This window comes from Pistacia vera, unplaced genomic scaffold (genome assembly GCF_008641045.1).
Source record: "Pistacia vera cultivar Batoury unplaced genomic scaffold, PisVer_v2 Contig193, whole genome shotgun sequence".
NCBI classification, from domain to species: Eukaryota; Viridiplantae; Streptophyta; class Magnoliopsida; order Sapindales; family Anacardiaceae; genus Pistacia; species Pistacia vera.
Genome location: NW_022195994.1, coordinates 481,008 through 552,682, shown reverse-complemented (window position 1 = coordinate 552,682; position 71,675 = coordinate 481,008). Strand labels below are relative to the sequence as shown.

The 71,675-nt window shown below is 34.1% G+C and overlaps 5 protein-coding genes and 3 long non-coding RNA genes across 17 annotated transcripts; 1 reads left to right on the top strand and 7 right to left on the bottom strand.

Annotated features, from left to right (window-relative positions):
- Positions 1 to 17,023: 17,023 nt before the first annotated feature.
- On the bottom strand, positions 17,024 to 18,814 carry LOC116127671 (ankyrin repeat-containing protein NPR4-like). Its single transcript, XM_031413303.1, has 2 exons — positions 18,647 to 18,814; positions 17,024 to 17,566 (listed from the first exon to the last, which is right to left on the bottom strand). Exons 1-2 carry the CDS (start codon positions 18,812 to 18,814, stop codon positions 17,024 to 17,026), a joined length of 711 nt encoding a protein of 236 aa, XP_031269163.1.
- Positions 18,815 to 18,886: 72 nt separating this feature from the next.
- Positions 18,887 to 19,113, bottom strand: LOC116127679. Its single transcript, XR_004127629.1, has 2 exons — positions 19,030 to 19,113; positions 18,887 to 18,929 (listed from the first exon to the last, which is right to left on the bottom strand). It is a non-coding gene; the product is annotated as an uncharacterized LOC116127679 (long non-coding RNA).
- Positions 19,114 to 20,847: 1,734 nt separating this feature from the next.
- On the top strand, positions 20,848 to 21,399 carry LOC116127670. Its single transcript, XM_031413302.1, has one exon. The coding sequence runs from the start codon at positions 20,848 to 20,850 to the stop codon at positions 21,397 to 21,399; it is 552 nt and encodes a 183-aa protein (XP_031269162.1).
- Positions 21,400 to 25,248: 3,849 nt separating this feature from the next.
- On the bottom strand, positions 25,249 to 29,044 carry LOC116127694. Of its 2 annotated transcripts, none has more exons than XR_004127632.1 (8): positions 28,953 to 29,044; positions 28,725 to 28,823; positions 28,450 to 28,518; positions 27,809 to 28,298; positions 27,442 to 27,529; positions 26,856 to 27,332; positions 26,322 to 26,492; positions 25,249 to 26,231 (listed from the first exon to the last, which is right to left on the bottom strand). It is a non-coding gene; the product is annotated as an uncharacterized LOC116127694 (long non-coding RNA). The 2 variants fall into 2 exon arrangements; XR_004127633.1 differs by having other exon boundaries at positions 28,725 to 28,843; positions 28,953 to 29,032.
- A 3,100-nt stretch (positions 29,045 to 32,144) lies between these two features.
- LOC116127688 (alpha-latrocrustotoxin-Lt1a-like) lies at positions 32,145 to 38,004 on the bottom strand. Of its 7 annotated transcripts, none has more exons than XM_031413323.1 (7): positions 37,990 to 38,004; positions 34,923 to 34,974; positions 34,297 to 34,403; positions 33,511 to 33,995; positions 33,391 to 33,419; positions 33,123 to 33,294; positions 32,145 to 32,999 (listed from the first exon to the last, which is right to left on the bottom strand). In XM_031413323.1, exons 4-7 carry the CDS (start codon positions 33,791 to 33,793, stop codon positions 32,941 to 32,943), a joined length of 543 nt encoding a protein of 180 aa, XP_031269183.1. In that variant the 5' UTR covers positions 33,794 to 33,995; positions 34,297 to 34,403; positions 34,923 to 34,974; positions 37,990 to 38,004; the 3' UTR covers positions 32,145 to 32,940. The 7 variants fall into 7 exon arrangements, 6 of the variants coding, with proteins under 6 accessions (XP_031269183.1, XP_031269181.1, XP_031269186.1 ...); XM_031413321.1 differs by lacking the exon at positions 37,990 to 38,004 and adding an exon at positions 35,471 to 35,893; XM_031413326.1 differs by lacking the exon at positions 37,990 to 38,004 and adding an exon at positions 35,471 to 35,893 and having other exon boundaries at positions 33,188 to 33,294.
- A 15,870-nt stretch (positions 38,005 to 53,874) lies between these two features.
- Positions 53,875 to 59,488, bottom strand: LOC116127680 (ankyrin repeat-containing protein ITN1-like). Of its 3 annotated transcripts, none has more exons than XM_031413312.1 (7): positions 59,350 to 59,488; positions 57,770 to 57,887; positions 56,197 to 56,667; positions 55,831 to 55,989; positions 55,526 to 55,708; positions 54,755 to 55,179; positions 53,875 to 54,667 (listed from the first exon to the last, which is right to left on the bottom strand). In XM_031413312.1, the coding sequence occupies exons 2-7, from the start codon at positions 57,855 to 57,857 to the stop codon at positions 54,086 to 54,088; spliced, it is 1,908 nt and encodes a 635-aa protein (XP_031269172.1). In that variant the 5' UTR covers positions 57,858 to 57,887; positions 59,350 to 59,488; the 3' UTR covers positions 53,875 to 54,085. The 3 variants fall into 3 exon arrangements, with proteins under 3 accessions (XP_031269172.1, XP_031269171.1, XP_031269173.1); XM_031413311.1 differs by having other exon boundaries at positions 59,329 to 59,461; XM_031413313.1 differs by lacking the exon at positions 55,831 to 55,989 and having other exon boundaries at positions 59,329 to 59,461.
- Positions 58,863 to 60,278, bottom strand: LOC116127682 (ankyrin repeat-containing protein NPR4-like). Its single transcript, XM_031413314.1, has 3 exons — positions 60,271 to 60,278; positions 59,699 to 60,142; positions 58,863 to 59,548 (listed from the first exon to the last, which is right to left on the bottom strand). Exons 2-3 carry the CDS (start codon positions 60,104 to 60,106, stop codon positions 58,979 to 58,981), a joined length of 978 nt encoding a protein of 325 aa, XP_031269174.1. The 5' UTR covers positions 60,107 to 60,142; positions 60,271 to 60,278; the 3' UTR covers positions 58,863 to 58,978.
- Positions 60,279 to 64,214: 3,936 nt separating this feature from the next.
- On the bottom strand, positions 64,215 to 65,617 carry LOC116127664. The gene is made up of 3 exons (XR_004127627.1): positions 65,520 to 65,617; positions 65,003 to 65,146; positions 64,215 to 64,335 (listed from the first exon to the last, which is right to left on the bottom strand). It is a non-coding gene; the product is annotated as an uncharacterized LOC116127664 (long non-coding RNA).
- Between the last annotated feature and the right edge of the window lie 6,058 nt (positions 65,618 to 71,675).

Below are 71,675 nucleotides of genomic sequence, written 5' to 3'. Positions count from 1 at the left end.
TAAGGTAAGGATTCTTGCTTTAGATATAAATTTGCTTATATTTGTATCTTGAAGTCTTATGGTTTTATTGTTTAAAGTTGTAGAGAAGGGACAAGGTACTAAGAAAAGGAAAAGTGTTAGTGAAATCTCTCCATTACAAGGTAAGTAAATCCAACCTAAGTTGAGATTTAAGAATTCATTTGAGTAGAGATTGTGTATGTATGTGTATGTATTATGTTGTTGAGATGAGATGAGATGAGATTAGTAGTTATGTATGATTATGGAATATGTTTGAGGTATGAGAAGTGTTGAGCTTTTAGATGTTGAGTTGGGTTGATAAAAGTTGGAGAGAGTTTGAGCAAACCTATGGGAGTGAGTTTATTTGACAGGAATCTAGAGAGTATGTGGGAGTTTTCTCCCATTTTGGATGATTAAAGAAAGGAGAATAGTTATAGTTAAAGTAGAGTTTTATATGCACATGAGTTGTATGAAGAAATGCTTGAGAAAGGCATGAGTAAGAGTAAAGAACCTTAATTATTGTTACATGGCATAATTGCATTTCATGAGTGCATTAATGAGATGAATCCTCATATGCATTAATTATACGTTAGAGAAAGAGCAGTAAAAGAGTAAAGTATTTGAGTGTGAGCTTCTCTAAAAGAAAAGAGAAAGAGAGTAGAGTAAGTATGCGATGGGGAACCCATGAGTAATGGGTGAGTATTCCCGCATGTACGTTGCAAAAAGAGAGAGAGCGGCTTGAGTATGAGAGAAAAGTGGTGTAGCCGTGAGAGTACATGCGGATGAGGGCTATACCGAGAGTACCTGAGAGAGAGTTATACACTCACATGGCCAAGGGTTCCGAATCCATGCATAACCGAGTCCGATCGGCTAGAACAAGTAGAAGTAACGGGGAGCGGGAGCGGGAGCGGTCCCAACGTGCCTCGGTAAGATGGGGCCGTGACTTACAAAAGAGAGTTAGTAGAAAAGAGTTATGAGAAAGAGAAAATAGAAAGAAGTATAAGAGAGAGATTAAAAGCATTGTAAGGAAAGAATAGAGAAAGATTTACGGGGTTAGATGAACAGAGGATTTACTTACTGAGCATTGTTTTAGTGCTCACCCCGTTGTTTTTATGTTTTGCAGGATCTAGGTGAGGACACAGTCAGATGGACGCCGGCAAGCAAGGGGAAGTGGTTACACTGTCCAGCATGTTTTGATAACTTTGTACATAATACAAATTTTGTGTAAAGAATGTATATGTTTAATAAAAGAAAAATTTGGGCCCAACTCTTTATACTATTTATATGTATTTTATTATGTATATTTTGAGTATTGAGTAGAAAGCAACTATTACATTTTTGGTATCAGAGCTGAGATTTTGGGATTTGACAGTGTACCATTCTTATCTCCACGACGTCCGATAGCCAACTGTGTAAGTTAATTCTCCTTACGTAAGTGTTCTCTTGAATTGATCAGTATGGGTTGTTTTGTAGGTGAGGCGTAGTAACAGGAGGAAGGGTAGAGTGTGATGAATGAGGGAGAATCCTTAACCCACCAGAACCAACTCCCCCACCTTGATGAGACGAGGATTCGAACCATTGTACAACAGTTCCTCACAATTTGCCATATGTCAGCTTTCTATTTGTCAACTATAATGATTTCACTTGATATAATTACAGTTGACAAATAGCAAACTGATACGTGACAGATTGTGAGACAAAGTTGTGAGAAGGTGCTGTTGGTCTAGCATTTTTGTATATTTTATTATTACAAAAATCTAATCATCTATTCTTTCGACCCATATTGATCCTATAATTAAATTATATAACACAATCATATTGAATTAAACCATTGACAAATTCATATGTAAGTAATTGGTGCAATAAGATTTTACCTATGTGAGAAACCTTTTATACTCTAATTTCCATGAGACTCCTTAAAATGAATCAATTTTTTAATACCACATAATATCGTATTTTGTATTATAGGGTAATATTACTCAAAGTTACTATTCGTATTAGGCCTAAATTTTTCTTTCTTGGTTTATTTTTTACAATTAAGATAATAAATAATCATAAATTGGATATCAATCTACATAACATAAAATATATATATATATATATATATATATGTATATATGTATTGGTTTGAACTACACCCACTAGACTAATAGGATGGGGCACTAAAAATTGAAAAATCAAGATCTTGTTCAACTTTTTCCTTATAAATTCACGTTCTCCTGACTCTTAGTAACCACTTTTTCACCCTCCTAAAAAGTCAAAGTAAAGATTACAATTAATCAACTAAACAAAATTTCTTGTCTCTTCATTTTATGCTTTGATATTGTGTGTGAGTTTAATTTTAATTTTATTATTTTATTTCGTCAACTTATTCTTTTTATCTTTTAATTATAGTATATTTATATTATAAAGAAACTTTATTTGAAATGGATGCTAATAACCAACTCACAAGAAATTTGTCTGTGCGTTTCCACATGATATAAGCAGGATTAATCTTATCACTAACAGAGTCACTAATAGTCTTAGGTTCTCCATGACCTTGTTCTAATTCTTTCTCATTTACAGAATTAGACAGTATAAGAGGAGAAGGACAGGGAACTTTACCAAGTAAGTGATCCTCAAGTTCGTGTGAACCAACCGTGAACAAGACCTGTGAACTCCAGAAGCGATAATTGTTCCTAGTAAGCTTAGGGTTTATCACCTGCAGATTCAACGCCAGAGCTGAGGTGGTGCGGCTTGAAGATTCCCGCAACATTTCTTCAATGCTTTTGAGTGATTGTGAAGAGGAACCAGAAACGTACGCCATTGACGTGAGTCACTTGCTCTAATACCAAGTTAGATCTTCAAGGATGAAGCAAGAACTTAGCAAAACAATCAAGAAACAATGCAGGATTGAATCTGGATTCTGTTTCAGAGAGAAACGAATTCTGTTTTGATTTTTCTTAACTGAATTAGTAAAGTTACAGCTGAGCTTTTATACAAACACTCAACACTCTTGAAACGTCATCGTTTCTGATGAGTTTACAACAATTCTTTTACAAACGCAACCCTCATGTTTATAAACTTGCACTCTGGTCCTGCTAACTTCTTTAAGTAATACAATCAACTGTCTCAGCATTCTCATTTTCATGTATGTCAACCCTTACTTCATCATTAGTAGACATTTTTGTGGTATACCCTGCAAGGAACTTTAGATTAATTTAGAAGACTAAAGATTTTCCAGCGAAAGTATACTTTAAAGTTGAAGAGTCTGGCCTATATATATTACAACTAACAAATAAGAAGAAGAGTTTTGCCTAATTAGACTTATTTGAAGTCATAAGCATTTTTAAATTTTTAAATAAGTTATTTTATGTTTATTGCGAGAAGTTTAAACTTTGAGCTTCTTCAATAAACACTTTTTGAGCTTATTTGATATACACTTATTGAGCTTATTTTGAAGAGTTAAAATTTTAAAAATATGCTCATACTCCCCTACTAAATTTGACTTGATTTTTTTCTTCTACATTAAAACATTTATATTATTCTAATCAAACAACAAATAATTTTTGAAAGCTATATTTTCAGAAAAACTACTCGAATAAAATTAATATTAGTAGTCTAATTCTAAAGGGTGCTAATGTGTCTTTCAGGTCGGAATATTTACACTAAACAAAATACCCTTCACACCCATTTACTAAAATCAAGAATTATTAATTTGATTGTTACGGACTATTATAACTCTAGACACTTATTATACTTCACTTAAGATGTGTTTGGTTTAGGGAATGTTATATTAATGAGAATACTATATTAATAGGAAAATAGATAACCTTGAACATCAATAAGAATGTTATACTCAATGTGTTTGGTTAGATTGTAATAAATTAATGGGTATGTTACATAGATTACTGAATTGTCATTTTTTTTTTATAATAATACTATTATTATTATTTGAATTATTTTTTGAATCCCTTACATTTGAGATTTAGTTAAAACACCCCAACTACAATAAAAGTTTAAATTTTAACAAAATCACCCCCATCTATCCAAGCCACTATTGGCCACCACTGCCAATTGCGGTCGGTAGTGGCTTGAAAGGCGCACGTCCAACCAGATATGGCTGACCGTGCGTGTAATATCCCACTTGAGGTACGTATTTAAGATTTGTTGTATGAGTTAAAAGTTTATTGTTTTAACTTAAATTGAGTTTGTATGTTGAGTTGGTTGAATTGTTGCCTTGAAATGGGTTGAGTTTTGGTGAAGTTGGAAATTCAAACTTCGCCGCGGCGAGGAGGAGAAGTGGCATTCGGGTAGGTTCTGCCCAATTTCGCCGAGGCGACGAAAAATTCTTCGCCACGGCGAAGAGCCAAAAATAAAGATTCTTGAGTTTTCTAGAGAATTCTTCTTTTGGGACACAATGACCATTCTACCCCTAATTAGTAGGAAAAGTGGGGAGTAAAATGAAAGGAATTTTAGTAGAGATTGGGTTTGTATGGGGGTGTAGTTGTAAAGAATCAAAGGATATAGATGGAATTTTCAAGAAAGGACAAGGGCAAAATGGGAAATGAAGCTTATTATATGAACTAAAAAGAGTAAAGTGTAGAGAAAGCCCTTACTCATCTTCATTCCACCGCCTCTTCCATTGCCCATATTCTCTCAATTTCTCCACCCAATTTTCCAAGAGTTCTAAGGTTTTTAAGAGGGGTTTTGAGTAGAGATTTCATCTAAAGCTTCCTAAGGTAAGAATTCATGCTTTAGATGTGAGTTTTCTTGTATTTATAGTGAGGTCTTATTGTGTTGTTGCTGCCCTTGTGGTTGTTTTGAGTTGTAGAGAAGAGACAAGCCAACAAAGGGAAGGAAAAGTGCTAAGGAACCCATCTTTGCACAAGGTAAGTAAATCCAACCAAGTTGAGTTATGACTAAGCTTTGAGTAGAGACTTATTTTAATTATGTATGTACATGGTATACCTACTGAAAATTGAGATGAGATGTGTGCTTAGTCTTAGTAGTTGGGATTGATTAAATATGAGAAGTGTTGTTGATATGTGTATTGAGAATGGAGTTTGAGATGAAGTTTGAGAGATGTTGTGTAATCCTTTTTGGGAGTGCTTTTCTTGACAGGGATTATGAGTAATTGAGGGAGTTTTTCCCCAATTTGGATGGCTAGAAAAATGAAGTTTAGTAGTAATTTTCGTAGGGTGTTTATATGCACATGAGATGTTTGAGGAAATGCCTAAGTGAAATCTGCCCTGTCACTGCCGTAACTTTCTGAGTAATTTTTGAGTATCTTACGGTTCGAACTGGGCTGAGACCAAAACAGAGAAGTTGTAGCCCTGTTTCTAAGCTTTGAAACGAGACCAGAACCGTAGTAATCCGAGGTGTATAGCATAAGTTATGGCCGTTTTAGTGTGACTGGTGCAGAATGACTGTTTTGAGGAAATCTTGTAGTTGGCATTTCATTAGTGCATTAGGGAGCATGAGATAGCTCTACACCTTTGTTTATACACTTGAGAAGTAGCTTGAGATTTAGTATCGAGTGTGAGTATAAGTTCTTTAAGAGTTAAGAGAATAGAGTAGGTTGTGCGATGGGGAACCCGTGAGTAATGGGTAGAGTATTCCCGCATGTACGCCGCATTAAGAGCGCGACATGAGTATCAGATAGAGAAGTGGTGTAGCCCGTGATAGTGCATGCGGATGAGGGCTATACCCGAGTACCCGAGAGAGAGAGATTATATACTCACATGGCCAAGGGTTCCGAATCCATGCATAACCGAGTCCGATCGGCTAGAGTGATTAGAGGTCACGTAGAGCGGGAGTGAGTCCCGGCCGTGCCCCCGGTGAGATGGGGTCGTGATTTATGAAAGAGTTATGAGAAAAGAGTTTCTAAGAGAAAGAGAAAGAGGAAAAGAAAGACGTACCCAAAGAGATATTGAACGGAGAGTTGTAAGGAAAGAATGAGAGAGAGAGTTACGGGGATAGCATGAGTAGAGGATTTACTTACTGAGCATTATTTTAGTGCTCACCCCGTTGTTTTCCCATGTTTTGCAGGACCTAGGTGAGGACACTGTCGGATGGATGTCGGCGTGCGAGGAGGAGTGGTTACACTGTCCCTGATGTTTTTGATGACTTTTATTTATGTTATACATTTTGTATAAAAAATGTATATGTCTGTAAAGAGTATGTATATATGTTTAATAAAAGAAAAATTTGGGCCCAATTTCTTTATGTTATTTTATATGTATTTCATTATAATCTTTTGAGTAGTAGTGGCTATTATAGTGCGCCGAGGATTTGGTAAGGAATGACAGATCTATTCTTATCGTTTCTGGCCAAATCGATGCATCCGACTGTTTCTAGCTAGATCCATGGCCGTTAATTGTCACTTGATTATTAGTAGCCATTTTTGTGATAAATCCTTCAAAGAAATTTGGATCATGTAAAGCTGAATTTAATTTATAATAAGACTATATAATTTCTGATGAAACCAGCTGGACTTTAAAATTGAAGAAGTCAAATACAATTTTATGAATTAATTATAAAGGGATGCAGACTAGATATACAACTTAGAATACACAATAAAGCAGAATATCAAAACCCACCAGCACTTTGTTTCTGAGGTTGAGAAATCACAATCTAAATTTCTGAAAGCGTGTTTTACTTCACAATTGACATATATATTATTTAACATTGATCTAATTTAAATATTTGATAGCAATTAATGGCAATCTAAAATAAAATTCCAAAAACAGAAAAAAAGAAAAAAGATTTACCTCTGTTAATTTGGACTTGGATTCAATTCGCAGCTTCAAGAAGAAAATTTCAGAAGGAAACGATGAGTTCAACTCTTTCAAAGAGAATACTCAAGGCAACAGTATTCATTCTCCTATTAAGGGCAAAACTTAATGAAGAAAGATTTCAAGTCCGGTGAGGGAAATTACAAGGATAACCCTCAATTCCTAAATTCCAAAGCTGTCATGAACCCCACATTCAACAACCCAATTGTATTTTAATTATTAAAAACTTATTTTTCACGCTTTTAACTTAATCTTTCAAAGATAAAAAATAAAAAAGAATATGTCTATCCTTACAAACAACTCTACAAAGAAACTTATGAAGTGAAAAAAAAAAAACAAAGGAAAAACGGAAAAAGAGAAAGAGAGAGAGAGAGAAATGATGAAGATGAAGGATGGAGGTTAACTTTGAATGTCTCCTTTGTAGGCTTCTTTGTAAGACTAGCACTGCTGAATAAAAAAAAGCCAATGACATTAAAAGACTATGTTGTCGTATTGTTCAACTACCTTGTGGTTTTAGTCATATAAAATTAATGTGAATGCTACTGTTTATTTACTTAGTGATAGAAAATATACTATAATTTTGTTTAATTATTCCGTTCATAAGAATACCAACAATAGATAACCAATCTTGAGTGATCTAACAATTAATTAGAATTTTTAAGTGTATTACTCAGGAGATCTTGAATTTGAATTATTTAGATTGCTAATAAAGATGACTATTAAATAGATATATCTTATTGTCAATTTTAAGATCCTAAAGGATCAATTGAGACTTGTGCAAATTAGCCCCACACACTTCCTATTACCAGAAAAAAAAAAAAAAAAAAACCGAATAATTGGGGATAGAAACATCGACATGTGATCAATAATTAAAAGAGACTTTTTAAAAAATTTAATTAATTTTCTACGTAGAGCTGGGCATTTGGGACCGGGCCCAAAAGCCCAGCTCCAAAACCCGGTCTTAGGACCGGTCCTTGAGAGGACCAGTCCTTGGGACCAGGCCTAAGGAGGAGGGCCCTCCTCCAAGGCCCGGGCCTAAATTTTTTTGTATTTTTTCAATATAGTCCCTGTCAAATTACATAAAACCCCCTATTAATTTAAAATAAATATAAATTACGAGGGTTATAATGAAATTTTACAAAATTTGTTAAAAAAAAAAATCTTCTAGGTCCAAAAAATTTAAAAAATTTATAAATTTTACCCCTAAAAAATACTAAAAACCCCCTATAAAATTTTGTTTTGCCCCCAAAATATAAAAAAAATTAAGAGGGGAAAATGAAATTATCCAAGCCCATGGGACTGGTCCTAGGACCGGTCCTGGGCCCATGGGACTAGTCCCGACCAGGCCTAGGGCCTGGTCCGGGTCTTGGTTTTTCTCATGGGCCTGGGACCGGTCCCAGGCCCATGAGTGACTGGTCCCATTTGGGACCAGTCCCAAACGGGCCCAAGCCTGGGCCTGCAAGGGACCGGTCCCTTGCCCACCTCTATTTCTACGTCAACAAGGCTACTATCTTTGACATGTCTAAGTCACTCAATTGGTCAAAAAAAAAGATAAGAATCTGCCACCTTCGTCTTTATTGGAGTTGGGGATTTCGTGTCAGGATGTAATCAACATGAGAATATGAGAACAAGAAAGGATTTATTTCATTCTCCTTTTTATTGTTTAAAAAGGTTTGTGCGTTTGTTTCATTATTACTATCTATATTTTCAATTATGTGTTCCAAATATTATTTGACATATTATTCTAGAAATATTTATATATTTTTAATTATTTTTAGACACCTTAAATTTATTAATTTCATTAAATACCTCAAAAAAGTTTAAAAAATTAGCAAAAACACCCCCACCCAGCCATACTTACCAGATTCCAGCAACCACCCCCGGTGGTAGCCAAAATCTGTCACAACGGCTTACACCACGACTAGAACTAGCTGGTTATTCACCAATCTAGCATTTTTCAGCCAGATCTGACCGTCGTTCTTTGCCGTCATTGACCATCAACGAAGGTCATATCTTTGGTCATCGTTGATAGCCAAAGATGGACCTTTGTGGCCATCGATAGCCACATTCGGCCGTAGATCCCACGGATCTAGCCGAAAAAAACAATATTGACGTGTTACGACACAGATCTGACTGGTCTGTGTCGTAACACAATTTTTCGACCAGATTCCGACGGTGGTGGCCGGAATCTAGCATTACAGGTGGTGGGAGTGTTTTTGTCATTTTATATATTGGGGTGTTTAATTAAATTAGCAAACCTAGGAGTTTTTTTTATAAATTTTTAAATTTTACCTCGTAATACTCTCCTATTTAACTACCCAATATTATTCCTAAAATCCTATCCAAAATAATGAACCAAACGCACCCTTTGATATTTTTAAAAAGACTTTGATATTTTTAAAAAGATTTTTTATATAATTTTAGAGAGTTTTTAATAATTATAAATTATAAGTATATAATACTTTTTCAATATAAACATGAGTTTTATATTAAGAGTAACGACTCTTTCCCACCCAAATAATGGTTTAATGACACCTTTCCACCCACAGATTTTTAAAATATTACTTAACTACTCAAATTTCCTTTTCCAATTCCGACATTATTGTAACCTCACACCACTACTATTCTCCTTTCCGATCAATACTCACCGAAACCTCTCAAAACCTATTCTCGAAGCTGACAGTCAAGTGATTTGGTTTGCATAGTTCTCTCTTTTAAGTCAAATTTCGATCAATCTCAATCACCAAAATCTAAAACTTTCTATCACCAAAAGACTCATTGGTCTCCTCTCTACAAAAGCCTCAATAGTCTGGACTAAGTTTGTTTTTAGTTTATCGTTGGAATATAAATTTAGGTAATAAAATAATATTTTAAAAATTTATGAGTTAGAAAGTATCAATAAACCATTATAGGGATGGAAAAATGTTATTAACTCTTATATTAAAGAAATCTGATAAGGGATAAATGAAATTAATCCACACAAATAACTAGCATAGAGAAGAAACTTCAACGGAATTAAAGTAAGATACTGAACTGAAGGATAAAGGTTTCGTTGGTATGTGAAATAGTGTAAGAGATTTAAGAACAGTATCAATGAAGTAAAATCTGCAAAGAAAACCTTGGAGACAGAGAATTAATCGAAAGAAAACTGATCTGATTTTTATTTCACAATCTGCTTCCTTAGTATTTACTTTCCCTAGTGATACATGTCACTTTACATCATAGCCGTTCATTCACTTCCAAACAAACACACAATTACACAAACACCAATTATTCATCATTCGATTCCTTTGGTCTTTCTCGGCGGCAACTCTGCTCTCAGAATTGAAGAAAGAGCTGCCACTTTGTTTGAATTTGATTATTTGAAAGTTTCTATAGTTTGAAGATTGCTGTAACGACACCGTATTCTTGTAAGGCTTTCTAACAAAACCGTTATACTTAACAGACTTTTTCTTTCTTAAGCTTCAGCAATCATTTCCTTGCTGATCACTTTACATCACTGCTCATCACTGTTATCAACCATACACCATAGACTGCAAAATACAAAATTACTTCAACTGGTCTCTTATCAACCACAAACCATCAACATATTAGAAACACCAAACTAGAAACAATCAACAATTTTGAATCTCGAATCAGCAACACCAGATTATTAAGACCAACAACACCAAGCTAGAAACTGCATCTGAAACACCAAATTAGAAACTAATTTTGTCATGTTAAATTGAATTTCAATCTATAAATTTAATATATCATTGTTCTTTTATTGTAACATCTATAAATTTAATATATCATATTTTGGTGAAAGTAACAGTTGCATCATTCAATTTTGTTGCGATTTGGGCATAAACATTTCCTTTCTTTTCTGTGGTTGTAAATTTCAATTTATTGGTCATGATTAAAATTTAATATATCATTGTTCATTTATGCAACCTTTATTTTAAAAGTAGAAGCACTGTGTTAACTGTTAAGTTTATGAAGGAAAAGTTTGTTGCTGACATTCTATTTCAAAGTTCTGAACATTCATCTGATGATCATCTTTCAATGACCCATTTAATAGTTACATCTCTGAAGGTTCATGAGTACATTGATGTTTTAGTTGCTTTGCATAGAAATTAATAAATTGTTGGAGTTATTGGTTAAGTTCGTTTAGAGTAAAAAGGATATAAATTTTGTTTTTTTTTTTTTTTTTGTTTTTTTTTGTTTTTTGTTTCTTATATATTTCCTTATTTGGTTTTACTTTTACATACTTAATAAATGACACACTTCTCATATTATGTAAGACCGTTTGAATGAATTTGAAGGGAAATTCCATCACTGTCCCATGAGTTTGGGAACAGTATTTGCAGCATATGTGATTTTTTTAAACAAAGGGCAAGGTTTATGTGTGAAATTTTTTGAACTGCCAGGGGTGTCTTGTAATTTGTAAGGTGTATTGGTCATTTTTTAAAATAACAGGGGTAATTGAATTTTTTAAGGTATATAGTTGCTACGGACTCTCCTTATTTTTTATCTGAAAATCCTTATTTTGTTGAAATGATTAAAAATATTTTTTGTCCAACATATAGCCCTCCTAGTAGAGGTACAAGTAGAAGAGATAAAAAAACTTTATAATAAAATAAGAGATCTAACTTAAAATAGAATTTGAAAATTTCATGAACATATCTATTGCACTTACTTCAGACATATAGGCTGCTAGATCAAAAACATACTTTTTGAGTGTAACAATACATTATCTAGATCATAGTTGGTGTTTACAACAAAAAATTGATAGGTTTTAAACCATTATATGCTAAACATAGTGCTGAGACTACTTATTTTAAAAATTATTGAAGTTTTGCAAAATTATTTATTAACTAAGAGAGTTGTGACGCTAATGCTTGATAATCAAACTGCTAACACTGCAACAATTTCTTTATTTGAAAAGAGATTGGATCCGCATGGTGAAGACAAATTTTTTCACCAAAGATGTATTTGCCACATCATCAATTTGATTATTAAAGTAGGTTTAGAAGCTATACATTCGAGGATCGAAAGGGTGCGCACGACTATCAGATTCATCGTAGTAGCCATACAAGATGGAATGAGTACGTAAAATATTGTTGCCAAGAGGAGCCGCTAATTCGACCAAAAAAGTTATGTATGGATATGCTTGTTCGTTAGAACTCCATGTACTTGTCGTTGGAACTCCATGTGCTTGATGTTGCAAAGAGCTATGCCAACCAGAAACAAATTACAAAGTTCGTCAACTAGATGAACTATCCAGACGAAGTGATCAACGATGATGATTGGATGGTTTGCAATGTTTTCATTCATTTCTTAAAGTTTTTTATGATTCTACTAATACATTAAACGGTATTTATTATCTTACTACTAATGTAGTGTTAGATATTTTACTTCAAATTTATAAAACTTGTTTTAAACATAAATATAATGAAGATTTAAGCGACATTGTTTCACAAATGGAAGCAAAATATCGAAAATATTGGTTAAATATTCCATTCTTATATGGATTAGGTCTTATTATAGATCCTAGGTATAAATTAAACGTATTTAAATGTATGGTTACTAAGATAGGCTAGTATTTAGATCATGACTATAGTTTTTATTAGATAAACTTTAACATAAAATTGGAAAGTTTTTTTTTTCTGTATATCAGACTTGGTACAATGGAACGCCCAGTAGAGATGACTAGCAGGACCCTAATGAAGACATTTATCAACAACGATAAAGCATGGGATGTATATGGATCTAAATAGCGATGGCGGTGGAAGTAGTAGCTCCAGCTCATAGAAACATGGACCAAGTGAGTTGTAACACCTGCTCTCTACTACTATTCTTATAATATATACTATGTAAATTATAGATATACATAACGTATGAAAGACAGTGGGCTCAAATTTTTCTTTACTCATAAAAACATAATTCTTTACAAATACAAAATACTATGGTTTAAAAACTTTCTAATTAATACAAAATATCATAGCTGGTGGATAGTGGTGCCGATACTCTCCGCACCTCGACGTCCATCGGACCGCTGCTCCTATTTCCTGCAAAATAGAGAAGAACAACGGGGTGAGCACACCAATGTTCAGTAAGTAAATCCTCTACTACCTGTCCCGCAACTCACTCTTTGGTTCTTTCCTTACTCTACCGTTCTTCTATTTCTAATTCTTACTGTTTTTCTCTTTCTTTTTAATACTGTTATTCTCCTTTAACTCTGTTTTGCTCTTTTTATTCTTTCTTTCTCTCTGTTCTTATTCTCTTTTCTCCTTCTCTTATTCTTACTCACCATGAAGAAAAATCATGATTCTCTCTTATTCTCATCATACTCATCATGAAGGAAAATCATGGTGCATGCTTGTATGAGCTGTACATGCAATTAATGCAAAAGAGCTACATGTTTCTTTCTTCTACTCTCGATTCTTACTAGCTCAAACTTTCTCATTCTTTCTCATACTTTCTTTTTCTATCTCATTCTTTCTCAAGCTTTCTCAAGTTTTCTCATTCTTTAATTCTTTCTATTACCTTATTCTCATTTCTCATAATTCATTTCTACTAACTCGCTCTTTGAATGTCACGACCCTATCTTATCGGAGGCACAACCGGGACTTCTCCCACTTTACGTGACTTAAACTGATTCTCTTTCTGTCTTTCTTTCTCATAACTCTTTTCTGTTAACTTTCTGTTGTAGGTTACGGCCTCATCTTACCGGAGGCATGGTTGGGTACTCATCCCACTCTTCGTAACCCTACTCATTGTCTCTCATTATTCTTTCTCATGTTTGCTCATCTCTTTCTCAAGCTGGTACTCATAATATAGCTTAACTCTTAGCTTTTCTCATCTCTGTTCTCTTTCTATTTCTGTTTCTCATATTCTTTGCTATACACCCTCTGGTGTATGTCACAGCCTCATCTTACCGGAGGCACGGCCGGGAACTTAACCCGCTTTTTGTGACTTTACTCTTTTTCTCTTTCTGTTCTTTCTAACTCATTAGAATGTCACGACCTCATCTGACCGGAGGCACGGTTGGGCGCTACCACTCTACGTGACTTCTGCTCATTTCTCTGTCGATCGGATTTAATCATGCATGGATTCGGAACCTTTGGCCACGTGAGTGTATTCTCTCTCTCTCTGAATGTCACGGCCCCATCTTGCCGGAGGCACGGCTGGGGATCACAAAGTACCCACTCTCATGACTCTACTCATCACTCACAGGTTCCCCATCACACAACTTACTCTATTCTCTTCTTTAACACTTGTGCACAAGATCTTTACTCTTTCTCTAACTACTTATCATAATGTAGCTTAACTCTTAGAGTAATTCTCTACTCTTTCTCAACTTTTTCTCAAGTTCTTTCTCACTGCACACTTAATGCATATGGATGGTTTATGCTCATTAATGCACTTAGGAAATGCCAATATGCAATGTTGCAATAATTAAGGTTCATAACTCATTCTCATGCTTCTCTTAGGCATTTCATCAAACAACTCATGTGCATATAAAAACTATTCTCTAACTACAACTCTATTTCTCTCTTAAACCATCCAAAATTGGAAGTAAATTCCCTTCCATGGGCATAATCCCTACCATAGAAGAACACTCCCAAAATACATACTCAATCTCATCTAACTTCATCTCAAATCATCACACATCTACACTCCTTATAAAGGAGAAGTATCCAACAACTCAACATGAATACTCGTCTCAATTTAATTCCTCAACAAGTAGGCATATATCTCTACACAATTTCTCAATAACATACATATAACATGCATATCTCATTTCTACTAAATCTCTACTCAAGAGAATTCTCAATTTCAACTTGGGTTAGGATTTACTTACCTCATACTTGAGTAGTCTCCACTAAAGCTCTCTACTCTTGTTGGACCATAGCTTTCACTTATTTCCTAAGCATAAACTTAATAAGAACTTAACCCTTACATAAATAAAACTCATCTCTAGAGTAGGAATTCTTACCTCTTCTTGCTTAGGATCACTTCTTTGTCAAATTCCAACTCAAAACTCTCAAAAATCCCTTGGAAAATTGAGTGAGGAATTGAGAGAAAATGAGTAATGAAGAGGCGGTGGAAATGGGTGAAAAATGATTGGGTTTAGAGAACTCAACCCTTATTAGCTCATATAATATACACTCTTTCCCATTTTGCCCTTACTCTTTCTTGAAATGTTCACCTTTATCCTTTAATTCTTTACAAACTCACCCCATTTTACACTATTCTCCATGAAATTTCCTTACATTTTACTCCCCACTTTTCCTGCTAATTAGGGGTAGAAATGTCATTTTACCCCTATGGAGAATTCTCTAGAAACCTCAAGGAACTTTTCTGTCGTCCCGTCGCCATGGCGAAGAACTTTCTGTCATCCCGACGAAACAATCTAGAACCGACACCGCCAACATAAAACCAACATCGCTGCGACGAAGCTTCTCCCAAATCTGCCAAGTCTTGATCAATTCCAGGGTAAACACTTAACCAAACCCAAAACATAAACTCAACCAAGGGCCAACCAAACAACATGAACAATATACAAACTCATGTAGGAGCAATTCAGTAACCCTTTAGGCCATACCATAAACAATGGCTACGTATCTCAAGTGGGGTGTTACATGAGTAGCATCGGTACCTACAAATGGATATGTCCAACATGACCAAGAAGGAGAAATGTGAGATAGATCTGCTTCAATGGTGGAACAAAATCAAAGTCAATTTGCCATTGTAGCCCAAATGGCATGTGCTAGTTTCGACAATTGCATCCGAGTCAACATTCTTAATTAGTGGCCGCATTGTTAAAGACAGAAGATGTTCGTTAACCAATGAGATGGTTGAAGTCATAACATGTTTACGGGATTGAACTCATGTAGATAGAAGACTACAACAACATCTTGAAGATCCTAAACTACTCAACATCTTTGAAAACACAGATTTGGATGATGTAAATTAATTTAATAAAACAAATTTATTTAATTGTTTATTTGTGAAGTGTGATTGTGTGATTGTGTGAATATTATATTTATGTTAAATTTAAATTATCTCTTTAAAGTTTAAATTAAAAACACCCTAAATTTATAACTTATTAACCATTCATTTATATTTATTTACTAATTAATTAACCAATTTATAAATCACCCCCTAAAGGCTACGTTTGGTACACTTTTCTCACCCTATCCTATTTTACTATCCTATGCTAAAAAATGAAAAATGTATTTATTTTAATATTCTTCAAAATCTATTCCTATCTTATTCAACTCAAAACATTTAATAATTACCTTTCACAATAAAAGTTTATAAATTAACAAAAACACCCCCGCCCACCCAAGCCAGTATCACCTGCAAGTAGCCATTGCCACTGCCACTGCCACCGCTAGTCGCCGGCGTTGGAATGACACACGGCCGATTGGATTTGACCGAACTTGCTTCAGTCAGATTTATAGCCAGAGATCTAGCCATTGGCGACATCCATATCTTGACTGTTAACGATGGCCAAAAATCTGGCCATAGATCTAGCCTTTTTCGACTAGATCCATGATGGATCTGGTCGACAAAGGCAAGATTGACACACGATAGGCCATATCCAACTGATTGTGCACTATTTTGACGACTAACGACCACCGTTTAAAGGTGGTGGCCGGTTNATATGAGAGTTTAGGGCCAATTTATAGAAAAAAATGGGGAAAGAAAATGACGAAAAAGACCCCTCCAACGGCTATAAAATGGCTATATTTTAAGGGTAAAAGTGTAATTTAAAAAACTAAATTAATTTTGCATTTTTAAAAAAAATTTTTTTTTGCCCATCCCGGCGGGTTGGCTGTTGCCAACCCGCCCACAACCCGCCGGGTTGCGGTCCTCCTGCAGAGAGGACAAAATAGCAACCCGCGGGCCAGCGGGTTGCCTTTTTGCAACCCGGCCCGCCCGGGGGTTGCTGGCGGTTGGGCTCAACCCGGCCCGCCATTAAGGAGGGCCGGGCTCAACCCTCTTTTTACCGGGCCGGGTTAGGGTTGACCCGCCTAACCCGGCCCATTTTTTCCACCTCTAATTGTGACTGCATATATAGAAAGATAATTCAATCACAAAAAGTAGAACAAACTTATATTATATACTCTGTTCTTTCAAGAAACTAATGTTATATTCAAAACTAGCTGCAATTTAGGGTCCACTGTACTGTTGCCTTCCACTTTTTAAGGTTCCATGGTTTCTCTTCGCCGTCGTCATCAGCATCGAAAAGGGAGAGTTTACTTGTCTTGGAAATGCACTACATCATAAAGAAGTCGCCACTGTTGGTTGGTGAACAAAATGACAGGCAAGGAAGCAATCATGCTAACAAGAATAGGAATCCAAATCTCTCCATCTTTGAAGACAATGAAAATAGTTGCACAAAACACTACCATCATTGCTGCTATTGACAAGAAAAGTTTTGAGAATCCAACAACCAACTTTCTAGGCATCACATAATGAAAATCTTCATCTTCATATCGGTCAGTGAGAATGGATAAGAATGTTAGTACAGAGCAAGATGATGATACCAGCCATATTGCATTAGATATGACAAAAATTCTAAAGGAAAGTTTCTGAATGAAGTTAGGAGTACCCGTCTCTTCTTTGGTGCCAGGCATTGTAAAAGCTGCAGGAAAAACCAAGATGGAAATAAGTGTTGCTACAACCATGCATGAAGTTGCAGTGTCCTTCATCCACTTTTCCTCTACATCCTTTAAAGTTGTGGTCTTCTCATATAATATATCTCTAGGAGTTTTCCCACTTGCATTTTTAGCTTTTGCCTACTTTGGATCCACAATCTGACTCACTTCATACATTTTTGATATAAAAATCTTATTCAAGAAACAAATTTGTTTTCTATGCACAAAACAAAACTGCAAATATTTACCTTAAATGCTGCAAGTGGAGAGCTATTCCTGATACATTATTGAGCTGTTCTAGCAGTGGCATCATTCTAAGGCAAATGTAAGATATTGTTTTCTTCAACATCTTTGATCTCAAGTATTGATTTCTTAAACGTTGGACCCACATCGTCAATGAGTATTTTGACGATTCAAAATAGCAGCGTGAAATATGCTATAATTATTTTGGTCAACGGGACCTGCCCCCACGACCCCCGCTCACTCATCGGACAGCGAGACTCTTGAATGCGTCTGCTTAACCCATTAATGTTGAAATAGTTGACAATTCTAACAAAAGTCTTATTTTAGTCTTGATTGATTTTCTGTGAGTTGCCCTTTTTTTGTCTAAATTCTCTCTTCTTCTCTTCGACGATTAAGAATTGTCTCATAACCAAATTATTTTAATAATGACAACAACAGGGTAAGTAAATACTTGATAAAATAAAATACTTACTTAAAGACAATTCTCTTAAACAAGTTAATAAATTCTTAAAAGAAATAGAAATGAAAAGTAATTTTTATTAATATATATAATCTTCTTAACAAACATCCATGCATTCCCAACCCATACATTTCCAACACTCAGTATGTCCCAACAGAAATTAAAACATATTACCTTCATAAACTTATTAGGCTTCCTTTTTTTTCCCTTTGTCATCCAAAATAGAACCTATTTTATAGGTTGAGCGCACTACATCAAACAGGAGTCGCCACTTTATCTTGGCGAAGTGGATGACTGGTAAAGCAGCACTCACACATAGTAGAATACGAACCCAAATTTTTCAACTTTGAAGACAATGAAAATGGTTGTACAAAAAACCACCATCATTGCTGCTATTGATAGCAAAAGTGTCAACAGTCCAAGCACCAACTTTTTGGCAACTCCAAAAGAAAATCTTTTTTCGCATATCGGGAAGTGTGGATAGCTAAGAAGATTAGAAGGCAGTAAACGGATAATACCAGAGATATTGCATCTGCAAGGACAAAAATTCTGAAAAAAAGGTTATTGGCAAAAAGAGGCATTCCTGACTCTTCATTGGTGCCACCTGGTACTGTGAAAACTGCAGCAAAAACCACAGTGACAATAAGTGTTGCCACAATCATGCATGAATTTGCAGTATCCTTCATCCATTGCCCCCCTTTTCCTTCAATTGCTCGTGCTCCTTTCAAATAAAGCTTTTGGAGTTTTCTTCCTTTTTATTTTTTCATGAGCTTTCGATGGATCCACGATGTTACTCACTTCCTATATTTAATAATATTAAACATGAAACATCTTATCAACAAACAGAAGAAAAACTTTATTTACTACACAAAATTGAAAAAAGAGTGGTGTAAAAATTTACCTCAAACCACATCAACTCTTGCTGTAGCTGCAGAGCTACTCCACAAATAGCATCAAGCTGTTCAGGTGGACTCAACTTTCCAGCTAAATGCAAGATATTGTTGTAAGACTTGATGTGGCCACATGCCACAATTATGCAGTTCAAGGTGGTTTAAAAGAGTTATTAACTGCCTCATTTGATCCTTGATGGGAGGTTAAAAGGCAGTTGATGGGAGTTACTTGGTCCTAGCCTAGCCATATAAAAGATATATCTTCTCCATCAAAGACGTATCACGAAAATACAAAGAAAGAATAAAGATTGGAGGCATAGGCTAGAAGACATCTCTCAAATATTCACTCACAAATCATTCAATACACTTGAACAATATGGCTGGAGGTAAGTGATTAATTCCGCATTATATTACATACGTAATATTCTACATTTTGGTATCAGAGCCAGGTTCTTGCTTATTGTTCAGTGTTAAGAGTGATGAAGTATGCTGTAATTTTATTATGTTTTTTATTCTATTTTGATTCTCTCATATTCATGTTTGGGAATTTTGTTTGGTTAAATTGGTTAGAAAATTAAATTCCCTGTGAAATTATGAGAAAAAGGGCTTTTGAATCGTCTAAAACGAAGTTAAATTGACTGAGTTATGGTATTTTAAATTTTCGGGTTCGAAGTGGGTTGTTTCTGGTCGGGTATCCGGTTGCAGACCCGGCTGAAGGTTGAAGACGACTGGGCCTCAAGATATGACAAGTCGTTTTTCTTAATTTTTGGAAACGACATGTCGTTATTTAAATTATTTTAAAAAAAAAAAATTTTACGCCTGGGACTCGAACCTGGAATCAGGTGGTTAAGAGTTTTTTTTGACTCACTGAACCACACAGGCCGATTTACGCGCTTGCCATTTTGTTTGATTAAATTTAATTTATTGTATTCTGCAAAGAATGCTTTTAATTCAGTCATGTTAATTGTTAAAAGCAATACTCTGTTGCCGTGGATTGAACCCAGATCTCTTAAATGGGAGTTAAATGTCTTGACCACTGGGCTACATTACTTCTTGTGATGTGTTCTGGAATTTTAAAATTTTTGTAGTCTGTTTTGAATTTTTCAGTTAGTTGCATTAAAACTGTTTCTGATATTACTATATATGTGCTGAATTAAATTTTCTGTGCATATTTGATATGATCAACGTGAGTTTAAGTTGATATTATTATTATTGCCATATTGAAGAAGTGAATATTGTAATGTTTTAGGAGTAGCCAAAGCATCCTAAGGCATGTTAATAATCACATAAATAATTTTTGTTTAAATTCGTAAGGCTTTATGGCATGTAAATTTTAGAGATAATTGCCCCGCCCCAAAGGGAGGTAATTACCTTAGTACATAATTAGAGCAAGACACTGAATTAGCATCATGATTAGACTAATCCTAGACCCAAAGGTATGGATTAGTTTATGAGTGATATATGTTCGTTAGTCTTATTAATAGTGTAAATTCAATGCAAGTTAGCAACCTCTGCCCAAAGGAAGTTTGAATTTATAATTTGAATTTGACATTGGTTGATTCAAATATAAAGTATGTTTACAATAGCATGACATGATTTTAATTCTTGGTTATTGCAGCTGTTTCACTATTTTTGCTAATAATTCTCTCAGTTCCAATGTTAAATGGTGAGAACTTTTCTGATTGGAAAGAAAAGATAATGTTGGTACTTGGGTGTATGGATATTGATTTGGCGTTTCGTATGGACGAACCACCAGTCCCTACGGATGAAATACGCCCTCTGAAAAGGTCCTCTATGAAAAGTGGGAGCGATCAAATCGCTTAAGCTTAATGCAGATAAAGACCCACATAAGTAAACTCATTAGGGGTTCCATTCCTGAGTGCACTAAGGTGACAGATTTCATGAAAGCACTTGAAGCACAATTTGTGACATCTGATAAGGCATTAGCTAGCACCTTAATGAAGAAACTTTCTAGCATGAAGTTTGATAACTCTAAGGGTGTGCGTGAACATATTATGGAAATGCGGGATATAGCTTCTCAACTTAAGTCCCTTAAGATTGAATTTTCTGAGTCATTTCTTGTCACTTTCATTCTCAACTCTCTTCCTAATGAGTATGGACCTTTCAAAATCTCATATAACACACATAAAGAAGATTGGTCTATTAATGAACTCTTAGTAATGTGTGTACAAGAGGAAGAAAGGTTGAAGAATGAGAATTTGGAAAGTGCTCATTTAGCAGCACATTTCAAAGGAAAGGGAAAGAAAGGCAAAGGTGTCTTAAAATTCAAGAAGAAGGGTAAAGCACATGGTAATCCTAGTGGTTACAAAATTTCGTGTTCTTCTGCAAGAAAAAGGGAACACATGAAGAAGAATGCTTGAAATACAAGAATTGGCTTGAGAAGAAAGGTATATTTCTTTCATATGTATGTCATGAATCTTATTTTGTTGATGCTCCTAATGATACTGGTGGATTGATTCGGGTTGTACAATTCACATTTCCACTACCATGCAGGGCTTCCTAAACCTGAGGAAACCAGTGGGGAATGAACAAAGCATCTATTCAGGCAATCGGATGCGTTCTGAAGTGGAAGCTGTGGGGACTTTTAGACTTGTTCTAAATTCTAATATGTATTGGATCTTGATAATACTTTTTATATTCCATCGTTTTCTAGAAATTTAGTTTCAGTATCCAGACTGGTGAAACTTGGTTATGTATTTACTTTTAGTAATTCAATTTTTGAAATTCTAAAAGACCATGTTACTGTTGGATATGGAAAATTACTTGATGGTTTGTATAGTTTGATCTAGATCCTGCATTTGAGCATAGTCTTATGACGTGCATGAGGGAATGGCAGCAACGTTGTATCATTAAGAGGATTCCTCTAAGTTGTGGCATAAGAGATTGGGACATATCTCTATACAAAGAGTTAAGAGGTTGGTGGATGATGGAGTTTTACAAACTCTTGACTTCACTAATTTCGATACTTGTATTGGTTGTATAAAGGGAAAGACAACTAATAGAGCTACGAAAGGAGCTAGAAGAAGTACTAATAAATTAGAGATCATACATACAGATATATGGGACCCTCTCCTATACCTAGTCTAAATGGACAGAGATTTTATCTCTTTCATAGATGACCATACTAGATACATGTATCTTTACTTTTTGTTTGATAAATCAGAGGCTATAAATGCCTTTAGGTATTCAAAGCAGAGGTAGAGAAACAAAGTGAAAAGAAATAAAGGTTGTAAGGTCAGATAGGGGTGGAGAATATTATGGACGATATACAGAAAAGGGTCAAATGCCAGGTCCATTTGCAAAATTTCTTCGAGAAGAGGGTATTGTTGCACAATACACCATGCCAGGAACACCGCAACAAAATGGTGTGGTAGAAAGAAGGAATCGTACTCTTATGACATGGTAAGAAGTATGCGTAGTACCTCTAATCTTCCATTAAAGTTTTGGAGTGAGGCGTTAAAGACAGCAGTATATGTCTTAAATCGGGTTCCATCAAAAGCAGTTCCTAAAACTCCTTTTGAATTATGGGTTGGTTGGAAACCTAGTTTAAGGCATTTACACATTTGGGTTGTCCCGCAGAAGTAAAGGTTTATAATCCAAATGTTAAGAAATTGGACCCGAACTGTTAGTGGATATTTCATTGGTTATCCAATGAAGTCTAAAGGGTTCAGATTCTTTTGTCCTTTTCACGCACCTATGATTGTCAAAGCTAGAAACGCAAAATTCCTTGAAGATCTTGAATTTAGTGGGAGTGACATTCCTCATAAAGTACAGTTTGAGGAAATTAAGGAACCGAGTTCATCTTTTCAAGATAATCAATTGATATTGTTCAAAATGATTCAGTTAATTTAGAAGATCAATTGACTCAAGATGAACAAATTCCTAATCAGTCGCATCATGAGGATTCAACTAATAATGATACTGTTGTCCAAAATCAAATATTATGGATGAAACAGTTAAATTAGAAGATCTTCAAGAGTAAGGAAACCAGCGATTTCTAATGATTATATGTATACCTTCAAGATACTGATTTTGATGATCAGTTAAATGAAGATCCCACTTCATTTTCACAAGCCATGGATGGAGAAAAATCCCTCCTTTGGTATAATGCCATGAAAGAAGAAATGGAATCAATGGCCAAAAACCAAGTTTGGGCACTCGTCGAATTACCACCAGGAGCAACAACCATTGGTTGTAAATGGGTCTATAAGACCAAAGAGATGCTTATGGTAATATCGAACGATATAAAGCAAGATTGGTGGCCAAGGGTTTCACACAAAAGGAAGGCATTGATTACAATGAAACCTTTTCTCCAGTTTCAAAGAAAGATTCGTTAAGAATCATCATGGCATTAGTAGCTCATTTTGACATGGAGTTACATCAAATGGATGTGAAAACAGCCTTCTAAATGGAGATCTTATGAGGAGGTATACATGAAACAGCCAGAAGGTTTCTGTAATGAGGATAAGCTAGTATGCAAGTTGAATAGATCCATTTATGGACTTAAGCAAGCATCTCATCAGTGGTACACAAGTTTCATAATGTTATTTTTCATTTGGTTTCATTGAGAATATTGTGGACCAATGTGTTTATCTTAAAACCAGTGGGAGCAAGTTTATCTTTTAATTCTATATGTGGATGATATTTTTTACTTGCAAGCAGTGATTTGGGTCTATCATGACACCAAAAGATTTCTTCTCAAAATTTTGAGATGAAGGATATGGGTGAAGCCTCTTATGTCATTGGCATAAGATTCACAGAGATAGATCTAGAAGGTTTTTAGGTTTATCTCAAAAGACTTACATCGAAAAGATTTTGGAAAGTTTTCGGATGCAAAATTGTTCACCATCACCAGCTCCTATTGTTAAAGGAGATAAATTCAGTTTGGAACAATGTCCAAATAACTCATTGGAGTTCAAGGAGATGAATAAAATACCTTATGCTTCAGCGGTGGGGAAACTCATGTATGCTCAAGTTTGTACCAGACCTGACATAGGGTATGCAGTAGGAATGTTGGGTAGATATCAAAGTAACCCAGGCCTTGAACATTGGAAAGCTGCCAAGAAAGTTATGCGTTATTTACAAGGAACCAAGGATTACATGCTTACATACAAACACTCTATCTTTGGAGGTGATTGGGTATACAGATTCTGATTTTGGTGGATGTAAAGATACTAAGAAGTCTACTTCTGGATATATTTATCTTGCTAACGGTGCTTTATCTTGGAAAAGCACTAAGCAAAATATATGCAACATCCCAATGGAAGCAGAATTCATTGCGTGTTATGAGGCTACATCACAAGCTTTATGGTTGAGAAACTTTATATCTAGTTTAAGAGTTATCGACTATATTGCAAGGCCATTAAAGATTTATTGTGATAACTCAGCTGCCGTTTTCTTCTCAAAGAATAACAAAGTAGTAGTCGCAGCAAACATATAGATATAAAATATCTTTCAGTTAGAGGTCATGTTAAGAGCAAAAGGTGGATATCCAACACATCGGTACAGAATTAATGGTCGCCGATCCCATGACCAAAGGATTGCCGGTTAAAGTATTTAAGGATCATGTGGATCGTATGGGGCTAGTTAGTTCATTTGATGTATAAGTTAACTTTTACATTTGTATCTATGACCTTATTCGATATTTTGACTATACTGTTATCTATTACATTTTTTGTGCACATAAGTTAAATGTCAAATAAAGTGGACCACGAATGACTTATAGGAAGTTCATTCATAAATTTAAGAAACTCATAAAGTACTTATATAAATATCATGCATTGTAATAGATGGAAGGGAGTGTTGATTTAAAGGATATGACCGCCATCATTCATGTATTGAGCTTTTATGTAAGTAATGCTTGCTATAACTCATATTATGGCCTATTCGGATTAATCACCTATATAGTATTTTCCAAATTGCGGCATGAGGCCAGTGGAGAATGTAAGACTGATGTGGCCACATGCCACAATATGCAGTTCAAGGTGGTTTAAAAGAGTTATTAACTGCCTCATTTGATCTTTGATGGGAGGTTAAAAGGCAGTTGATGGGAGTTACTTGGTCCCTAGCCTAGCCATATATAATTTATCTTCTCCATCAAAGACATATCAAATACACAAAGAAAGAATAAGATTTGGAGGCATAGGCTAGAGACATCTCTCAAATATTCACTCACAAATCATTCAATACACTTGAACAATATGGCTGGAGGTAAGTGATTAAATTCCGCATTATATTACATACGTAATATTCTACAATTGTTTCCTTCATCATCTTTATAGTTAAGTATTTGTTTCTCAAATGATGGAGGTACACCGTTTAGCAGTTTGAAGATATCCTTCTGACGTTTCAAAATAGCATTGGAAAATATTAAGCCAGATGTATTTGTATCTCACTTAGCTTTGCAATTCATGAACTCTGAATAATTACAAATAATCAAGCTTAAAAATTCAATGTTTTCGTGTCTGACAGCATCATGTATTACTCCATTCATCCAGTCGTCACGACAATCTACTTTGTCCAGAAGGAGTTTGAGTAGTTCAAGTGCTTCTTTGGGCAGTTTTTCATGGGGCAATGTGATGATGATGTGGCTTGAAATTGCCACGGTGGAGTCAACTTCAGTCAAAGGAAATGAATTTAAGTTTAAGCTGATGCGGTGTCGTTTTGGATATCAAAGATAAGTGCCCTTATTGCTGCACACGCATCTCATTTCGTTGCAACAAACTCACAGCTCACCGCTTTTCTTTTCCTGGTTCCTTCTCAACTCTAACGACAGAAGATTCCAGTGCTCCTCTGCTCTAACAAACTACAGATCTTTCTAGACAGCTGGAAGATGATCAATGGGGTCTTGATGTGTATAAATTTCTGACCATTTTGTGCGAATACAGAGGGTGTAGAGAGAGGGCTGAAACGGGTGTGTTCTTTCTTGTTATTCTTTGATTGTTTACTCTTTGTAACCTTTGGTTCTCTTAATTAATGAAATATCCTATAGTGTGCCTTGAAGAGTGGATGTAGGCTTCCTTAGCCGAACCACTATAAATCCCCTGTGTCAATTGTTTTTCTGTTTTGTTTCATGCTTTACTTAATCTTTGATTCTATTGCTTGATAAGATTGTGTTTGCTCACTGATTGATTTGATTAGCATAGTTGAGAGCCCTAATTAGTCACTACAGGCAACTTCTCTATGTCAGAAACTGCAAATTTTATAAGGTCAACAGAGGTTTAAATGGAAACGGGAATTTAGATAATAAATCAAAAAGTGTTAAAGGATTAGAAATACTGACATTTGTTGAAGCATCTCTTGACAAGTCCTTCCTGATTTTGATTGGACAAGTCATGAGACATCAAAGGTGTTCGAGCCAAGACATGCAAAACTGTTTCCTTTCCCGTCCTCCCGTTCAATAAATTAACATTGACTAAAATTGGGTATTTCTTTAGCAAATCCATCGCAAAACCTAGGAAAAAACAACCAATATCAAGAAGTCATTTGTGATATCGTTGAAGGCTAAGGTTATTCTATTATTGATTAATTGAATATATGATGTATTCAATTTCAAAAGATACGTATCCTATAACATACTTAAAATAATTTAATTAAAAATTTAATATTAAAAACATATTTTAGCAAAAAATTAGTTGGTTATTATTTTTGTCAAATCTGGTTGCCAATCATGTACATTATGCTTTGTTATATATATAATTTTAACTTATGTTTGGTTTTAATAATTAAATTTTATTAAAACTTGGTTATGGAAAGTAATTTGTTGGGTTTATATAGACATGTCGTTAGTCTACTCATATGTGTAAAGGATGCTTACCAAACCAATCAGCTCTATTAATTAGATGGGGAAGCAAATCCTTGCAATCCTCTTGTGTTAATTCATGTTCACTGACACCATAAAGGAATTTCACCGTCTCTTTGTGGCCCTGCTGAGCTGCCGTGTGAATTGGTAACATGCCATCATCTCCGCGGATATTTGGCAACTTTTTATTTTTATTGAACATTGCCTTGGCACATTTCCACCTTCCACATTTTGAAGCAAGAAAAAAAGCAGTATTGCCATCGCCATTTTTAATAGCCAATTGTTCTACTGTCATATAATTCATCAGTCTTTTGATAAACATATAGGAACCTGCTACAGCTGCGATGTGGAGAGCAATATCCTCCTTATCTCATATAATATCAGTTGCATATTTTGAATTTTTCTCTCGATCTTTCTCAAAAAACAGATAAGCCGTGTACCACTCATTCTTCAATGCAGCTCTATATAGTTTTCCATGTATCTCATGTTCATCTGTAAAGGTAAAATTATTAACAAAAAGTTTTATACAATATTAAAATAAATTCATTCAAACTGGTTTTGATGTAAAATGATAGATGGAGTAATTAAAAAAGTTCTATACCTGACTCTTCTTGAGGAGGTTTTATCACATGCTCGTCATTTTTTTTCATGTAACACATTTTCGGGTGCATTATCAACCCTCGCTTCCCCTGTAAGAAATTTCATGTATTTAATTTATAAGACTAACTTTTCCGAGGAAACTAGACTTTACAACTTTGTGGTTTACAATATTTTAGCATAAATCTATGATTTAAATTTATAAGGTAAAACTATTGTACTACAACAGTATAGTTTTACTCGTTGATTCAATGCATTTTAATGACTTCATTCATATTTCCTGATTTCAACAAATATGTTTTATACTAATAATAATTGAATAAAAAGTATAAAAAAACATAATTTGAATATGAGGAATAGTTCATGCTTACCAAACAAATCTTTTCCATTGGTCAGATCTTGTAATTTTTTCTTGTCCTTTCCTGTCATGTTTTTAGTTACGCTGTGAAGAAACTCCATCATCTTTTCATGGCCATGCTGAGCTGCTATATGAATTGGTAACATCTCCTTGACTCCACCTCCACGGATACCTAGTAATTCTTCATTCTTCTCAACCATAATCTTGGCAAATCCCACCATTCCGGATTCAGCAGCAAGAAAAAAAGCAGTATTGCCATCACCATTTTTAATAGCCAAATCGTCTTTCTGCATAAAATTTACCAGTTTTTTTGACAAACATAGAGGACTCTGCCGTAACTGCAATGTGAAGTGCAGTGTCCTGTTTTTCTGATATCCTAGCTGTTAAATATTTTGAATTTTGCAACGGATCTCCTTTAAAAACTTCCTTATAAGCTGCGTTCCATTCATCTTTCAATGCAGCTTTGTACAATTTTTTAAAGTCTTCATTTATGCTTTGATTATCTGTCAATGTGAAACAAGAACAAGTTTTATGTAAGGAAGCAACTCATTCTACCTAATTCTTTATGTAAATAAATGAAAGGCTGCTCAAAACAATGCATCTGTGAAAGTATAAAATAAAATAAAATAATTGGAAGGTAATATCAATACTTACTAGACAGGTCTTGAGGAAGAGGTGATTTCCCACTGTTATCTTTTTCTTCAGTACAATCATTTCCTGCAGCTGTTGTATCCCTCACTTTTTCATTAATTAACATTTTGTGATATTTCTTATGTGCTTATAATAAATAACTAATGAAATAAATCAATTTACCAAAGCAATTATTTAACAAGTTTAATAATATGAATTAGATTATGCTCAAACATTGGATTATTTATTAAAAAATAAAATAATATAACATGTATTTGTAAGGTAATATTGAATCATACCAGCCTGTTCTTGCAAAGGAGATGTCACAAGCACATCTTTCTTGGCATGTAACTCAACCTCTGGTACGATGTTAATTCTCACTTCATGATTCGACATCCCTACCAGCACATCATATACACTTAAAAGAGAGACACAGAGAAAAATTATCCGAAAATAACGTGAAAATAAAACCAACCCCGCCAGCTAAAGAAGGAAAAATAAAAAAAGAGAACAGGTAAAAGAGTTACCTCTTTGGGTAGTTGGGGTTGGGATGCAATAAGAGAAAAGGCAAATTTGGAAAGAAAGTCGTAAGTGGAGTAGTGTGGAGAGGAAAATTAAGCTTGGACACTAACAAAGAAAAGAGGGCTATGATATTTATAGATGAAGAATGACGTCAAGTCAAGGCACAGTTAAATTTTAATTAAAAATATATATATCTTATTCAACGTGTATCACAAGGTTCAAAACTTTTAGGGTTTTTTGCTTTTTTTAATCTTTCTCTCTCAATACTTGTAAAATATTAAACCATAAATATTACATCATTTTCTAATCAATTTTAAATCATATCTATTACATCACAACTTGCTAACGTAAAGGTTTGTTTTACTAGGAGATTTGCAATTCGTATAATATGTGAATATTAACTTTTAAAGATATCATATAAAAAAAATCATGCTGAAACATATTTATTTGAAATTCTTCACAGATGATATTTGATGCTATATTAAAAAGTTAACTGGACCTTCCAGATAGTTCATGAAAAAAAAAATTAAAAGATTATAAATCATCATACAACACATTTTCTCTTCTTTCCAAGACATTTCTTTCTAATATTTTAAATTAAAAGCATTATTCTAAATCTAGAAGAAGGTCAATTTATTTTACAAGTACTTTATTCTTTATTTTTAATTGGTAAGAGTGTATGTGTCAGTTACGTATATCTTAACTAATTTTCTAGAATTCTGAAACTATCAGTCAGATAAAAACTCTAATGATTATATTTATTAACAGTTTAAAAAAAAATCAAACTTAAAACCTTTTAAATAATACACTTAAAAATTTCCGTCAAATTAACCTTACCACTAAAAATAATTCTCTATCTTCAATTCTCTTCATTTTCAAAATAAAAAATACATATTATTAGATGATATTAAAAGCGTGGGGCTCAGGAAAAGTCACTTGTTATACTTAAAAAAAGGCCTCAAAATCCGGGAACCATTAAGTATAGTACAGATGTGTTTAAAATAGAAGCAGGTAGATGATATTATTGAGAAGTGTGGGGCTAATTAGATAGAAAAATCGTAACACGTGCCCCTCCTCAAATCAATAAGTGGAGACATAAGTCAAACAGTAATACTAGTTTTATAAAGACACATATAAAGAAAGCATATAAAGGTAATCTTCACCTTTGATTTTCATGATTTCTCTCTCTCTCTTTCTTTCTTTTTTTTTTTGTTTTTTTATTTTTTTTTTTTGGATGATATCACTTTATAACCTTCTTTGTATAAGTTTTTGTAAGGATGGCATTTTTCTAAGTCAAAACTAGAAAAACATGTGATGATACTTTCTAAAAGAGAGTAATATGATTTTTAATTAATTTTGGACATCAATAATGCTATTACCTTTAACTATTATCTTAAGTTTTATATTACAGTGGCATGGCTTCACCCCCTCCTTTTGAAACACATAGCTTAAATATTTCTTACGAAACAATCGAGAATATTACGCAATCATGTTGATCATTGATTATGCTTACCGACACAATTTAATATTTGTTTGTTTTAAAATGTGTCTCTAAAAGATCATAAAATATTTACTTATCTACAATGTAATAATATCTATAAAAGACAGAAAAATTATAATTTCTAATAGATGGCAATGTTAAATGTTTTGTCTTCTAATATCTTAATGTGTCTTTTGTGAATCTGAAGAAAAAATATTTTTCCTTATAGTATAAACGATTGAGAGGTAATTAGTTAACTATCAATACTGCATATCCCAAAAAGTAACCCAAAATTCACATAAAAAATTAAATGTTATCTTATTTGATAATATTATGTCATATGGATATGTGTGGAGGCAAGAAACAGCTAGCGAAACACCACGTCAAGTCAAATTAAGTGGAGCCCTTAACCAAAGTGTGGGGCTATAAACATGAATCGCATGAGCTTATATCCATATTTTATGGATGAGTGGATCCATCAACCTAATCTCTTTTTGACATAGAAACTCACCACATGATAATATTTAATTTCTGCATGAATGATGCTATACATTTATTGCATAATACTGACTTCTAATTCACTATTGTATTCCATACTTTGTCATTGTACCCTTATAATTGTATTTGAAAAATATGTATTTGTAATGTTATGCCTAAAATCAGGGCTAACTTAAGTTGATGTCAACGAACACCAATCAGAGTTCAAGAAATCTTTGCACCGTCCAAGATCTACCATGTCTTCGAAGATGAAAAGAATATAGTTGTCAACAACCCAACCGACTCAAGTATTTGTCTATGTATAAATTTGGTTTACACACCTATTCAAAACCTATTTAATTTAAGGATATTCTTTAAGTTTTCAACGAATGAGAGTGCATGAGAGATTTGCATGGCACCAATCTATTTGTAAAAGTGTAATCATTACCTTGAGTTCTTTTATTATTTACGTCTTTGCATGCACAGTACCTTACTTATTTACTATAATTATCTCACGTGTAATTTTATAGTATTTTATACGTGTGAAGTTGTTGGTGTCAAAATCAAACATCAACATGTAATATCTTTCATTTTTATTTAGTACTTATCTTGTTTATTATTAAGATTATTCATTTCTACAGCATTTAAATTGTATTATTCAAAGTTTTATATCCAATTATTAATATATGTAAATGTTCTTAAATTAATACTTCTTAAATTATCTTTAAATTTGAAATATTACTTCAATGTAACACTTGTTCTTGTTTTATTATGTTGCAAAGAATTCTTGTGTCTCATTATTGATTTTCAAATTTACATCCTTAGCATACAACTTGACAAGGAGTTTGATGTTTAATTAATAGTGCATAATTAGTGAAAGAAGATGTAAAGGAAAATAGGATTATGGTACGTAAACGGGTAAGTAAATTAAGTTTTTTATTTTTTTCATTTATTAGAATCATTTATCTTAAAATAATTTACATTGTCCTTGATTAGAAAGTACTTGTGGGCGTTCTAATAATATAAATTTCGAAGTTTTAATAAAATGAATAATTATTGAATAATATTATTCAGTACAAGAAAGATAATTTTATATTTGATAAGATTTATTCACTTAAATATTAATTTTCAATTTTTTATGATTTACGTTTCATCTTACTACAAATGCTGCTTTTGGTTATAGAATTAAAAATTCCATCCTAATATTCTATTGTATTTTTAATTTTCCAAAAGACTAATAAAGTTAAAAATATAAGTAGCATTCATCATAAGAAGAATCACTCTTATTTGTACGAGACATGGCTCTAATCATACAAACTCATAATCTATAAGATAAAAGCGCCCGAGTGCTGGGCGGTCCACAACAGGGCCCTTGGCTCGTATTCTGCGCGCCCAATACGCCCTTGTTAAGTACTATTCTAATTGTTAAGGTACATCGAGTTTCTTCCCACCTTTAAAAAGGCTCTTCAGCAGAGGACTTGAAGAGTGAACTCCTGTTATTATTGCTAAAACGCACTACATCTTCAATGATAGTTAGAACTTTCTCCAAGAACATGAAGCTCATGAAATAAGCCATTACCGTAACAGGAATAGGAATCCACAGCATCCCATCTTTGAAGACAATGAACATAGTCGTACAAAACACTTCCATCATTGCTGATATTGATAGAGAAAGTGCTGCTAATCCAGAACCCAAAAACAGAGGTAATGGCGAAATGAAATCTTCTTCTGCATATCGGGAACAGATAACAGATAAGAACCTTAGTATGGAGTAAGAGGATAATATTAGCGCTATGGCATCTGATATGGCAAAAATTATGAAGGAAGCTCTTTGAACAAAATGAGGAGTCCCAGTCTTTTCTTTGGAGCCGCCTGTTTCTTTTAAAGCTGCTGCAAAAACCTCAGTGGCAATAATTGTTGCTGCCATCAAGCAAGAATTTACAGTATCCTTAATCCATCTCTCAGCTTTATCCTTTAACTCTTTGTGTTGTTCAGTAAATATAGCCCTAGCTGTTTTCCCTTCTACATTTGTAGCTTCAGCATCCAGTGGATGCAAAATTTCCTTTACTTCCTACGGTAGTTGGTTGAGGAACATCTAATCAATCAAGTTCAAAGAAAAAAATAATGTTTTTCCAAACAAAATAAAAAATAAAAAAATAAAAAGGAATAAGAACTAATTATAACATTCTGAAGGTGTTAAAGATTAGAGAGGACTAACACATATTAAAAATTTTCTTCAAAACTCCATGTGCTGTTAGATCAACAACACGTGTCAATACATGCCTTCGAGCCAAGGAGTGCAATGCTATCTCCTCATTTTTATCTCGTGCAGTGGCTAGCTCTGGGTGCCTCTGTACCAAATCCAGCGCAATATCTAGTAATACAACAATCTACATCATAAAAAATATAGATTATACCCTACAATATCAATTGGATCCGCACCAATATGATCAAACAATAAAAGCCATTTTCAAACTTGTACTCACCAAGCCAAAATTAATATGGAGGGAAAGATCTAGAATACCACAAGACTATCATGTCAGATATTTATGCTACCAATGGATGTTTAAAAGTCTAATAGGCCCAATATAAATAATACTACTTACCATACAAGCTGCGGTTTACCAGGCTGATAAGCAATTCGATGCGATCATTATCATTATCTAATTTTTCATCTTGAGTGGCTCCATAAAGGTATTGTACAATCTCTTTGTTTCCCATCAGAGCTGCCTTGTGAAGTGGTAAAATGCCATTATTACCTAGGTTCTTTGTTAAGTCTCCATTCTTCTTCATCATGGCCTTGATGATTTCAACCTCTCCAGACGCAGCAGCAAGAAAAAAAGCTGTGTTACCGGCATTATTTTTGATAGCTAAATCCTCTATTTTCATCTGTTCAAGAAGCTTTCTCACAAAACCAGTGTGCTTTGCCAGCTGCTATATGGAGAGCTGTGTCCCCTTCCTTTGATAGCTTGGTAGTTAGGTCAATTTTATGTACATTGTAAATTTTTTCAGCTCTGTTCCAATCACCTTCCAGTGCAGCCCGATACAATATGAAGCGTCTATTTCTCGTTTCACACAACAACCTTGCAATCTTTGTGCCAAAATCCAATAGGGAAAAAATAATATTGATTAATCCAATGAAACACATTACGATTTTATTTACTTGAGAAAATAAGCCGACATATGAACTTATCAAAATTATGATGCTACAATCATATAATAAAAAGACTTCACCTCTTAGGGTATCAAAAAACAAAAAAGTTCATATAATCAGAAATGAACGACATTAACAAACTTAGGAAGTGTATATCACATTAGCCCTTGGATATGAAATTTGTAAAAGGGTATTCAGAAAATGTATCTTAATATACAAAGGGAAAAAAAAAACGAACCATCCATTTTTTTATGAGGTGGAGCAATCACAATCTCGACATTTTCTTCAGTTGAGGTACTTCAACATTATCCTTCATTATTTATTTGCTCGTTATTCGTTGTAAATCTACAATGTACCTTACAATGTGTTAGTATTAGACAATGAATTTAGTATCATAAGATGAACCTTATGTTATTATTATTATTATCATCATCATCATCATTTTTGCGAGTATCTATCATTTCAATCCATTTTAACGGATCGGGTCATGTACATAAAGAAACATGCGGGTTTGTTTAATAATGTGAAATCTCAAGGGAGAAAATGTAATTTTTCCATAGAGAGAAGTGATTTTCTAGGTAAAGATGAAAGAAAAAATAAATAAAATCTTTGACTTCATAATGACTTCATAGAATGAGTGTTCGAAGATTTAGCTAAACTGGATTCAAATTGGGAATGAATATTATAGAATAACAATCATTTATGTCAAGTACTTCCAGATCTTAGCTACTATAAATTCAATCATCAATATGTTGGCAATGTAGACAGATATAGTAAACTGAAAAATACAAATTAATGGACTTAACTTAAAGACTCCACAAATCAAGGAAGAAGAAGAAGAAGAAATGGGTTGAAAGACTCTACCTCTTTTGACACCTTGGATGCAATCTGCAGCTAGCTTATTTAGAAGAAGGGCCTGAAGAGTAAGAGAAACAATATCATATACTGAGGCTGAAGGAACAGCAAGATGATATTTAACTATGAAAAAAAACTAATTCAAACTTTTTTGTATTTTGTCACCTAATTTTTTACTTCAATTATTTTAATTTTTTACTGGCTGACTGTTAGGGATTTTGTCACCTAATACAAAATCATCTGTATAAAGGCCAAGATAACCCTTGAGAAAAACTTGAAATAATAATTAAAAAGAAAAAACCACAAACAGAGTTTGTTTCTTCAAATTTAACAGAGCACAATCAACTTAAAAGACAAACTCCAGAGCTAAAAACCCTGTAACAACGAAATTGAAAAAGAGCTACAAGAATAAAAGTAAACCAGGATTAGATCCTCCACCAAAAACAAAATCAATCTAAATTGCATGTATTGGTTATATTCAAATCAATAATCCAGCACAACAACTCATTTGAAACAAAATCCACCATAAACCGCAGAGCAAAACCCATAATTTTTACCCATTTAAACAAAACCATCAGACTCGTTTCTTCACTTGCCCCACGACTCCGCTAGTGCGCAGGTCATGCATATCCAGCCCCCCACGGCCCCACCCCATCACAGCCGCTCTCCCATGCAACCTACCCGTTGCCCATAACCCACCCGTTAGGTCGGACCTCGCAACCTCCATCTCACTCCACTCCCGTCGCATCTCTACCTCACCCGACCCTTTGTTGATAGGGTTTGGTGATTTTGAGTTTTTATTTTGAATTTTTTTACTTTATACAAAAAATTATAAATTTAGAATTTCGTGGAGCTGTTGGCTTTCAAGGGTAGAGGTGAGTCAATGGAAATCAATAGATATGATGCTGTTCTTGGTGGAGAGTGGTGGCCTGACGACAGCGATGGCGTGGCTGCCGGGTTTTTGCCGCGGTGATTTAGAATTTAGGTGTTATGCATTTATTTTTGAAATAAACTTATATTTCGTTATATTCTATCTGAAAAGTTTAATTAGCTATAAAAAGACGAATATACCCTTTTTTTGGTTGAGATTTTCGCAATAACGTTTGCGTGTTTGAAGGAGGATTTTGAAAGTAAAAAGAGTAAGATGCCCTTGAGAAGTTGACCGAGACCATATGGACTAAAATACTTTTGACCCTAACAACTGTATATACTGTACATATATCGACTCATAAAGAAAGACCTCTAGTCAGGTAAAGCAGATACCAGATATCAAGGCTTTGTTTGGTTAGATTTTGGGAATACTATTTTTAGTATTCCAAAAAAAGTTAAACAGTAAAATATCCAAAAACTCACAATATTATTCAACTTTATTCAATATTTTTTAAACCCCCTAAATTTGTTAATTCAATTAAATACCCCTAAATATTTTTAATGTTTTTGTTACGACGACTCCGGTCACCCTCCGGCGGTGGTGGCCGGCTGTCCGTATTTGAAGGTGGATTGGGGGTGTTTTTATTAACTTTTAATGTTTTATTATAAGGGGTGTTTTGTAAAAAAACAAACATAGGGAGTATTTTATAATTTGTAAATTCTACATCGTAATACCCGCCCAATTCAACTTTTTTTTTTTAACTTTTTTCAAAAAACTTTTCCCAAAAACACAAAATTGTAAACCAAACAGAGCCCAAAAGTTTTACGTTTGAATGATTGAGCAAGAGCAACTAGATTAAATGTTCTCCGGATTTGTTCATGATTTGATAACTTAAATGAAAAGATTGTTTTGCAATGAGCAATGCAAGTGATGATTTGGACTGGAGTTATACAAATGACTAATCACATCAGAAAGAAGGGGGAATTGGAGCAGCGCAAATAGGGTGACAGGAACATACGCAATAGTAGCCATTGGAATGGCTACCTAAGCAAAGTCATCACTAAGAGCAATGAAAAGAGTGGCTCCAAATGCTGCCATCTTGGTGGCTATTGAGACGAAGAGAGCTGCAAGCCCTATCATCAGTCTGTTTGGTAATGAATGCAGGAAATCTTCTTCTGCATAGCCCGAGGTGACAATAGAGAGGAACATCAATATTGAAGTGGCGGAGCAAAATAGTGCCAATACATCTCTCCTTTTCCAAGCTGACTTCCACTAACAATTGTGGAAGGCTTCCGTGCCAATATATGAAGAGCCATCTCTCCTTTTCCATCTCGAGCTGAAGCTAATTCAGGATGATGCTTAATTAAATCCAAGGCCACATCTGTCAAATTAACACAAGACAAGCATCATCAATTTGCTCCTCAAGAAGATATAATGTTGCAACAATGAATGAGATCTGATGAAAACTACAAGAAAATAGTGAAGGTAATAACCATAAAGGCCTGCATTGATGACAGCAACAAGAAGTTCAATTCGATCTTCTTCTTTTAGATACTCTGCCTCTGTCAATTAACAAAGATACCAGACCATTTCTCTGTGGCCTAACAAAGCAGCCATAAACAATGCTGTTGCTCCCTTACTGCCTCGAATCGATGACAACATTTTGTTCTTATTAACCATCACCTCTGCAATCTTCTTGATTCCAGATATGGCAGCAAAAGCCGCAAAACAGAGAGCTGTGTTCCCAACCTTGTTCTGCAGCGCCAGTTCTTCAGGTGTCATGATATTTACAAGCTCCTGTACAAATACTGCATGTCTAGCTCCTGCAGCAAAATGGAGAAGTTTCCTGTTTTCTTGTGATCTTGGCACATACTGCTTGTGGATTCAAAATCCACTCTCTTGCGAATTCCAATCACCTTTAAGAGCCACATTATGTAGAGGAACAAAAGCAGTAAAGCAGGAAAAAACCACAAAGAGAGTTTTTTTCTTCAAATTAAACAGAGCACAATCCACTTAAATGACAAATTCCAGAGATAAAAAGTAAAAACCCTGTAACAGAAATTGAAAAAGAAAACCAGGATTAGAAACCAGACACAAGCAATCTAAATCGCATGCATTGGTTATATTCAAATCAATAATCCAGCACAACAACTCATTTGAAACAAAATCCACCACAAACCGCACAGCAAAACCAATAATTTTTACCCATTTAAACAAAACCATCAGATTCGTTTCTTCACTTGCCCCACGGCTATCGTCGCCAACCACGGCTCCGCTAGTGCGCAGGTCGTGCATATCCACCCCCACGCCCCATCACAGCCGCTCCCCTACGCAACCTACCCGTTGCCTACAACCCACCCGTTATGTCCGACCTCGCAACCCCTACCCCTCCTAATCTTCAGTTCACTCCACTGCCATCGCCTCCACCACACCCGACCCTTCGTTGCTGGGATTTGGTGATTGAGATTTTTTTTCACTTTACAAAACATTGTAAATTTAGAATTTTGTGAAGCTGTTGGCCCTAAAGGGTTAAGATTATTAGTTGTGACTTGTGATGCTGTTTTCGGTGGGAGTGGTGGCCTGGCGAGAGGGATGGCGTGGCTGCCGGGTTTTTGCCGCTGTGATTTAAGAGATATATATATTAATTATTTATTTTTAAATAATAGTATTTTATTTTTCAGCTATAAAAAGACGAATATACCCTTTTCTGTTAATTTTAACAGTAACGTTTGTGAGTTTGAAGGACGATTATGAAAGTAAAAGATTAGGATGTCCTTATGGAAAAAGTGTTTTTGACCCTAACAATTGTATATAGTATATACGTGTGTTGACCCATAAAGAAACACCTCTAAGGAAAAACATTATGTCTAATTAAATTCCCGTGTGAGACACATTAAATTCACAATAAATTTATACACATGTTATTTTTAGGTTCTATAAATATACAGAAAAAAGGATTTTATGTAATTGATAAGGATTTTATCTTTTAATAACTATTATTATACTATAAAGATAATATTATAATTGATAAGATTTATTCACTTAAATGTTAATTTTATTTTTTATATAATTTGTATTTCATCCTACCATAAATACCACTTTTATATTTATTTGTAGAATTGAAGATTTCATAAAAATATTCTATTGTATTTTCTTTTTTCTCACTCTTATTTGTAAGATATGGTTCTAATCCTACAAAATTAATATTTTGTTAGATTAATGGCCACAAAGATGAGTGTTAAACATTGGTTATAAGGAATTAACGCTAATGCTTTTTTACGAAAAAAGTTCGTGTCAAATAAAATTTGTACTTGGGTACCTTATTTAAGGTTTTTATTTTTTCTTAAAAGAAAAATAAAAAATAATTATTGTAAAATCATGCTACAATAAATAATAGGAGTAAAACAATAGAGTGACTCGTTTATTGTATTACATTGATATAGATAATGAGAGCTAAAACATAAATACTCATATTTCATAAAATAATGCCGCCATGATTTTTTGTGATATGGTGAGTTGTTTCTCTTCTTTTAAAAAACTCTCACCTAGTATAAGGGCAATATGCATTAGATCTCCAAAACCAATCCAAATTCTATCGAGGCTTGTAGATTGTGCAAAAAGACATTACCGCAACAAGAATAGGAATCTATAACATCCCATCTTTGAAAACGATGAGCATAGTTGCACAAAACGCTACCACCATTGCTTCTACTGAGAAAAGAAGTGAGGTTAATCCCCAAGCCCAATCAAAAGGCACCTGCGAAAGGAAATCTACTTTTTCACAATGGGAAGAGAACGGTTATGAGCATTAGTATGGAGAAATAGGACAATAGTAATGCTACAGTATCTGATATCGCAAAAACTATGAAGGAAGCTCTTTGAACAAAATTTGGAGCCCCTATTTCTTCATTAGTGCCACCAGGTATTGTGCAAGCTGCAATGAAAACCATGGTGGTAATAAGTATTACCCCCATGATGTTTGCATTTGCAATGTCCTTAATCCATTTCTCAGCTTCCTTTCTTAACTCTCTGTGTTTTCTCTCACTCCCCACTCACTGAGCAATTCTAGCTCACTGAGCATTTGCAATATCTTTAATCCATTTTTCAGCTTCCTTTCTTTTTCTTCTTTATTTCTTTCTTCTTCTTCTTCTTTATTTCTTTCTTCTTCTTTTTCTTTATTTCTTTAGTTTGTCTTCTTCCAACCACCAACCACCGTTACAACCCTTTCTTCCACCTGCCATCTGCAAGTGTTTTTCTTTTTTTCTTTTTTCCTTCTTTATTCTTTAGTTGTTAATGAAGTATAGATATACAAACGATTTTAAGGGTTGATAATCTGTAGTTTTGTCATATGTATATTAATGTGTTGTTTTTAAACAGTTGGATTAGTACTTGAAATTAATATGGGAAATTTGTTTTTAATTTAGTGGTTACAAAATAAACAATCAAATGCTTAATATTATTAAAATGCAAATTGATAAGTTTTTAGGTTATAATAATAAATTATTTTAACGAAATGCACCAAAATATTGTATCAATAAATCATTTATAAAAAAACATACTAAACAAATATTCAACAATTTATTCAACTCAAATAACAAAGTCAAAATACTCTACCAAACACATTTTATTTAAATCCTATTCTCATAATAATAACTCAACATAGCTCAACAATACTATTTCAAAAATCCTACCTAAAATAACAAAACAAACACACTCTTCATTTTATCATATGTGCCATAGTTGTATTTTATTCTCTGTTATAAAGTTTATGTTTCTTCATCATGTATTTATTTCATATTTTGGATTGTAAAAGATATGGAAAAATCTGATATCATACGTTTCATTTTGTAGAAATTCAGTTGCATTTACTTATTTGCAAATGATTTTATATTTATATGTGAGAAACAAAAAAGCGTGTATAAATGTTTTAGTTAGAAGAGTTTTCTAATGTTTTAATTCATAAACATGTTTTATAGTTTTCCCACATGCCAAATCTCGGTCACCCAGGTCTCATGGGTGCACTCGAAGCTAATGGGAAAGGGAGAGTTGGGAAGTATGGTGTCAAAAATAGTATATTTGATTGAATAATATTTACTTCAATTATCAAGTTATAAGCATATCTATAGTAAATTAGTAATTATATATGATAAATTGAAGAACATTAGTACATTACTTAATTAAATGATTAGATATTTAATTAACTTATGGGCAATTTCAAAAACTTCATTTTCACTCTAGTAATTATAACATTATATAATTTTTGTATTTTTGGATAATAAAGTTAAATAAAATTTAATTCGCAAAATTAATTCCACAGCTATACTTTGATGTAAAATTTAATAATATATATATTGATTGGACACAAATGATAATTTTTTAGGGGTGTATTTGTAAAATTTTCAGGTTTATTTGTCATTTTTTAAATTAATAGGGGGTCACTAAAATTTTACGGGGTACCTGGGTAAGGAATCAGAACCTGTATTTCAGGTTCCAGTTTTAGGAACCTAAGAACCAAGTTCTGGTTCCAAATCTTTGGAACTGGTCAGTTTTGATTTTGGTACCCAGAACCGCTCACCCCTATAATCATGTATAATCTTTTCGTCCCATCGTTGATTCATTAGGATTACATAAACATCCGACATGATTCTAATGCTATCAATCACATACCTCTCGTTGTTGCGATTTCTTGCATCAACACATGTTATTTTTAGGTTCTATAAATATTTAATAAAACAATTTTATAATTTTATTTATATTGTTAAATTCTTGAATAAAATTAATAAAATGCTTTATCCGTGTAATTGTGATTGTGAATTTTCAAATAATACTTCAATTTAACACTTATTGTTGTTTAATTATATTGCAAAGAATTCTTTTGTATCTCAAAGTTCTTGGGAATTATCATTTGGTAACTTGTGTTTTGTTACTGCATTTCAAATTTATATCCTTGGCATGCATCTTGAGAAGGAGTTTGATGTCAATAGTACACATTATTAGTTAAAAGAAGATATCAAGTTTAATTAAATGTGAAAAAAGAGAAAAATAGGATTCATTTATTGTAAACTCATGCTAAAATAAATAATTAGTAGTAAAACAATGACTGGGTCATTTATTGTATTACATTGATATAAATACCCACATTGTATATATTGGCGCTATGATTTTTTCTAATATTGTGAGTTGTTTCTCTTCCTTTAGAAAACTCTCACCTGGTACAACGGCAATATGCATTACATCTCCAAAGTGAGTCCAAGTTTTGTCGAGGAACTTGTAGATTGTGAAAAAAGTGTTGGAGTTGTCAACTACTTCAGCATTATTGGGTTACACAGATGCATTTGAGGGTCTCATTGGATAGTGAGCGGGCCAGGGCCCCGCTCCCCGGTGAGCAGGCGGGGGTCGTGGGGACAGCGCCCCTAAGCCCGTAGGCGATTTGGGCATTTTCCATGTATAATCGCTATATGATTTCTTTAAGTTATTAATTCCTTATTGGGTTGGGCTTAGAAATAGGAATCTTTGTGAAACTAGGTTTTGTCACTTAAATCTAGTATATAAACATATTTTTCTCTTGTTATGAGTGTGATAGCAAATCATAGGGCAATTCATTCATTGTAAACGAGAGAGAGGTGAGGAAATATTGCAATAATATTGACTCAGCTGGACGTAATTCATATTGGGTGAACGAGGGTAAATCGTTCGTGTTATTTTCTCTGTGTTTATTATCTGTGATTTGCTTTGTTGTTTTGTTCTCGCTACTGTCTCTATTTCATTCAAAAAGACATTATTGCAACAGGAATAGGAATCCATAATATCCCATCTTTGAAGACAATAAATATAGCTGCACAAAACACTACCACCATTGCTTCCACTAAGAAAAGGTTAACCCCCAAGCCAAATCAAAAGGAACCCGCTGAAGGAAATCTACTTCCTCACATCGGGAAGAGATAGTAGTTATGAGCATTTGTATGGAGAAACAGGACAATAGTAATGCTATCGTGTCTGATATTGCAAAAACTATGAAGGAAGCTCTTCAAACAAAATGTGAGTCCCTGTTTCTTCATTAGTGCCACTTGGTATTGTGAAAGTTGCAGCAAAAACTAGTGGCAATAAGTATTGCCACCATGATGTTTGTATTTGCAATGTCCTTAGTCCATTTCTCAGCTTCCTTTCTTAACTCTCTATGTTGTTTAGTGAATATTGGTTTAGCAGTTTTCCCTTTGTTATTTTCAACTTCAGCATCCACTAGATGCAAAATTCTTTTTACTCTCTACAATATTACGATATATCTATCAATCAAGGGAAAGAAATATTATTTTTTTTTTCAAATGAAAGAGGGCATTTAATTAATATTCACCTTGAACCACCGCATCTCGATAGACATTTTGAAATGTGTTGCAGTTGATTTAGCATCGGGTGTATCTTGTTCTGGCAACTTTGTAGCCAAATGCAAGATGTTGTTCCCTTTCTTATCTGTTTTCTTAACTACCAAATTTTTCAACGGACCTATGGTGTAAATAATTTTGAAAATGTTATAGTGACGATACATAACAACATAATGAAATATGGTGTAATTATTTTTGTCAACTTCAAACATTGGATAAGGATATTTGTGAAAAATTATGTCTAGAAAATGGATACCCCACATCTCAGGACGGTCTAAAAAATTGCCACCTATCCTGATGGGGGATTCTTTCAAGAAGAATACCTTGGAACCATCAAATTAAGCTACAACACATAGACCGCTCTTATGCACTCTAGGTCCTCGATGGTAATCGAGGACTGTGATTCTCTTCATTGCCTATGGACTGAAGACCATATGGGCTGACCCAACTGTATCAAAACGTGATTGGAAGAGCCCGCCACCTTGGGATTCGAGTTTCATGTGATGATTTCCTCAGAGGCCTTAGGGGTTGAATCCCCAAGGACTGCCGAGCCCGTGGGCGAATCGATCGAACATGCGATCCATTGTACGACTACTAGAAGAAGACATGGTTATGACTAGCTTCAAGGTACATAAAACAAAAGCAAACATGTGTCAGAGCTCGAAAAATTCAGTGACCAATCCACACTTGTTTTTAGTTCAGGCACCCAGAATAGCTCACATCACACAACAAACGCACGCAACCTACCTAGGATTCCGGCAACCGTAGCGATAAACCCTTCCTAAACTCAAGATCGTTGGAGACGCACCCAAAAACCCTTTTAAAACATTCAATGCGGAGACAATAGTGGCCATCATTTGACGCAAAAGTTAGAAAAATGGATAAAGAAAGGGAGAAGAAGCCTTACCGGAACAAAAGGAGTGCAAGAACTCGCCACAAAAGAGCACCATGACAGTGATGAAATAGCAGTAGAATGCATAAGAATACCAGAAAACGTTTGTGATTTGAATGAATATTCTGACGACTTCACCAGCTTTTATAGTGATTTGCATGGGAGATGAAAAGGCAGGGTTCAATTGTAGCCATTGATCTACGGTGAATCTCAACCCTTCATTCGTTAGGCAATCTCAACCCTTAGATGTGACCACGTGTCGATCATCCACAAGGAGCGACAAACCGTCAGACTATTACACTAGTAACTATCGCTGCACGTTGCCTCGACTTCGTGCGTGGACAATTGTAGTTGCCCACGTGTGACAAAAACGTGATTGACAAAGGCGGCCGCATTTAATGCGACATGACCACACAAAAATTACATAATTGCCCTAACTTTTCATATTCTGAATTTGTCAGGTATCGCGGTGTTAGACCGGTCGTCACGGTCACAAAATTAAACCTAAGTACCGTAGTTAGCGGTAAGCAGGGTCAAATCCACAAAGAGCAAGACTAACGACCTAATGTATATTTGAGTTAACGAAAGAGAAATTGGCAAAATGATTGATTAAAACTAAGGAAACTAATTACTTGCAGGAAATTAAAAGCATTAAATAAATTGCTAACTAAAACACAATATTAAAAGCATTGTCGCTACGGGTTCGGTTTGACTCAAGACCAACTCTCACAATTCCTCTCCTCGCTCTTCAATTTCCTAATCCTACAAGGCTAGGCAAATCAATAGAAATATCTCCCGGCAATCTAGGCATAATCTATCCTGTCTCCCCGTCGTCTTAGTTACAGATCGATTGGTTAAAGACTATCATTGACTAACCGAAAAATGCTAAACCCTTAAACACCACTAGTTGGTACAACGTTAACAAGTACAACCTATCAACCTGTATCATCCAATCAACTAATTACACAATAAATGCATTCCTAGTAGAGATGACATTAAACGCTACTACAACTTGATTGCAATCAGTACCGAAGCAATTTAAAGTCATAATCAACATTCAATAATCTCAAACCGACATTCAATTATGCGAAAAGTTATATATCAATAAACGTTCTCAATGGACATTATCAATTCAACACGTCGAGCATCAGAATAATATTAAAGTATCGCAAACAAACTGAAACGAAAACAAATATAATCTGAATACAAGAAACTTAACCAAATATCCAACATTCGGGCTCATCCAACTAGTCGAGAGCTGATGAGGAGATCAGTGGAGTCAATCTCGATCTCGCCTACACCGTAACGGACAACCGGGAACTCAGCCGCTCATGGTGGTGATGACGGAGGCTGAAACAGTGGAAACGAAGCTGATCATGGCGAAGAGGAGGTAACCGACAGCGATATGATGCGAAGAAGGGCCGAAAACGACCAACGGACAGCCCGGAATACGAACAGCCGCGGTTCGCCGGAAAACGTTAATTTTCCGGCGGGTCTCCGGAAAACGGTGGCGGAAATGGGATCCGAAGGTACCAATGGAAAGCTCTGGTGATGGGGAGTTCAGATCAGGTCCTGGGGAGGTGAGAAGTCGCCGGAAATGAGCAGGATCTGGCCTGGAAGATGAAGAGTCGCGGCGGCCAAATCACGGATTCCGGCGGTTTTCGCGGCGGCTGAAGCTAGGGAAGTGTAGATCCGGCTGTGGGGAAGTGAGATCTACCCTTGGGGAGCTGGAACGTCACCGGAAAATGGCCAAAACTGGCCGGGAAGACGAAGAGTCGCGGTGGAAGACGAAGCGTCGCGGCGTGGTGGTTCTCGGTGGTGGTTTGCCGTGGTGGTTTGCCGTGGCTTTGACGGGATGATGATCTGGGGTCGAGGAAGATGAAGCGTCGCCGGAGGTCGCCGGAATGGAAGATGAAGCGTCGCCGGAAAAGTGAAGATGAACAGTCCCCCCCTTGACGCGATCTGCAGTTTTTCTTTTATACCACATATTGCAAAATTTCAGTTTAGTCCCTGCACAATTAAAAAGTGACAAAATCAGCCCCTTAAAACATGACATTTTACCCCCTAAACAGCATAAATGAGACAAAATCACCCTTAATCCATAAACCACAACCTAATATCAACTCATATACTTTCCAAAATCATTTCAAACACGTTAAATTCATAAGAAAAGTATTAGGAAGTGATTTTCGTGAATAAATTCATAAATTCTTTAATTATCTCAATATACTTCAATTTAATCACACATGGGGTATTTTTATCACCAAAATAGAGTCATTTTCATGACTCTAAAACGCGGGAAATGAAAATCCAAGTGTGAAATACGTCGACCACGTATGAGGTCGACACTTAGAGCTCGACCAAACTTGCATCCGGTGATCTACTGATGATGCCGAGCTTGATATCAAATCAAGCATTAGTCTTCGAAGCCTGAAATAAGCATCGAACACTAGGGGGCAGATGTTGTGTGTGATTTTCCCACCAAGCTTGAGCCACCGTGAGGATGTAGCTCAACTCGGGATCAATCTGACTCTACCGGTTGTCTGACTCAACATAAGCTCATCGACATATAACTCGCCCAAGCACAAGCAAGTTGCAAACAACCTAGATGATCATTCAATCAATTCCCAGATAATTTCATATCTTAGATATTGCGGGAATGACTAGATCAACAACAATCTCTATACAATCACAGCGCCCAATGACGAGAATATCGGAATTGCAGTTCAGATCAATTGTAATCCTTTTATTTTCGCTCTTTCCTTTGTATAAACCTTGTATATAAACCCCCTCAAATGATGGAAAGGTGTTACAAAATTTTGATAGAATTCTTATCGTACGCTCTCACAGCAAATACAAGAACAGTGGATGTATGCTCAAGAGTTTACCTCACCGAACCACTTTAAAAATCACTTTGCCATTTGTTTTATTGCATTTATAATTCACCCATTGCTTATTATCCGTAATCACGCACACATCAATTCTGATCCCGCTAAGGTCAATCAAATCACTCTAGTTGGTGCAGATTTCTGTGTCAGAAATTTTTATATAATTTTTATTTCATATTTAATATGCCACTTTTATATCTAGTTATAGAATTAAAATTTTTATCAAAATATTCTATTGTATTTTGTTTTTTTTTTTTTTTCAAAAGGACTAATAAAGGTATATTATTAGTAGCATTCATCGCAAGAACAACCACTCTTATTTGTAAGATGTGGTTCTAATCCTACAAAAATAATATTCTATTGGATAAATGGCCACAAAGACGAGTGTTAAACATTGGTTATAAGGAATTAACACTCATACTTTTTTACAAAATAAGTTCATGCTACAATGATTATTTCAGTTAAAAAAAAAAAAAAAACCAAAAATGATTATTTCATCTAGTAAATTCATGCTAAAATAAATAATTATCAGTAAAACAATGAGTGACTCGTTTATTGTATTACAACGATATAAATAAGTGAATAATGAAAGCTAAAACATAAATACTCATATTTTAAATAATGCTGCTATGATTTTTTGTGATATTGTGAGTTGTTTCTCTTCTTTTAAAAAACTCTCACCAGGTATATGAGCAATATGCATTACATCTCCAAAGCGAGTCCAAATTTTGTCGAAGAACTTGTAGATTGTGAAAGAAGCCATTATTGTAACAAGAATAGGAATCCATAATATCCCATCTTTGAAGACAATAAACATAGTTGCATAAAACGCTACCACCATTGCTTCTACTGAGAAAAGAAGTAAGGTTAATCCCCAAGCCAAATCAAAAGGCACCCGCCAAAGGAAATCTATTTCTTCACATCGGGAAGAGATAATGGTTATGAGCATTAGTATGGAGAAACAGGACAATAGTAATGCTATAGTATCTGATATTGCAAAAACTATGAAGGAAGCTCTTCGAACAAAATTTGGAGTCCCTGTTTCTCCATTGGTGCCGCCTGGTATTGTGAAAGCTGCAGCGAAAACCACGGTGGCAATAAGTATTGCCCCCATGATGTTTGCATTTGCAATGTCCTTAGTCCATTTCTCAGCTTCCTTTCTTAACTCTCTGTGTCGTTTAGTGAATATTGCTTTACCAGTTTCCCCTTTTTTATTTTTAGCTTCAGCATCCACTGGATGCAAAATTCTCTTCACTCTTTACAATATTACGATTTATCAATCAATCAAGGGAAAGAAATATTATTTTTTCTAAAGAAAGAAGGGAGTTAATTAATATTCACCTTGAACCACCGCATCTCGGTGGACATTTTGAAATGTGTTGCAGTTGATTCAGCACCGGGTGTTTCTTGTTTTGGCAACTTTGCGGCCAAATGCAAGATGTTGTTTCCTTTCTTATCTGTTTTCTTAACTACCAAATTTTTCAACGGACCGATGGTGTAAATAATTTTGAAAATGTTATAGTGACGATACATAACAGCATAATGAAATATGGTGTAATTATTTTTGTCAATTTCAAACATTAGATCAAGATATTCATGGAAAATTATGTCTATAAACCGAAGGTTTCCTTGTTTTGCAGCCTCGAATATTAGTGACCAGGGTTTTATAATAATTTTCAAAATCTGGGAGTCATCCAAATGCATAACTTCTTTCCAAAGGCATTCGACTAGCTCAAAAGCTGAATCAGAATCTCTTCACCTCTAAGTGAAACAACAAAAGTTTAGTTAAGCCAACATTAGTTCTAAACAGAAAAGTTGAGGATCATGTAATTAATTATCACACAAACAATTATATTAGTTATAAATTGATAAAAGAATAGAAGAAAGGTTACCCAAAAGATAACAAAAATTAATTATATTTATACTATAATTCCTAAATAAAATCCAAATTTTTTATCCCAATGTCATTTACTACATCAACTTTTTATTTACATATCAAGAATTATTTATTTTATTAACTCTTTAATACAAGAAGTAGCCTTTGTTAACTAGAATTTAACTTTAGATTTTTAGTCTAAATTTTAAATTGCAAACGGGAATTTTCATTTTCACATATTATTAAGGGTGATTCTAGCAGTGCACCCCAAAAATATCTCAGTTTTCACTATTTCAATATCGTATTTGATAAAAATAAATAAAAACCTCGTCATCCCACCACGAACAAAGTTAAGTAAATAAATTAAGAAAGACAAACAATTAAACAAATACCCACAATTGACTTTCCATTTGGCCTTCTTAGTCCGATCAGTCCAATGCATCTTATTCCTTCTCTGTTGCTCCCTGTCATTTAGCCGATCCCTGAAGCTCTTCGGCACATTCTTTTTCCCCAACACTGAATTTATCACCTTTCTTTTCACTTCATTATCTGCTTTGAAACAACATGAAAGCACCTTTGTTCTTATATACAATTACTTTTGATAATTTGCATAATAATAATGATAAAATTTTTGTATAGGCGAAAGAGTATAGTTTTCTCATCCTACAAAATAATAATAATAATAAAAAAATTTCATAAATTATGGCTTTAGAAAGACAAATTCAAAAAATGTTAAGTAAATAACAAATATTATCTTAACAACTAAAAAATTCAAATTAATCATTACAATTAAAAAATTCTTTGAATATTAATTTAAATGTTATTATATAATTTTGTGATTAACACAAAGAAAAAAAACACTGATCAAGTCTTCATTCTTCTCCATCATATCTTTCTCACGGTTCTTTACCAAGTCTTCATTCTTCTCTTTCAAAGCTTTGACGATGTCAACCTCTCCGGATGAAACAGCAAATAAAAAGGCCGTGTTGCCAGCATTATTTTTTATGGATAAGTCCTTTTTGTTCATATACTGAAGCAACTTTTTAACAAAATCAGTGCACCTTGCTGCAGCTGCAATATGAAGAGCTGTGTCCCCTTCGTTTGAAAGCTTAGCAGTGATATTAATTTTATCTTTCATGGTAATTATTTGAAATGTGTCCCAATCACCTTTCAGTGCAGCCAGGTACAATTCGAAGCGTTTATTCCTCTTTCTAATTTCTGTCAAGTTGAAAATATACGTTCTGTCAAGTTGAAATTATACCAAGTTTATGCATAATATTTTTGTTAAAGATACACATGCTTCTTGACGTCCAGCAGTCTATTTGGGTGTAACCATGAGTAACTTAAGAAAATTATATTACATTAATTCCAATGAAATACAAAGCATAGCTTATATAAAATCATATAATAGATCTATTGTAGAGAAATAAATTTGTTTTTCCTTGAAATTCCCAATAGTAACATTAAGATTTAAGACTCCTTCCAAATATCCACATTAAACTCTAAGGATTTAAATTAAAAGAAAAAAAATTACAGTTAGCAAAAGTTAAACTTTGATGACTGATTTTTTTATGCAATTGTTGTATCCTTCCTACTACATTAGTCAAAATTTTGAGATAAATCTTAAGCTCTTATATAATTGTGTAGGACTATTTTATTGGATAGTCTCACCACTATAACAAAAGAAGTCGGTGAGATCGTGCCACAAAAGTATACTATGTTTAGAAATAAAAAGAATGAGTGTACACAAAATTATTTGATGAAACTTTTTTTGATAATTAATAAAAAATAAAAAATCATATTTTAAATTGAAATGCTTTGTACTTAATAAAATGGAGTAGAGAGTCTTTTTATGCTTGAATATAGCCCTATTTTTTTTCTCTCTTCTATCATTACACCTTCAATATTCTAGGATGGAGGAAACTTCTTTAAATTATCATTAAAGCAGTTTAAAGCTTAAGTTTGTAGATGGAGATTCAACATTAATATTTATACCGATAAATATAATCCATCTTTAAAAAAATAAAATAAAATGATCAACAATTTACTAGATACCATCCAATCTTACCAACTTTGACATGAGAAGGGGATGCCATATTCTGAAGTTTTTCTTGATCAGATGACTGATGTTTTGATGTAGTTATCGGAATAAGGGAATGTTCTTGTGGGGATGTCACAGGCTCAATCCCATTTTCTTGCAACAAAGGGCTTTCCTGTATAATGTTAATACTCGCTTGATGATTAGACATTTTTTGCAGTAAACCCTGCAAGGAATAGTAAATGTATTTAGATCTAAGTTTAATTTAAATGATAAGACTGCATATTTTCGGATGAAAACAGACTTTCAAATTACATTGAAGAAGTGGTTTTGAAAGCTTACCTCTTTTGAAGTATGGCTTGCTATATATCTTCAGCTCTTATAGGAGAAATTCGGATGAAAAGCCTAGATAGTTCAGTGAAAGACTGAGGTAACTAGATTATATACACTTCCAAAGAGAAGGTGATTATGTTTAACAATTTTCTCTGGTGGCATGTATTGACCAATTACTCAACTGAAAATTGTTAGTCATTTTTTGATATTGATTGTACAACTCATTTCAAGATATAACACAATTAAATATTATAAGATAGTAATTTAACTAATAATTGTGTTCAGTAATGTTCACATTGAATCAAAGGACAACTGTTCACTGGATAATACTTAAATTTCTTGAAGGAGTTCTTTCAATGTTGGGATTTTAAAACCAATCCTTAACAGCCAGGCGTATGGTAGCAATATTAATTAAGAAAACTCATCTTTACTAATGTTCAATTTTTTTTAATATCAATAAAAAATTTTCAATAAAATTTCTGTAGATAAACCTCTAGCTTAGCAAGAGAAAACAAATTTATAAAGTACTCATATAGAAATGATGTTACATGAAATTCAGAGAACTTAAATAGAATACCCAGTGACGGAGCCAATTAAGAAACAGGAAGGGAACAATTATTTTAGGGTTTTCAAAAAGATAGAAAAGACACCAGAATAAATATTTATTTTGCTTGCATGACTCAAATGACCACTAAAGAAACAATAAATATAGACAACCAACCATAATAATATATATTTTAATTTCATTTAGCAGGGTAAAAAGAGACAACTCATTTTAGTATTGGCTAGAACAAATATATAGAATTAATATGTCGACTTTCCCAGCACGATGTTGTTGATTAATGATAAGATAAGTGTTGTTACACAGATTAAATTATAAATTAATTAATATTAAAACATAGTATGAATTAATTATAGAACAATCAATCATGTGGAGTTTTTGTTACAAACGGGGATTCCGATCCCCTGGATCCTTGGAAATTATAGAGATTTGAGTACTCATAAAAAATTTCCTTGAAGATCATCAAAAGATAATGTGACTTTCGGTTGGGAGAACGACTGTTTCCCTACTAAGATTTGGAAAACGACACTTTTCCATCATTCAATGTTCAAAATGACACTTTCCTACTCTTGTTAGGTTCTGTTATATTTTCGGTTAATATTAAATTGAAAAGACAAAGATACCCTTAAATATTTGACTTTATAAATTTTTTATTATTTTTTAATTAACCAAAAAGTCAAATAATAAAAAGTTAAAAAAGAAAAAATAGTTAACCCTAACTAAAAAATTAGGAGTAATGCTATGAAATTATTTAAAGTTAAATGATCTTAATATTTATTTATAATGTCATGAATATCCCATCACTATTATTCAATAATCTATTAAATTTATAATGTTTTTCATAATATAATGTTTTTCATTTTTACTAATTAACATAGGAAATCAATATTTCTAAATAATTAAATAAACAAAAGGAAAAAAAAAAACATTTTTACATTTGAATTAATAAATAATCAAGTAAAGATTTTAACTTAACTAAAATTTAATTTATAATAAATAAATTAAAAATAAACTATTTAAGAGGATTTTTATCTTTTTAATTAAATATTAATAGAAAACACTAACAACACCTAATGAAGGGATGGAAAATGATATTTTGAAACTTGACGGATGAGAAATGTATTTGGCCAAACCTTAGGTGGCAAAATGTCGTTCTCCCATTTCAGTGTGATACAATTTAAAAGGCGCGAGACAGTTGACTTGTCAAAATGCCATGTGCTTTACCATATATTGTCACATGGCATTCAACGATAAATAATTAATAAAATAAACAAGGATTAAATAATTAATAATTATAGTATAAAACAAGTGTTATTATATAAGATTATAAGTCGGTGTAAAGCACGTAGTATGAACTATTGAATGCCGTTTTGTCAGCTCTATTGACTTGTTTGCAAATGACAATTAGATAAGAGTTCTTGTCTTCTTTAAATATTATAGTAAACAATTTATGCTAATTCACAGTTTAAATTTATTGATATAAATAATGCATGTAACATATATAATAACTTTTATTAATAACACGATGAATCATACAATTAATTAATACACTAAACATCACCAATTTTACAAATACAAACTTGAATTTATGAATGGTGAGATGGATGTCATGTGCTTATTTCATGGCAATTTTCTTGTTCTCTCTCAATATATGTATTGACGGAGGCTCACATCAGGGAGTTATATGTTACCCTAACAATCTTTTCAATCCATCTGTTAAAAATTAAAACCTCAGGGTGGTCTCATAATTATAATAACTGTTTTAGTTTTTGAATCAACATTATCTTGTTCTTCGGTCACAGAACAAAGATGGTGGACCATTAGATTCTCTGTGGCCTAACATAAGGGGTTGTTTCCACTTTGCTTCAACTCGATGGCAACTTTTTGTTCTTGTTAACCTTTTTTATTCGAGAGAGTTGTGTTCCTCTCCATACTTCATCTTATTAACCTTTTCTAAGTTTGAAGCAACATCTTTATGTATTAGAAAGTACGATAAACGGGCTAAATATAAATTTTTGTATACTGTAAGGGATATGAAGGTAATATAGTAATTGATAAGGTTTATTCATTGCCACTTTTAGTTATAGAATTAAAAAGTCAATCATAATATTCTATCGTATTTATTAATTTTTTTTTCAAGGAAAGCCAAATAAAGGTAACATAGTAGTACCTTCATCATAAGATCAACAATCAATCAATCTAATTAGTAAGACATGGTTCTAATAAGACAGAATGTAAAGCGCCACAATTGGGTAATCTATTTCCGATTTAATAAAACGGAAAATGATAAATATTACATCTTATAACATTCATGATAAGAAACAATGAGTGACTCATTTGTTATAATAGATATAATGCATCACTTCTCCATAGATAGTCCAAGCTCTACCATCGTACGTGGCGATTGCGAAAATAACCATTATAGTAAGAAGAACAGGCGTCCATAGCAACCCATCTTTGAAGACAATGAACACAGTTGCACTAAACGCCACCATTACTGCTTTTACGGAAAGTAGAAGTAAGTGTAATCCCAAAGCCAAATTACAAGGCACCCGGCTAAGGAAATCTGCTTCTTCACATCGGGAAGAGATAACAGCTAAGAACACTATTATGGAGAAAGAGGACAATAGCAATGCTATAGTATCTGATATTGTAAAAACTATGAAGGAAGCTCTTCGGACAAAATGTGGAGTCCCTGTATTTTCATTGGTGCCACCTGGTAACGTGAAAAGTGCAGCAAAAACCACGGTGGCAATAAGTGTTGACCCCATGATGCATGCAGTTGCTATCTTCTTGGTATATTTATCAGCTTTATTCCTCAACTCTTCGTGCTGTTCAGTAAATAAAGCTCTAGGAGTTTTCCCATCTTTATTTTTAGCTTCAGCATACATTGGATGCGTAATTCTCTTCACTTCCTATAGTAGTTACAAAACATTTATCAATCAAGGCAAAAAATATATTTTTTTTTTCCAAAAAAAGGACGGGGGTAAATTAATATTCACCTCGAACCACCACTTGTCAATTTGCATTTGAATATGTAATGCAGGCGATTCAATATCAGGTCTATCTATTGGTGGCAACTTTGCAGCCAAATGCAAGATATTGTTCCCTTCTTTATCTGTGTCCTGAACTACCATATCCTTAAATCGACCGATGTCATAAATGAAGTAGAAAATGTTAAGGCGACGATACATAACAGCAAAATGAAGTATGGTGTAATGATTTTCGTCAACTTCAAACATTAGATCAGGATATGTGGAGAAAATTTTTTTTAGAAACCGAAGGTTTCCTTGTTTTGCAGCCTCGAATATTAGAGACCAAGGTTTTCTAATAATTTCCAAAATCTGGGAGTCATCCAAAAGCATAACTTGTTTCCAAAGACGTTCAACTAGTTCAAAAGCTGAATCGGGAATCTCTTGACCGGTATCTGAGACAAGAAGTTTAGTTAAGCCAACATTAGTTTACAGAAAAATTGAGGATGAGGAAAATATTAGAGAAACGATTAATTAATCCTAAACCGAAAAAAGAAGAGAGGATTATGGCACATTTCTAATAAAAGATTATCCAAGAGTAATTAAATACTTTAATTAATATATAAGATAAAATAGGAACTTGATTTATCTTCTTAAATCTTAATGACGCACTAAAAATGCTCATAGACAATAATTAACTTTTGTTAACTGAAATTAATTCTATATTTTAAGTTACGCATGAGAATTTTCATTTGTATTTAATATTGGGGTGATTCTAGTAGTGCAACCATAAATACCCACAAAGCAGTTGACGTTTCGTCTCATTAATCCGATACCCCCACCCGAGCCTTTGCTTTCTCTCATTCATCAGTTCATCCCTCTCATTCATTCGATCCCTCAAGCTCAGCTCATTCCTCTCCTTCATCCGCTGCCTCCCAAACATTGGAGGACATCTCTTTATCACGTCTCTTTTTACTTCATTATCTGCTCTAAAACAAAATGAAATTAAGCACCCTTTTTTCTTACAATTATATATTAATATAATGATTAAAAAACAAAAACTAATCAAAGCAATCTGAAATTGCTAATGACTAGAGAAAACTAACACGTGTAGATGGCTGAATCTTTGCAAAGTCTAATGGAGTTAAAATCTAAAATACGTGTCAATACAGGCATTCGTGCCAAGAGATGCAATGCTGTCTCCTTATTTTTACCACGTGCAAGAGCTATCTGTGGATGCCTCTTCACCAAATCCAATGCAACATCTAGGAAAACAATGATCAGCATCATAAATTATATAATTAATATATGATTAATTGAGGGGTTGTTAAGTTGAATATGTATTAAGTTGTTTACCCCGAGGGCTCAACCGAGTGGTTTAAGCTGCCCAAACCATGTTCGATTCATAGGATTAGAGTATGATTTAAGTTTTAATTAGCTAGCCCGAATATAAATATTAAAACTAAACTTACCATACAAACCATGGTTTATTAGATTGATGAGCAAGTGGAAGCGATCATTATTATCTAATAACTCATCTCCAGTGGCTTCGTAAAGATATTCTACCATCTCTTTGTCTCCCTCTAGAGCTGCCTTGTGAAGCGGTAACATATCATTGTCTCCTCTAATCTTTACCACGTCTTCATTCTTCCCCATCATAGCCTTGACAATTTCAACCCTTTTGGACGCAGCTGCAAGAAAAAAGGCCGTATTGCCAGCATTATTTTTTATGGCTAAATCGTCTTTATTCATTTGTTCAAGCAGCTTTTTCACAAAACCAGTGCGCCTTGCTGCAGCTGCAATATGGAGAGCGGTGTCCCCATCCTTTGATAGCTTAACTTGTGTATCAATATTATCTTCCTTGTAGATTCTTTCAGCAATGTTCCAATCGCCTTCCAATGCAGCCCAGCACAATTGGAAGTGCCTATTTTTTTTTTCAATTTCTGTCAAGTGGAAAAATGAACAAGTTTATGCATAAAAATTTTGTTACACATAATAAAAGGGATGCTATAGCCTTTAATCAACATAATAAAAAGACTTTTTTGAGAATGAGATAGAATTTTACAGCGGCCGCACTGATTCTTCTTTTATCGTGGAAGAATCACCGATACATTCACATTAAACTTTGACTGGATTTTGATATATAAAAAGTTTATTATGTTTAGTATGTAATTCCTCTTGATAAATTTATTGAATAGACCATTATAACCTATTAAAACAATTTTTTTTTTCTAAAATTAAGTAACAAAAATGAAAAGAAAAAAAAAGACATTTATGGATAGATTATTAGCCATATATATATATTTGGAATTACAAAGGAAATAATAAATGCAATAAGTGATACCAATATATGTAGGTGAAGATATCATATATCAGGGACGTCCTATAAAATAAATAAAATGGTCACATGATGTGTTATCTAAGTTTTAATGAATGTCTGCATTGTACTGTAGAATTATATCTTGTGTGATAATATGAATCTTCTATCTTTATTTCCTTAAAGAACAAAGAGCCTTAAAGTGACATATCAATTCCCCCCAAAAATTGGAAAAAAACAAAAAATGGATATTCTTTGCCTTTGATTTATATGAATTTGATAATAACAAGAAGAAGAAGAAAAGTGTTTACTATTGAGAGATTCAATTTCACACATGATCGTCTTAAGATGAGAAAGTCTTCAATACATTTTATTGCAATACAAAAATCTAATGATTATATATATACATACTTGGATTGATGTGATATATAATCATTGGCTAATTGTACTGTAACATTATGTATATAAGACTTTCTTATAATACAAAGTGAATCAAGAATAAGAGGAATTTGTGAAATTAACCATTAATAAAAATTTAATATCTATTTTTAACCCTCGAACTTCATAAGCCCTTCATAATTACATAAAAACAAGAGAGATTAATGGAAAAAAATTAACGCGAACTTAGGAAGTGCATATCACATTTGCCCTAAGACACTAAAGGGTATTCAGAAAATGCATCTTACTAAAAAGAAAAATGCAGCATTAATTGCAAAGTCAAATCGTAACATCCATTTTTTGATAAGGTGGAGCAATCACAATCTGAACATTTTCTGCAGTTGAGGTGCTTCCTAATGCAGCAGTGTAATCCTTCATGATTTATTTTCTCGTTTATTCGTGGTAAATCTACAATGAACTTTATAAGTATTAGATAATGAATTTTGCAGCATAATATGAACCTTGTGTTCTAATTGGATTCAAATTGGGAATGAATATTAATTAGAATAATAGTCATTCATCTCAAGCACTTCAAGATCTTATATATACGTACCATAATAAGAAAAATCTTAGCTACTATAATAATTATATATGCACATGCAGCAAACTGAAAGAACAAAAATAATGAGTCTAACTTAAGACTCTACAAATCAAACAAGAAGAAGAAGAAGTGGGTTGAAAGACTTGCCTCTTTTGGCACCTTGGATACAATCTATTATTAGCTAAATTTATATTTAAAAAAAGGCATGAAGTGAAGAGTAAGAAAAGAATATAGGGCTTAAATGGCCTGATGAAGAGTAAGAGAAGAATATAGGGCTCAAATTGCCTGAAGTGAAGAGTAAGAGAAGAATATAGGGCTCAAATTGCCTGAAGTGAAGAGCAAGAGAAGAATATAGGGCTCAAATTACCTGAAGTGAAGAGTAAGAGAAGAATATATGGCTCAAATGGCCGGAAGTGAAGAGTAAGAGAAGAATATATGGCTCAAATGGCCTGAAGTGAAGTTTAAGAGAAGAATATATGGCTCAAGGCCTCATAAAGTGAAGGAGATGCCAAATGATGATAACATTTCCTAAGAAGAAAGCAGGGATTTCTGCAATTTGCGTCTTCCTAAAGGAGAAATATTATGTCTAATTAAATTCCCATGTAGGATATATTAAAGTTGCTCTATGTTTTTTACCAAACTACTTATCAAATTCTTTCAAGTTTTGTTTGAGAAATATTTCAAGTTGTTATATTTTAGTTTTAGCATTTATATATAGGTGTCAAACATTGGTTTCAATGAAGCAAACTTAATATGAAGTTTATAAGTTGGTTACATGATCAGAGGTTTTACGTGTGAGTGATTGAGCAATTAGATAAAGAGTTGGGATTTGTTTATCATGATTTGAAAAATTAAATGAATCTTAGTTCATTACTCAGCATTTCCAATACATAATGAAAAGATTGTTTTGCAGTGAGCTAATACAAGTGATGATTTGAAATAGAAAAAATACTAACATTTACAAGTGACTAATCATATCAGAAAGAAGGGGGAATTGGAGCAGAGGAAATAGGGTGACAGGAACACAAGCAACAATGGCTATTGGAATAGCTATCCATGCAAATTCATTACTTAGAACAATGAAAAGAGTGGCTCCAAATGCTGCCATCATGGTTGCTATAGAGATGAAGAGAGTTGCAAGCCCTATTATCAACCTATTTGGTAATGAATGCAAGAAATCTTCTACTGCATAGCGCGAGGTGAGAATGGAGAGGAATATCAATATTGAAGTGGCAGAGCAAAATAGTGCCAATGCATCCGATATGGCAAAAACCAAAAATGACCAGTGATGTAGAAAAACAGGCTTGCCTGTAAGATTGTTATTGCCACCTGGTACAGTGAAGGCTGCAGCAAACATCACGGTTGCAATAAGTGTTGCAACAACCATACATGAAGATGCAGTGTCTTTCATCCACTTTTCCCCTTCGCGAACAAGTCTTCTATGCTCCTCCAAAAACAAAATATGAGGTGTCCTCCCCTCGGAATTTTTGGTTTCTCTATAAGATGGTTGAACAACTTTTTCGACTTCCTGCCAGATTAAAAGGAACAGTCCATCAAGATTCAGACCCAGAAAGAAAATGGTTAATTGGGTTCAGGTTTTGCTTCATTTACATGTTATTTCCAAACAAAGCTAATTACAATGAAGTGCAAGTTTTATAGTTGAAAAGTAATTATTAACCTTGAACCAATGCAACTCTCGTCTAAGTTGCAGAGCTACACCAGAATCAATTTTGACTCTATCTGGGTGGGCAAGCTTTCCAGCCAAATGCAACATGTTATTGTTATTTTCATCTTCATAAGCCGCTATCAAATCTTTATGAGCGCCAATCTCATGAATCAGATTAAAAATGTTTTCCTGACGATGCAACACTGCAATGTGAAATATGCTTCGACTGTGATCATCTACTTTCCAAATAAGGTCAGGATACTTCTGAATCAGCACTTTTATGAATTCAACATTCCCCAACTCTGCAGCAGTAAACAACAATCTTGAAGGTTTCCGAAGTAGTTCTCCAATTTTGTAGTCATCTAGCAACAACACTTGCTCCCACAGTTGCTTCACCAATTCTAGAGCTTGAAGATGCATCAACTTTTTTGTCAAGGATTGCCCTGAAACGTGGAACTGAATGTGCAGGACACAGTCACCTCTTTGTCCAAAATCTTTTATTTTTTAGAAGGAATAAATAAGCAGATACGATTAATGTGCAAGAGTAATGGCAGTGAGAAATGGCCTGTAATGGAGTTACTAACAAGAGTAAATGCACTTGCCAAATTCAAGCCGACTCCACTTACAAAGCTGAAGGCTTCCGTGCCAATACATGAAGAGCGTCTTCTCTTCCATCTCGAGCAACAGCTAACTCAGGATGATGTTAATTAAGTCCAATGCCACATCTGTCAAATTACACAAACACAATCCAATTGCTTCTCTAGAAATATAAATTAAGTTGCAACATGAAATAGCGAAGGTAAGAGGTGGGTACCAGAGGTCTGCATTGATGACGCAACAAGAAGTCAACACGATCTTCTTCTTTAGATACTCTTCCTCAGTCACGAATAAAGATACCAGACCATTTTCTGTGGCCCAACAAAGCAGCCATACACAACGGTGTGCTCCCTACTGCCTTGAATTGATGGCAACCTTCTGTTTTATTAACCATCCCTTCTGCAATCTTTTTGATTCCGGATATGGCAGCAAAAACAGGGCTGTGTTCCAACCTTGCTCGGCAGTGCCAGGTCTTCAGCTTTCATAATGTTCACAAGCTCTTGGACAAATATTGATGTCTAGCTCCAGCAGCAATGTAAGAGCTGTTTCCTGGTTCTTGTGATGCTAGCACATACTGTTGTGGATTCAAAATCAAAAACTCCCTTGCAAACTCCCAATCGCCTTAAGCGCCGCATTATGCAGAGGAACAAAAAAGCAGTAAAGTAATTCCTTGTACATCACCTGCAAAAAGAAAAAAAAAAGAAAAAAAAACAGCAAGACTATGAGAGCCATGCTGGAGTATTTATTTCTCCATCATATAATTACATAAGTATTAATTGGGGAAATGAATGAATTTGCAACAGCCATACCAGTCTCTGCTGCTCGTGTGGTTTGGTTCCACAGAAATAGAGGGCATTTGATTGCTTGAATCTTGAAAGGGCCAAATGATGGATTAAAACGACATGGTCATCAATCCTTTAGCTTCCAGAAAGTTACTGGGCTTTTACAGCTGATGATGTGGTTGAAGATGAGAATGTGAATATCAAGAGGCAAAATTGAAGGAAGATTCTGATGGCCTGATGAAATGTTGCGGACCAAAAAGCATCTTTCAGGCTCAAGTCATCGTCAGACAATATGCCTAAGCTTGCATCATCTTCCCCAGAAGATTTGCAAGAGGAATTTGCAACAGATTTGATCTCAGGGAAACAAGATTGAATTGAAAGTCCCCTCCCATATTGTGATGAAGGAAGGTTGTTCAATATCATTATCTTCAATAATGAAAAGTAGTGCCTGAGAACAAGCAAAATCAGTAGTACAACAAAAAGAACAACAAAAGAATGTAGTGATTTATTAGGAGTTAGGACATCACCGTTTCTGGTTCTGAGCAGCTCAATTAGATAAAAGACTTTGAACCTCCAAGCAACCACAACCAAGAACAAGATGAATTATAAATCCAAACATGTAGTGCTGTAAAATGATTGGAATGTCAAAAGCAAAAGTTGAAACAAAGAGTACATTTATTTTCTTGTGTTTGAAAACTGATGGCTGCGATCTTCTTCCACCAACTTCACTAACGCTGCCTCGTTTTCTTGTGGCTCTTAGTTATTAAAATCTTAAGGAACTGACTTGACCCACGTATGCAATTGGATTGATCAACGCCTTCACACTAAACTTTATTCATATAATTGAAGAAACTGACACCGCTGCTTTCTGAGAAAGTTCAAAGCGGGATATTAAGAGATGGGACCGCTTGGCTCTTGGTTCTAGTTCTGCCGTTTACATTGACTGGAAAAGTCTCTTATGGGTATCCTTCCATGGTCCAACCCTTTGTAGGTATGTAATTCATTGACAATTGAAGTACATAAGTCTAGCTATTTACATGTACCTCGCTTCCTTTTATTGCATACTTTATTCTATTAAATCTAATGTTGAATGATGAAGCACAAAATGGTGTCGTTGAACATTACTTAAATGATGCCGTCTCATAATAAAGCTCTAAGATTGATTGATCATGGTCATTGATTGCTTACTAAATCTGACGGCCAAGGTTCTTCAATAGTGCAAGTATAAAAGAATGCCCTTAAGTCGAATTACACAACCTTTACACACTGTTTTTGCGATTGAGTTCTTCTTTGTTAGGTTTTCTGATTTTTCTCATAGACTTGTAATCTGGTGTGATTGTTGTAATCGTGTTTGAGGGTTATGTTTTCCTCAGGTTGTAAGGATCTGGGCTAGTATTCTCATATAGGAAAGGTTACGAGTGAGTCTTTGAGAGGATTACAAGGAGTGAGTGATTTGATTGAGTTTAATTTAGCTGTATTTTGTAACAAATTTTGATCTCTAGTGCAGCGAACCCCAAATTTACTAGAGCTCAACGTCGATATAACTTATCCAATTTGGGTAAGTGAACCATAGTAAAAATTCTTGCCTTTCTTGTTTGATTTTGCAGTTTGATTCTTGATTAATTGTGTGAGATTGAGTGTTTAGAGTTTAGGAATCTTGCGATAAACTCAACATCTAAGGATTACAATACTAACTAAATGCCATTAATGTCTTTCAAAATACAGTTTGAATTTGAAGCAGGCTGCAAAGGGTTAACCTTATTTCAAGCAAGGGCTGCTCGGCCCCCTTGACATTAGATTAAAATGTTCAGATTTGTTCATGATTTGATAAATTAAACAACAGTGTTTAATGAGTGCTATTGTCATTAAAATTAGGCTTAAATCTAATGAATTGTGAGTGAAACTAACCTACACTCCTGTACTCAGGGCATGATTAACTTCTGATTTACTTCCATTCCTCTACTTGCATTTCCAACAAATAATGAAGTAGTAGTTTGATTTCAATTTAATCAAACTATTACTTCAATGGGTTACAAGACCTGAGAGTTGCAGCATCAGATCATGGACAAATAGAAATCACAATAGCATAGATTCAAAATTTGTGTAGTACCATTAATTGATCAGTACACTGAGTTACTTCCTCTTCTTCGACTCCATTGCTTTCCATTGGCAGAAAAGGGTACGTTTGTGTGGCTGGAAAAGAGAGCTACTCACATATGTAAAACGCACCACATCAAAAAGGAGACACCATTGTTGCTTAGTGAACAAAATTACCGGTATAGAAGCGATTACGGTAACAAGAATAGGAACCCACAGCACTCCATCTTTGAAAACAATAAAAATAGTTGCACAAAACACTACCATCATTGCTGCTATTGATAATAAAAGTGTTGCAAGTCCAGCAACCAGCTTTTTTGGTAACTGTGAGAGGAAATCTTCTTCTGCATACCGGGAAGTTAGAATGGATAAAAAGGTTAAGATGCGCTGCGGAAGATACTAGTGAAACTGCATCTGATATAACAAAAATTTGAAGGAAGTTTTTGAATAAAATGAGGAGTCCTGTCTCGTCTTTGGTGCCACTGGGACTGAAAGCTGCTGCAAAAACCACAGTGGCAATAAGAGTTGCCACAATCATGCAATAGTTTGCGGTCCTTCTCATTTCTCTCCCTTTTCCTTAATTCTCCATGCTCCTTAGTAAATAAAGCTCTAGGAGTTTTCCCTTCACTGTTTTTATCCTGGGCATCCAATGGATGCATAATTTTACTGACCTCCTACAAAATGTTGTAAAAGATCTTATCAGTTAGCTTAACGAATATTGCTTTCTAAACAAAGGAGAACCGTAACATTCACCTTAAACCACAGCAACTCTCGCTGCAGTTGCAGAGCAGCTCCTGATACAACATTGAGCCGATCTGGTGGTGCCAACATTCCAGCCGAATGCAAGATATTATGTCTTTTTTATCCTGGAAGCACTATCAAATCTTAAAAGTACCTATCTCATGTATAGGTTTGAAGATGTCCCTATGACGATTCATAACAGCAAAATGAATATGCTATAATTATTTTCATCAACTTCCAGTATCAATCAGGGTATTCACGTATCAGTATGGTTAGAACCTCAATGTTTCCTAGTTCTGCAGCAACAATATCAGTGTCGGGCAGTTTTAATAATATTTGAAATTGCAGTCTCATCTGACAGTATGACTTGTTCCCAAAGGCGTTGGATTAGTTCAAGTGCTTTTGGAGGCAACTTGGTGTTGCTACCTGAAACTACAAATTGATTAGCCAACACTCAGCATACAGAAATCTTTAGGCCGGGTTAACAATGACAGAAGTCATTGCAATTCATTCTAATAAGTAAAAGAGCATAGGAGATTTACTACCGAAACAATTCGCAAGGAAAACATTTCCTAGGCAATACTTAACTAGATATGTAATGATCAAGTTAAACTAGGAATTTGATTAACACTCCGAGTCAACAATAAAAATGTCCAACAATGTAACCTACCGTACCCACAACATTACCACTTCGTTGTGCTATAAAAGAAATCACATTATTGCATAAATGCCATATGGCCAAAATTTTGATTTGTGACAAGTCCGGAACAAATCTATATTGCAATAATCAAGATAAATTAGCAGTTTGAAATATATCATAAAAATCCTTTAGCGTCAGAACACCTTGCAAATGATTCTTGGCAAGGTGCTTAAGTATAAGAATATATTGTGAAATTATATCAAATTCAACTTGCTAAGAAAATATTTAGTAATAGCAGGTTTGCAAAAATGGTTTCTGAAACAAAAGGAAAAATTAAACTGAAAGGTTAAAGTGCAAATTTTCATATCTGTTCGCGCTCCTAATCACAATCGTCATGTAAATATATTTCAACTATAAAACCAAAACGGTAACTTATATGTCAAGGTTAAGGAGACTAACACAAATTGACACATTGTTTCCAAAATCCTTGCTGAATTTGAGAGGCAATAGGCGTTCGAGCCAAGGCAAGCAATGCTGTCTCCTCATTTCCATCACAAGTGACGGCTAACTCTGGGTGTTTCTCTAGCAAATCCTGTGCAACATCTGAGAACACAACAACCATCATTAGAGATGATATAGTATCAATTCTAAATAGTGGAAGTATGCAGTTCTATACATAATACTATTAATATGTTTCATAAAAGGAAAATTTTCAGATTTGTATTCACCAAGCCACTTGTGTTATGAAAGGGTTCTTTCATTAGTTTTGTCAATCATATGTCTCTTGATGGGATATCACAGTGTTCCTAAAGAATAATGGGACATTTGTCAAAAAATATACAAGGGAGGATATTAATCTGACCACCATACATGGAATTTCAATCCTATACCAAAGGTTTCAATCTTACATTGTAAATTCAATTAAAAGATATCAGTGTACTACAATTAGCCAAATATAAAGAATACCTTTTACTACCATACAAACCGTTCTTATTAGAGTGATAAGCAATTCAATGCGGTCATTGTCATATAATGACTTGTCATCAGTGGCTTCATAAAGGAATTGTACCATCTCTTTATGGCCAAACAAGCGGCCATGTAAAGTGGTAACATCTCATTTCTACCTCGATCATTGCTAAGTTTCTACTCCTTTCCAGGACATCAGCTAAGTTTGTACTCTCCTCTATCATGTTGGGAAGTTCCACCTTCTGGGACTCAACGAGAGACAATAAGCTGTTTTTCCAGCTCCTTTCTTTGTGAGTATCCTCTTTTTTCACTTATCATCATCACTTGAGCAGTTCCACATTTCCAGACACAGCAGCAAGACAAAAAGCTGTATTGCCTGCATTATTTGTAGTAGCTAAATCCTCTTTATTATATTATCCCCAGGTTTTTCAAAAATCAGTTTGCTCTGCTGCAGCTGCAATATGGAGAGCAGTGTCCCCTTCCTTTGATATCCTCGCTCTTATCATTTTTATGTTCTTGTAAATACCCTCAGCCATGCTCCAATCACCACTAGTGCAGCTTGATACAATTTTAAGTGTCTAATTCTTGTTTGCTTGTCTGTCAAGTGGAAGCATTTATAACAAGTTTTATCAATAAATCTGTTGATCTTTAAAATAGGCATATAAAAATACACATAAGGCACCAATTCAATCTATATTCAATAGTAGCTAATACATGCCTTTGGAAAACAGTTTCTTGCCAAGTTGCCAAAGTGATGGTAATGAAGCTAAAAGATTTTCCCCGGGTAAACAATCCATCTGAAGAACAATAGCATAGTATAACACATTGTAAAATCTAAGCATACCAGCCATTGACCATAAGGTGAAGCATGACAATTTCAACTTCTTCATTTGAACCATTTCCGGATGCAAAGGTATCCCTCATGATTTCATAGTCGGCATTTTTTGTAAACCTACAATGAACTTTATATTGTTAGATAAGTTGAATTGGATAGATTTCTCTTTTATTACAAAATAATACTTCCATCAATTTTTAAATAGTAATTGATTTATCAACATTAGTTACATTACCATATAAAATGAATGATGTAGATAATATCATAAGAAACAAGTGTTGCATAGTTATCATATCCATAGTATAAAAGAATCGTAAAGCAAGAAGAAGACATTAGATGCATTTCATCAAATAATGCATAATCTTAGAATTTCAGGATGTCATTACTATTTTGATGTTTTAGTAAACTTACAGTTCTACCAAAACTACAGATTACTACAATGTAAACCGTGGCTTTATCCCTATCGTTGGGGAAAGTGTTTAATAGATCCAAAGCTTTTTAATGTAGAAAGACTCCCTTCAAGTTCATTAATAATGAAAAATTGTCATCTTAAATCATCTAATAGCCCTCAAATTTTTCTTTACATTGTTAATATATAAAAGGCCTTGAAGGAGGTCTCCTTACAATTTAACAACTTTTGGTCCAGCTAAATATTCCTCAACCTCAGGGAGGTCATGGCAAATTACCTTAGTCTAAACTTTACCTTCTCCCACTACAATATTTCGATCTAGATGATAAAAGTTTCTGACCTTCATAAACTGCACATTTTGCACAGGCAAAATTAAGTGTAAATTACTGGGGTTACAAAAAGTTGGACAAATTAGCATAAATTTAAGGATTACAAGGAAAATTCTACAGAAATGAAAAAAAAAAAAAAAAAAAATTGTTTGAAACTTTTTGCCCTCTTGGTAAGACTGACGAGTATCCAAAGCTATTGACAATGGCAGTCCTAAAACAACCAAAAATGGAAACTTGACAAAATAAACAAAATATACATTAAAAAGAAGAACGGTTTCAAAAAGCTTCCTTTTTTACGGCTTAAGATGCAATCCCCCGCTCGAAATGGGAAAATGAAAAGAAAAGCTTCAAGTGAAGAGCAAAGAGAAATAACGAGGCTGAAAGCTGAGAAAGACGAAGTAAAGTAGTGGCAGAGAGAAGAAAAATCACCAACTCAAACAGAAGTCTCAGCAGCTCTACTCTGTAGCAGCTCTCTCTCTCTCTCTCACCCAAGACCAAGAAACTACACAGTAGCCATCACAGAGAGAAAAGGAACACCTTTACTGATAAACCCTCTGTTTCAGTATTACATCTGTACACTGAAACTTGCCCAAAAAAATCTATATATTTTTTACAATAAAATATTCATGTAACTTTTGAGTCCGATGCTATACTTGTCTTCTTCCACCGCACAAATATGGAAACATTCTGATCGACTCATTAATCTTTTGACTCTCCAAATCGCACTACGCAGATCACACAACATCTCTGCAGATCACATATGAGCTTTCCTCCTCTTCGCCCCTGACCAACGCCGTAAACTTCTCACCGCTTTTCGCACACCTTCTTCTTCGATCCCTGCTCTCGGCATATCGACGGCGTTCAAGCGCCAAAATCTCAGACCACTCGCCGATGTCGTTCACTGAGTCCGACACTCACTTCGAGCTTCAGTCCCTCACGTTGAGGAAACACTGTTCTGCTTTTGGATTAAAACTGAATTTTGCTATTCAATTCAGTTATCAAAATGGAGGATACCTTTTTCTGAGGGAAATGTTTACTAAAGTTCATGGTTTTTATTATTATTATATTGGAATAAAAAAGTTTTAGTTTTAAGAAAAATTGTTATATCTAACAGAGCATGAGCAAGTAGTGGCGGAAAGAAGTATACTGAGGGATCACTGGCTCGGAGAAATGAGGAAATTAAGAAGCTTAAAGCAGTTATTGATTCTGCATTGAAGGATTTGAGCAATGTAGTTACTCGTTTAAAGGAAGTTTCTCCTTCTAATGAAGAGAAGATGGAAGAAAAATAGCTCAGCAGCCGATATCCCCTGAATGAAATCAGTTAACAAATGAACCACAAAAAGTTGAGCCAAAAACACCTGACCTAAGAGCACAGGAAAACGCAGAAACGATATATGGGGACGATCAAGTGGAGATGACTCGTTGCCACCTTCGAAAAAGTCTCATCTCAGCCGGAGCACAGGTCGGTCCTTTCCTTAGTTTTAGATTTTCTCAAGTGTTTGGGGGTTCTCTATGGAGTTTGAAGTCTTTTTGCTATAGAGGATTTTCTCATTGTACTTAGTTTAAAGCAATAATGTTGACTAATATACCTCGCATCAGTTACTTATCGTCGACTCATTGAATTCACACCAAACGCAAAATATACTTATAAAATTTATGTCTTTTTTTTCTCAAATGAAAATATAAAATTGAAAAAAAAAAATTTAACCATAAAATAAACTAAATTGAAATAAGCAATACATATATCTAAAACTAATAAAACATAGAAAATAACTAATTGTTGCATCTTGAAAAATAAAAATTTTAATAATTTTAGTCTTCAAAAGAGTAAATAGCATGAGAAAAAGAGCCAAAAATGAGAGTAAAGAGTTATTGACTTGTTTGCAAATGACAATTAAATAAGTAATCACATGGAGTTTATGTCTTGTTTAAATACATAGTAAACAATTTATGGTAATTCACAGTTTAAATTTATTGATATAAGTAATGCATGTGACATGTATACTAATCTTTGATTAATAACAGATGAGCTGTCTTAAAATACCACACAAGAGGAGTCACAAATTATTAGGACTTATCTTATACAAAATGAATCATATAATTAATTAATATATTGAACATCACCAATTGCATAATAACAAAATTTTATGGTTTGACATTATACATTTATAAATACAAATTTGAATTTATGAATGGTGATTGATGCCATTTGCGCATTTCATGGCAACTTTCTTGTTCTCTCTCAATATATGTTGAAAGTTTAAGACTACCTAAGTTCATTTAAACATATGCAAAATAAATTGATTGAGTTCATTTGTGCTTGTGGGAATGATCATTCATCATCAACACATTACCAATCATTAAGGACATAAAGTAAATCACATAAGAGGTTTTACATGGTTCGGCAAATTGCCTACATCCATAACTTCTTGAATAGCTCAAGCTCTACTCAAGCTTCAAATGCCAAAGACAACCTTCAGCTCCACAACTTGAAATCCCTAGAAGCTTTCATCAATGGAACCATGTTCCGACAACACTCAAACAACAAAGTTAAGATAAGTATTTTGAGGATCAAAAAAATAAAATGAATTTAACTTAAAATGAATAAACTCTTTAAGAATTTCAGAGAACAACCAAAGGAATATTAATGTTCAAACATGAATGCAAGGATGAAGAAGATAATATAGAATCCTTGCTCAACGATCCACTAAACATCCAGCTGACAAAGCCTTACACGTGTTTGGCTATTTTAGGGAAGTTTTTAACAACTTGTTAGGACCAATTCTGAAAAGACAAAATAAATTCCCAGGACAACATTTGAAATACTTGACACTTGTATTTGGACCACTCACTCATATTTAATAACTGGAGAAAATCCTAACAACCAATGAAAACTCAATATTTGTACTAAAGGTCTGACTGGATAACTGATTACACATCTGTTGTAATGTGTTCACATGTTTTGTGAAAAGATAAGATTAAGAAAATGTGCACACATTTATGCAGAATGTTATGACGTGTAAACTACGGACACAAATTGTGCTTAATCAAACAAATGTGCAAACATCATATGGTTGTCAATATTATTAACTCATATTGACGGAGGCTCGCGTTAGGGAGTTATATGTTACCCTAACAATCTTTTCAATCCATCTATTAAAAATTAAAACCTCAGGGTGCTCAATATTATCAACTAATATTTATAATTATAGTTTTAGATTTTGAATCAACATTATCTTGTTCTTCGGTTACATAACAAAGATAGCGGACCATAAATTCTCTGTGGCCTAAAATAAGGGGTTGCTTCCACTTTGCCTCGAGTCGGTGGCAACTTTTTGTTCTTGTTAACCTTTTTGATCCCAGATGCTGCAGCAAAATTGGGAGTTGTGTCCGCTTCATACTTCATCTTATTAACCTTTTCTAAGTTCAAAGCAACACCTTTATGTATTAAAGATAATATAATACTTAAACTTCGCACCTTTATTCTGTGAAGTTTAATCAAGATTGTAAAAGAAACAAAACTCTAGGGATTGAATGCAGATAAGAAAAACAAGAGAAGATTATTTATTTTCAATTGACTAAGAACATATTTTATATTACAAAGACAGCAATCCAAGTGAACCCTGATCTCAACCGTTGGTTCATACAATAAGAAACACAAGTTGAGTGTGAGCTATTCGTAGGATCTGCTGTGCTTTTTGCACTAGTGATTAACATGGCTCTTTCACCAGGAAGATGGTATTGAAGAGTGATTCAAAGTCTTTAAGGGCAAATAAGTCTTTTGCTAGAGTTGAAATAGTCCAAGTGTTTAGTTTCTATTAATTAGGTGACGTGATGAAAGAAGTAAGGTGCAAGTAATTTTTTATGTAGTGCTTTAGTAAAATTAGGAGTCATGGAGTCATGGCTACGTGTGTAGCCTGTAAGCCTATAAAAGGCAATGTCTTTTCTCATTTNTCCCAGATGCTGTAGCAAAACGGGGAGTTGTGTTCCACTATCTTATTAACCTTTTCTAAGTTTGAAGCAACACCTTTATGTATTAAGGTAATATAATACTTAAACTTCACACCTTTATTCTGTGAAGTTTAATCAAGATTGTAAAAGAAACAAAACTGTTGGGATTGAATACAGATAAGAAAAACAGGAGAAGATTATTTATTTTCACTTGACTGAGAACATCTTTTATATTACAAAGACAGCAATCCAAGTGAACCTTGATCTCAACTGTTGGTTCATACAGCAAGAAACACAAGTTGACTGTGAGCTATTCGTAGGATCTGCTGTGCTTTCTGCACTAGTGATTAGCAGGGCTCTTTCACTAGGAAGATGACAGGTCGTTTAATGGGAAATATTTGAACTAACGCTTCTAGTAACAGAGTTAGAAAACTAAAGCTCTGAATTACAACTTAGACGTTAACGTCTGTTTCTTTTACCAACGGTAGCTTAATAACTTTGAACCTATATGAGAAAGTTTGTATGAAAAATTTGTAAATGTAGTCTTATTCAAAAAACAACTTCATCAGTCTTGAAGTTCCATTCATTCCTTTAACTACGGAGCCTATGTTTAATACCCCCCTTTTTTTAATGGAATTTTAT

Excerpts from the sequence above, each read along its gene's own strand:
- LOC116127671 (XM_031413303.1), bottom strand. The coding sequence starts at position 18,814 with ATGAAGGATACTGCAAATTCATGCATGATTGTGGCAACACTTATTGTC. Across the intron at positions 17,567-18,646 it reads TTGCAGATGCAATATCTCTG|GCAAAAGCTAAAAATGCAAG; the intron begins GTATTATCCGTT and ends GATCCAAAGTAG.
- LOC116127670 (XM_031413302.1), top strand. The coding sequence starts at position 20,848 with ATGCAGATAAAGACCCACATAAGTAAACTCATTAGGGGTTCCATTCCT.
- LOC116127688 (XM_031413323.1), bottom strand. The coding sequence starts at position 33,793 with ATGAAAATAGAGGATTTAGCTATCAAAAATAATGCCGGTAACACAGCT. Across the intron at positions 33,295-33,390 it reads TCCATATTAATTTTGGCTTG|ATTGTTGTATTACTAGATAT; the intron begins GTGAGTACAAGT and ends TTTATGATGTAG. Across the intron at positions 33,000-33,122 it reads GAAGAAAATTTTTAATATGT|ATGTTCCTCAACCAACTACC; the intron begins GTTAGTCCTCTC and ends TTGATTGATTAG.
- LOC116127680 (XM_031413312.1), bottom strand. The coding sequence starts at position 57,857 with ATGAAGGATTACACTGCTGCATTAGGAAGCACCTCAACTGCAGAAAAT. Across the intron at positions 55,990-56,196 it reads AATAAACCATGGTTTGTATG|ATGTTGCATTGGATTTGGTG; the intron begins GTAAGTTTAGTT and ends TTGTTTTCCTAG. Across the intron at positions 55,709-55,830 it reads AGATTCAGCCATCTACACGT|ATAATGAAGTAAAAAGAGAC; the intron begins GTTAGTTTTCTC and ends GTTTTAGAGCAG.
- LOC116127682 (XM_031413314.1), bottom strand. The coding sequence starts at position 60,106 with ATGCATCTTCAAGCTCTAGAATTGGTGAAGCAACTGTGGGAGCAAGTG. Across the intron at positions 59,549-59,698 it reads GAGAGTTGCATTGGTTCAAG|GAAGTCGAAAAAGTTGTTCA; the intron begins GTTAATAATTAC and ends TTAATCTGGCAG.